This window comes from Mirounga angustirostris, unplaced genomic scaffold (genome assembly GCF_029215605.1).
Source record: "Mirounga angustirostris isolate CCGP_5_RB_7025 unplaced genomic scaffold, mMirAng1.0.hap1 SCAF_13, whole genome shotgun sequence".
Classification (NCBI taxonomy): domain Eukaryota; kingdom Metazoa; phylum Chordata; class Mammalia; order Carnivora; family Phocidae; genus Mirounga; species Mirounga angustirostris.
In genome coordinates, this window is record NW_026991721.1 from 8,724,659 (window position 1) to 8,790,437 (window position 65,779).

The 65,779-nt window shown below is 39.9% G+C and overlaps 1 protein-coding gene across 1 annotated transcript; it reads right to left on the reverse strand.

Annotated features, from left to right (window-relative positions):
- Nucleotides 1–13,617: 13,617 nt before the first annotated feature.
- On the reverse strand, nt 13,618–40,514 carry LOC123856352 (organic anion transporter 7-like). Its single transcript, XM_045892554.2, has 10 exons — nt 39,787–40,514; nt 39,032–39,135; nt 33,677–33,831; nt 33,410–33,578; nt 32,541–32,664; nt 19,638–19,753; nt 18,238–18,452; nt 16,800–16,908; nt 16,134–16,337; nt 13,618–13,964 (listed from the first exon to the last, which is right to left on the reverse strand). Exons 1-10 carry the CDS (start codon nt 40,186–40,188, stop codon nt 13,904–13,906), a joined length of 1,659 nt encoding a protein of 552 aa, XP_045748510.1. The 5' UTR covers nt 40,189–40,514; the 3' UTR covers nt 13,618–13,903.
- Nucleotides 40,515–65,779: the final 25,265 nt, after the last annotated feature.

Consider the following 65,779-nt stretch of genomic DNA (forward strand, 5'->3'; position numbering starts at 1 on the left):
TCTGGAACAGGAAAATAATGTCCCCCCACATGCTAGAGGTGGAGAGTCAGGCTGTAAGCGAGTATGAGAGTTGTGAGTCTGTGGTGAACAAAAGAGGAAAGACAGATGTCATAAGGTTTAGATTCTCTGTCCTAAAAATGATTATTTGAGCTAGGAAGCCAGGGTTGGTGTTAAAATACAAAGGCATGGTCTGATTTGTAGAATATTCGTGTTGACTATATCTTATTTTCTGTATTTTGGAAACTCTGGCATTTTGGGCCTTGATCCTGGAGAGACTGCCTCCCCCAGGGGTAGCTAATTCATAGAGAGAGCAAATGACTCCCCTGTAAGTCCACCTTTGATACACAAACCACCAACCCAGAGCCCATGCTCCAACCATCTCCTTTATCAAGCTCACACATCATGCCAATATTCCCTCTCCCCTAAACCATCCCAGGGCCAGGTTCTGGACAACTAGGGGCCACTGTTATGGCCCAGAGCCCACCAGAATTATTCAAACCATCCAATCCTAACCTTACTTGGGGACCTACCCTCTCCTGTTCCCACCAAAACTGCAATAAAGGTGCTAGGCCATGCTTTCTCCTCTCTGCCTCCTGAATGACCCTGGTGCTCTCCACATGGCCCTGTCTGGCATGTCATGCCTTCTTTTTCTAGGGACCTGTGAGCATAAGCTTCCTTCATGATAATCATTTCCAAGTGTGTATGTCTTGCCATACCTGATTAAAACATAATCTCTGGGTACATTTTAAACACAGTTTCTTCACAAAGTAATGATTTAAAAGTTATCATAAAATAACGGTATGATCATGGAGGCTATAATTGTTAAGTTTATTGGGGGGGTGGGGAGTTTTGTTGTGGAGGATACATAGTGGGACCTTCTAGAGTTTTAGAGTTTTTTCCTAAACTTTATCTGGGTAATGGTTATATATTCACATATGGAAATATTAATTGAGCCGCACTTTACTGTTTATAATTTTACCTCAGTTGAAATGAAAACAAATAAGTAAAGGAACTTAAAGCAAGTTCTGTCCATGATTGAAGATCTCAGTATCATCTCCAGTGATGAGCCTCGTAGGGCCATATGATAAAACTCCTCACTGTACAATTGATTTTGTGTTGGTCTTTTCATAACCTGTTTGCTACTTCCCAACAACAATTATCTTTGTGGCTTCCTCAGATTTTATTTCAAATCTGTCTCTAGAGCATGTTGTATCCTCTGAAATAAGAAACAGAAAAATATCTCCAATATTTTAACATTCCCCATGTACTGTGCGAAGCCTACCTCACAAAGGACAGGGCACAGATCCCTTTAGGCAGGTTGGGTATGTGGACCGAGTCACACACAGAAGGTTTTATCTGTCTTGCCTCCAGCTCCTCTTGCATCTCACAACCTTCAACAACAACAGCAAGAAATCGCTCAGTTTTCACAAAATGTAGGCATCATGAGGTCCATAATGGAGGACAAGATAGATGGCTTATTTTTCTGTATACTGGAAAATACAGCCATTAAAGATGCCTTGATAATGTAAAAGTGCTATGAAAGGTGAATTGGAGGGTTAGAGGGGACTGAGGGAAATTATGTAGTGACAATGACATTTTATGCGAGACTCGGTTGGGCTGCAGGGCCTCAGAAGGGGTGTGTTGGCTAGAGATTTAGATTAGGATGGGGACTAAATGAAGAGTAACTAAGATTATAGTCCAATGCTTCATTATATCAGATGGGCATGACAGTTCTGGCAACCGAGCTTGGTCCTCAGTCGGCTGCTCTTAGTTAAAAAAAATAAATAAATAGTTTATTTCAGGAAGGAGGATAATTTTCTGAGAGTCCATATTTTGGTTCTTGGGTTTACCTCTTTCAGAGAAACCTTGGCATGCTGTGCTCCACAAATGAGATGGCTAGAATTAAATCTGAGAATGAGATCAGGGGAGAGCTTGGTGTAGTATGATTTACACCCAGATTTTATAACCTGACCTTATACGACGGCTCTGCAACATGCTAGGTATATATCTTGAGGAAAGTAACAGGACATCTCTAAGCCTCAACTTCCTCATCACTAAAAATATGAATAAGAAGGGATGCAAGAATGGTTTCATATTCCCAAATCAATCAGCATGATACATCACTTTAACAAAGTGAAGGATAAAAACCATATGATCATCTCAGTAGATGCAGAAAAAGCATTTGACAAAATTTAACATTCATTCATGATAAAAACTCTCAGCAAACAAATCCACAGCTAACATCTGTTGCATTTCTGTATACTAATAATGAAGTAGCAGAAAGAGATATTTAAAAAACAATCCATTTACAATTGCACAAAAAGAATAAAATACCTTGGAACAAATTTTTTTTAAAGATTTATTTATTTATTTATTTGAGAGAGAGAGAATGAGAGAGAGCACATGAGAGGGGGGAGGGTCAGAGGGAGAAGCAGACTCCCTGCTGAGCAGGGAGCCCGATGCGGGACTCGATCCAGGGACTCCAGGATCATGACCTGAGCTGAAGGCAGTCGCTCAACCAACTGAGCCACCCAGGCGCCCTACCTTGGAACAAATTTAACAAAGGAAGTGAAAAACCTATACTCTGAAGTCTATAGGACACTGATGAAAGAAATTGAGGAAGACACAAATGGAAAGCTGTATCATGCTCATGGATTGGAAGAATTAATATTGTTAAAATGTCCATACTACCCAAAGCAATTAACAGATTCAATACAATCCCTGTAAAAATACCATTTTTCACAGAACTAGAACAAATAATCCTAAAATCTGTATGGAACCACAAAAGGCCTCGAATAGCCAAAGCAATCTTGAGAAAGAAGAACAAAACTGGAGGTAACACAATCTCAGATTTTAAGATATATTACAAAGATGTAATAATCAAAACAGTATAGCACAAAAATAGACACATAGATCAAAAGAACAGAATAGAGAGCTAGAAATAAACCCATGCTTGTCTGGTGAATTAATCTATGACAGATGAAGCAAGAATATACAGTGGGGAAAAGACAGTCTTTTCAATAAATGGTGTTGGGAAAATATATAAAGAACTCATACAACTTAACAAAAAAGCCCCCAAATAATCCAATTAAAAACGGACAGAAGACATGAACAGACATTTCTCCAAAGAAGACATCCAGATGGCCAACAGACACATGACAAGATGCTCAACACCACTCATCACCAGGGAAATGCAAATCAAAATCACAGTGAGATATCAGCTCATACCATTCAGAATGGCTAGTACCAAAAAGATAAGAAATAACAAGTGTTGGTGAGGCTGTAGAGAAAACAGAACCCCATGCAATCTCGGTGGGAATGTAAACTGGTGTCACCACTGTGGGGGACTGTGTGTAGTTTCCTCAAAAAACTAAAAATAGAAATACTATATGATTCAGTAATTCCACTACTGGGTATTTATCCAAAGAAAGCAAAAACACTAATTTGAAAAAATATATGCACTCCTATGCTCATTGAAGCATTATTTACAACAGGCAAGATATGGAAGCAGCCCAAGTGTCCACTGATACATGAATGGATAAAGAAGATGTGGTATATATGAATATTGGAATATTACATATTTCCAGAGATAGAACAAAACCTGCCACAGGTAGACACTCACTACATATACCATAAATGAAAGTGTGTGGATGAATGAACAAATAGGAAACCTCCTTATGCTCTCTTCTACGTGGTCACTAATTCTTCCTTCTACTGGCTTTACTGTTCTGAAAAATGGCCGCCATAACATTAGTTGGAAAGGCATGGATTAGTTTTTATTACTTTTCCTTACACAGAGTGAGACCAATATATACTCTTTTTTTTTTTAAGATTTTATTTATTTATTTGACAGAGAGAGAGCACAAGTAGGCAGAGTGGCAGGCAGAGGGAGAGGGAGAAGCAGGCTTTCTGCTGAGCAGGGAGTCCGACGTGGGGCCGATCCCAGGACCCCAGGATCACGACCTGAGCCAAAAGCAGCCACCCAGGCGCCCAACCAATATATACTCTTTAGAATTGTTAATACTCAGTGCTTCCTGCCTCCATTGAGCAAAATATGTGTTCAATACTTTTAGCAACAGCATATTCCCTTCTAATGTTAACCCAAACAATGTTGATACCCTTTGAGAACCAGGAAAGTGAGCTCGGAAGACCTGTGATCTTACCTTCCATTCCCCTTATGGATACTAACTAATATAGATGTCAGGTTATGTCTTCCCCATATCCCTATCCAGCTCCCTTCCTCCTCACGCCATGGCATTCTTTCTTCCATTCCTGTGTGCAGCTTTCCTAAGTTTCTTTAAGGCCCCTCAGGTTGGTTGGTGATAATCAGCCACTGAACAGACTCTGTCACCCACCTGATCAAAGAAGACAGCGGTGCAGCCAATTCTCACGTGCCCATTTTTCACGTATTCTTTGTCTTGAGATGTGGAGGTGCTCAGAACATACCACTCCAAATATACTGCTCTGGCCTACTGATTATTTTGAGCTGAAGGCACGTGAGAAACAGCAGATGCAGGAAGAGCTCCAACCTCTGTCTTTCTACCTGAAAGTAGGTCATGAAATTTCCCATGACAAAGATGTCCTTTCTGTGCCAGGAAGAGAAGAGATTCTTATCGTAGAAACTGGGAGTTGATGCCAAAAAGGACCTGTACAAACTTACTGAAATAACTCGTAATAAAATAACTTTTCCCCTTAGTTTTCCCATATATTTTCTACTCACTGTCTCACAAATTACTGCCCCCAGGTCCAGCCCCTTTGGGTTTTTTTTGTTTTTTTTTTTACTTTTTAAAAAAGATTTTATTTATTTGAGAGAGAGAGCGCCCGTATGCGTGTGTAGGAGGTAGTGGTGGGAGGGCCAAGGAGGAGAATGTCAAGAGTCAATGTCAAGAGAGTGTTCGCTGAGCACAGAGCTTGACACAGGGCTCGATCCCACGACCCCACGATCATAACCTGAGCTGAAATCGAGTCGGATGCTCAACCAACTGAGCCACCCAGGCACCCCACAAACTTACCATTTTGCATATGCACTTCTGGGGTGAATAGAAGAGTATGTGGCAGGTCAACAGTATTGCTAAAAACAACAAGACAAGTTAGGAAAAATACAAAAGGCAAGAGAACGATGGAAGCAACCAGAAACAGGGAGGCTGGGACTCTGGAGGGTAGAGATGGCAGGTAAGCTAAGATTTGCCCCTGTGGGCATTTGCCGATTCTTGGGTTTGTGCAAGAAGTTGCTAAATCCAGGCTTCGCAACCAGGCGCCGAGAAACCAAGAGCCTGACCACCTCTGTGCGCGAAGCTCACTTCCTCTCAAGTCGAAGGGGAAAAGAGTGAGCCTAGGATTTTGCCCAGTGACCAGCACACAGTGGGTCTTCAACTAGAGTTTGAATCCATGCCTCCCGGACCTGTTTGCAAAAGAGAGCCCCCCTCCCTACCCCCCATTTCTTTTAGTTCCTCTCGGTTCCAAACTTTGTAGCTTTTTCTGGAACAAATACGCATAATTTGGTTTTCTTCTCCCTCCCTCATTTTCTTCCTTCCTTCCTTCCTTCCTTCCTTCCTTCCTTCCTTTTTTTTTTCTTTTTTGGTTAAGTTAAAATGAATTAAAGATTCATGTTGTATAGAGGAGTATTTTGAGAATTTCACAATATCCCCAGGAGATAATTGGTGTCTCCCCAGGGAATCACCAGGCGCAGGCTGGGAATGATGGTGTAAATCACTTGAGTGCCAACAGCAGCTTTAATTAAGTTTTTCCAGAATCAGATCCTTATTTCACTGAAAAGTGCTGGGCTTTGTTGACAAGTGACACATAACATTTCATTCTCCAGGGATTTTTTTTTAACTTTTTTATTTTTTATTTTATTTTTTTAAATTTTATTATGTTATGTTAGTCACCATGCAATACATCACTGGTTTTTGATGTGGTGATCCATGATCCATTGTTTTCGTATAACACCAGTGCTCCATGCATTATGTGCCCTCCTTAATACCCATCACCTGGCTAACCAATCCCCCCTCCCCGCTCCCCTCTAAAACCCTGTTTGTTTCTCAGAGTCCATAGTCTTTCATGCTTCATCTCTCCCTCCAATCCCCCCCATTTTTCCCTTCCTTCTCCTAATGTCCTCCATGCTATTCCTTATGTTCCACAAATAAGTGAAACCATATGATAATTGACTTTCTCTGCTTGACTTATTTCACTTAGCATAATCTCCTCCAGTCCCATCCATGTTGATGTAAAAGTTGGGTATTCATCTTTTCTGATGGCTGAGTAATATTCCATTGTATATATGGACCACATCTTCTTTATCCATTTATCTGTTGAAGGTCATCTCGGCTCTTTCCACAGTTTGGCTATTGCAGACATTGATGCTATGAACATTAGGGTGCATTAGGCCCTTCTTTTCACTACATCTGTGTCTTTGGGGTAAATACCCAGGAGTGTAATTGCTGGGTCATAGGGTAGCTCTATTTTTAACTTTTTGAGGAACCTCCACACTGTTTTCCAAAGTGGCTGTACCAACTTGCATTCCCACCAACAGTGTAGGAGGGCTCCCCTTTCTCCACAACCTCTCCAACATTTGTTGCTTCTTTCCCTGTCCATTTTTGCCATTCTAACTGGTGTAAGGTGGTATCTCAGTGTGGTTTTGATTTAGATTTCCCTGATGGCTAATGATGATGAATATTTTTTCATATGTCTGTTAGCCATTTGTATGTCTTCTTCAGAGAAGTGTCTTTTCATCTCTTCTGCCCACTTTTTGACTTGATTATTTGTTTTTTGGGTGTTGAGTTTGAGAAGTTCTTTATAGATCTTGGATACCAGCCCTTTATCTATAGTGTCATTTGCAAATATCTTCTCCCATTCTGTGGGTTGCCTCTTTGTTTTGTTGACTGTTTCCTTTGCTGTGCAGAAGCTTTTTATCTTGATCAAGTCCCAAAAGTTCATTTTTGCTTTTGTTTCACTAGCTTTTGGAGATGTATCTTGAAAGAAGTTGCTGTGGCGGATGTCAAAGAGGTTACTGCCTATGTTCTCCTCTAGGATTTTGATGGATTCCTGTCTCACATTGAGGTCTTTCATCCACTTTGAGTTTATCTTTGTAAATGGTGTTAGAGAATGGTCGAGTTTCATTCTTCTGCATGTGGCTGTCCAATTTTCCCAGCACCATTTATTGAAGAGACTGTCTTTTTTCCATTGCATGTTTTTTCCTGCTTTGTCAAAGATTATTTGACCATCGAGTTGAGGGTCCATATCTGGGTTCTCTATTCTGTTCCATTGGTCTATATGTCTGTTTTTGTGCCAGTACCGTGCTGTCGTGGTGATCACTGATTTGTAATATAGCTTGAAATCGGGCAACGTGATGCCCCCAGCTTTGTTTTTCTTTTTCAACATCTCCTTGGCGATTCGGGGTCTTTTCTGATTCCATACAAATTTTAGGATTGTTTGTTCCAGCACTTTGAAAAATGTCATTGGAATTTTGATCGGGATCAGCCCCTTTGTTTTGTCTCATCGCCACAATTTACTGTGTGTTTGTATGTGTGAGTGTGTAGTCAAAAGGTATATAAGCCTTTAGAGCTATTGGCTTTTTTGAATCTTCATTTTCCTTTGTTTTTTCTTTCCTTTTTTCCTTTCCTCTTCTTCCTTTTTTCTTTCTTGTTTTTCCCATTTTCCTTCTGAAGACTCCCGTGTACCTGTAAAAATATTACATAAATTTGTATGTATTTCTCCTGCTAATCTCTCTTATGTCAGTTTAATTCTCAAGCCATCCACGGAACCAAAGTGTAGAAGGAAGTTTTCTTCCCCAGCAGATAGATGCCTTTCCTCTCCCATCTAATAACCACCACTCTTCAGTTATACTGGAAAATATTTAATCTACTTCTTGTACCATAAGTAGGAAATTATGAGGATGATCCCTCTGTGCAGTGCATCTTGGAATACAGACTTGGAGTTATATTGGCTCCCCTTTTCTTCAGGGGAGGTGCCAATTTTAGCAAAAATAAGTACAGTGTGCCTAGTTAAATTGTATTCAAATGAACAGTGAATAATTTTAGTTAAGCTATGTTCTATGCAATACTTTGGGCATACTTATACTAAAATATTATTTGTTATATATCAGAAATTTGAATTTTTAATGGGACATCTTGTATTTTATCCAGGTAGCACATAAAAATACAGAACCTCAAATAAGTAGAAATGTCACACAAGCAAAGAAATTTTTTCAGAGTAACTATGTGCCATGAAACATTTGAGATATAATTATTATTAAAAAATTCATTGTCTGAAATTCAAATTTAATTTAGTGTCCAAAGATACTACCTGGCAACTCTGTCTGTTCAGCTTTTCAAATCACACAGATTAGTAAAGCACATGCTCAAAGGTTGACCAAAAACCAAAAAGAATCCACATACCCTGATCCCATGCACTTTTCATTCCAAAATCCTCTAAGACTAAGAGAGAGCTTATTCCTTAAAGACAGAAAGATGACAGATAATGACACAGAAACAACCAGCTGGAAAGTACACCAGCCTCGAATGACAAAAGCCAGACCTCGTAAGATTAAATGTCTGAAAATACTGATACAGATTACCAGAGTCACTCCCAGGGCTTGGAATCGGGGCACTGTCCATTCTACAACTGAAATAAAACACAAACAGGATTTGAAGTTCAAACAAAGGCGGGATGTCAAAGTCAGAGTCAAGGCTTGGAAAGTGTACAAGGCCAAAAGTGTTGACTTACTGAGCATAACACTGTTTGCAAAGACAGTCATGAGAGAAAGTCTAGCCAAGAACTGCAGTGAGCAGGAAATGAGGAAGGCGAGCTGGTGGAAACACTTGTTTTGTGTCTTAACATGTGATCTATACTGGAGAGCATTCCATCTGTGCTTGAGAAGAATGTGTTTTCTGCTGCTGTTGTTGGGATGTTCTCCATATGTCTATAGAACACTTAGGTCCATTTAGTATAAAGTATACTCTAAGTTTATTATTTCCTTATTCATTTTCTATCTGGATGATCAATCCATTGTTGAAAATGGGGTATATAAGGGGTGCCTGGGTGGCTCAGTCATTAAGCATCTGCCTTCGGCTCAGGTCATGATCCCAGGGTCCTGGGATCGATCCTCACATCGGGCTCCCTGCTCAGCGGGAAACTTGCTTCTCCCTCTCCCACTCCCCCTGCTTGTGTTCCCTCTCTCACTGTGTCTCTCTCTGTCAAACAAATAAATAAAATCTTAAAAAAAAGAAAATGAGTGTATTTAAATCCCCTACTATTATTATATTGTTGTCTACTTCTCCCTTTATATCTGTTAGTATTTGCTTAAGATATTTAGGTACTATGATGATTGGTGCATATTTTTTTCCTAGTTTTATTGAGATATAATTGACATACAGCACTGTATAAGTTTAAGGTATATAGCTAAAGATTTGAATTACAAATATTGTGAAATGATTACCACAAAAATTTATTTAACAGCAATCATTACATACAGATACAAAAAGAAAAAAAATTTTTTCTTGTGATGAGAACTTTTAGGATCTATTTTCTTAGCAACTTTCAAATATATCATATAGCAATGTTAACCATAGTCATCCTGTTGTACGTATTTATTCCTCAGTACTTATTTATCCTATAACTGGAAATTGTTTCGTTTGACCACCTCCATCCAATCCCTCTCACTGCTCCTCATCTGGTAACCACAAATTTGATTTCTTTTTCTATGGGTGTCTTTTTTTGTTTTGTTTTGTTTTGTTTTGTTTAGCACCCACATTATGTGATATCATACAGTATTTGTCTTTCCCTGTCTGACTTATTTCACTCAACATAATGCTCTCAACGTCCATTTATGTTGTTACAAATGGCAGGGTTTCCTTCTTTTTTCTGGCTGAATGGTATTCCATTCAACTTGTTTAACCGTTCATCCATCAATAGACACTTAGGTTGTTCCCATGTTTTGACTATTATAAATAATGCTTCAATAAACATGGGGGTACAGATACCTCTTCAACATAGTGGTTTTGTTTCCTTCAGATATATACCCAGAAGTAGAATTTTTGGATCATGTGGTAGTTTTATTTTTAATTTTTTGAGGACTCTCTTTTGCCTCTCCATATAAACTTTAGAATTATTTGATATTTACAAAATAATTTGGATAGATTTTGATTTTGATGCATTGGATCTATAGATCGAGTTGGGAAGACTGACATCTTGAGAGTCCTTTTAAAATTGTGTAGGAATAGGGAAGGGCTTTTGTTACAGATATTATGCAGTCTCCAGTAAACAGTTTTTAGTCTGTGACAGTGAGCATGGCTCATTATTTCCTTCTCTTTACCCAATTATTTATTGTTTCTATGATCCTAAAGGAGGTTTGGCAGATAATAATCTGGATGAAATTGTTTATGACTCAAGGTCAGTGTCTCAGATTAGGGTTCATAATAAAATTTTTAATCATCATCAAAAGGCTTGAATGCATTGCTAATGATTTCTTTTTCCAAACTCTGATACGTAGCCTCTTTCTAGTCAAGAATATATAGAGTGACCATAAAGTTTTCATCCTCAGTGGGATACTTTTGACATCAAAAGAGGGTGTTATTAATTATTAGGCAAATAATTAGGCAAATACGATTACTGGTCTCTCGGGGAATAAAGGAATTTGGACTATTGCACTAGCTATGCAGAGAAAGGATTCAAGGAACCGATGCTGCGTAGGTTTGTCTAGGCTCAGACTAGTGTTTAATTGGCACAAAACTGTGATCACTAAGGTAATTGTCTGAGTCCCAGAAGCCCATGTCCATTCCCTGAGTCACCCTCACCAGTGTGTTTTAAAACTTGTTTCTACAAGGGCACCAGCATGGGTCTTGTCCCAGCAATGGAGTGAAGGTGGGGTCTGGCTTGTTTGAGAGATTTAAACCATGAAATTTTTAATTGCTTTGTTTATATCTAAACATTTAGATATTCAATAATTTAAAGAAATGAGAAAAGTATGAGACTGCACATCTTTGAATGTTGGGTGAAAGGGATGTATTCTGCTGCTGTTGAGTGGCATGTTCTAGTCTACCAAGTCCATTTGTTGTAGAGTGTGGTTCAATTCCAATATTTTCTTGTTGATTTTCTGTCTGGCTGATCTATCTATTGCTGATAGTGGGTTATTGAAATCTTCTGTAGTTACTGTATTGTTGTCTGTTTCTCCCTTAAGATCTGTTATTAATTGCTTAATATATTTCAATGCTTAGGTGTTGGAGCATATATATTTATGATTATTATATCTTCTTGATGTATTGATCCCTTTGATATCATATAATAATGTTTTTTTAGTCTTTTTTTACCTTTTTGGCTTGAAGTCTATTTTGTCTGATGTAAGTGTGGCTATACCTGTCTTCTCATTTCCACTTGCTCGGAATATCATCTTCCACACTTTCATTCTCCTGCAGGCAGTATATATTAGGGTATTATTTTTTTTAATCCATTCAGCCACTCTGTGCCTTTTGATTTGTGAGTTCAATCCATTTCATCTAGGGTAATTATCAATAGTTAAGAATTTACTATTGCCATTTCATCTTTTCCTTTCTGGTTATTTTGTTTCTCCCTTGTTTCTTTTTCTTGTTTTTGTCTATTTTAGTAAGTTGGTGGTTTTCCATGGTGATTTGCTCCGTCTCCCCTTCTATTTATGTTTTGTGTCTCTGCTCTAGATTTTTGCTTTGTGGTTACCACGAGGTCTACATAAAACATCTCATAAAATAATCCTTTTTCTGCTGATAGCAATTTATCTTCATTCACTTATCAAGTTTCCTTCCTTTTTTATATTTTTGATATCATGATCATGTCTTTTTTGTTTGAGGGGGTGAGGGGCAGAGGGAGAAAGGGAATCTTAAGCAGGTTCCATGCCCATCACGGAGCCCAACGCTGGGTTCAGTCTCATGACCCTAAGATCACCAACAGAGCCAAAACCAAGAGTCTGATGCTTAACCAACTGAGCAATCCAGGTGCCCCTCTTTTCCTCTTTGTATCCAAGGTTCCCAGCATACTGCTTGGTAACTGTTATATACTGAATAAATGATTGCTGAATTAATTAAAGATTTTTAGCGCTCTTTATAATGACACCATCCAGTGTTTTAAGCAGTTCTATAGCATGTGTTATTTTATAATCCTGCCATCAATTAACAAATTTCTATTTACAGATCTTTGGTCTTTTGGAAATAAAAGTTGGTATTTTATTTTAGTTTGAATGTCTTTAAATTCCAGTGGTTTTGTACAGTTTTGCATTATTATAAGACTTTTTTCTTTTGAAAATTATATGTTCCTGCCTTTTGACTATTTAATATTGAATTATATATTCTTTTCATGAGTATTTATTAGATACACATATTAATATAGAGCCATTTTGAAAATTTTTAATTTGTCTTTTGCAATTTTTTTAGGGGAGGCAAAAGGAGAGGGAGAATCTTAAGTAGGCTCCACACCTAACTCGGAGCCCAATGCAGGGCTCTATCTCACGACCCTGAGATCATGACCTGAGCTGAAATCAAGAGTCAGACACTTAACCGACTGAGTCACCCAGGTGCCCCTGCGATTTATTTTTGACGAATCCTTATAATATTTTAAAATGTTGCATTATCCTTTTTAAACTTAGAACACGAGACTTATAAAAAAAGAAAATAAAAATCTCATAAAGGTACACTACTAAAGGTTAACAGCTTTTATCATTTTTATGAATATTATTCTAGATTTCTCCTATTTCTCCTCTCTCTAGAGCTGGTCCAAGAGAGGTTTTAAATAAGTAGTCCAATCTACCTCTACTTACATAACTGGCATTTGCTTTACTATGCGGAACACTTTTGTAATCCCAAGATTTTGTAGCCAGGTTTTGAATTGAATAACATGGTTTAATTGTTCTATACATCTTTTTAATCACATGGAGTTTTTTTTTGGTTTAGAGAATTAAGTTAAATTATTAGGCATTTATTTATAAAGTCAGTTAATGGTACTTATTATGTAATCATTTATTTCAACCAGTGATTTATGATGCCCTAATTATTAAACTTTAAGTGTCAAACATGCTACCATATCATTCTGGACTTCTTTGGATTTGTAAATGCATCTGCTATTCATGTTTTAAACCTATTGCCTCTCATTCCAGCATATGCTGCCCCAAAAACCTGCCCCACCCTCCCTCCATGAGCCTCATTTTTTTGAATAATTTTGTCTATCACTAATTTGTAGATACATTTGGAACTCTTTTTTGAGTTGTCCCAAAAGAATGGAGTTTTCCATTGTAATTACTCCATCAATTACTCTGCCAATTAATTGGGGCAGAATCAAAGTTTTTAAATACTATTCTACCTTTCTATCCAGAAACATGCTAGAGATCTACAATTTTACAAATATTTTACTATGATTCCTTTTAAAATGTTATGACTTTTAATGTATAGAATTGTCAAATCACTATGTGGTGTAACTGAAACTAATATAACATTGTATATCAATGAGACTTCAGGAATAAAAAAATATTTTTTTCATTTATTTATTTAATTGACAGAGAGAGAGACACAGTGAGAGAGGGAACACAAGCAGGGGGAGTGGGAGAGGGAGAAGCAGGCTCCCCGCCGAGCAGGGAGCCCGATGTAGAGCTCAATTCCAGGACCCTGGGATCATGACCTGAGCTGAAGGCAGTCGCTTAACCGACTGAGCCACCCAGGTGCCCCAATAAAAAAATATTTTTAAGTATTACGACTTTTCTCAAACTTCTCATTATGATTAATTGTAGATATTTCATAGTCACTTAGTACTGCAATTGTAAATAGGATCCATGATTCCATTATATCTTTATTTTATTTATTTTACAGATCTTTCCAATATCTGGGGATGATCCTGATTTTCCTTCCTCTATCTTGCTCTTTGATTAGCAGTTCGTTCTTGGAACTCCTTAAAACTGTGTCACTTTCATGAAGGTATCTTCCTTCTTTGCTTTTCTTGGGGCTTCTCTCCTGGTAAAAATACAATGAGACCAAAAAACAAGCACAAAAATGAGAGACGTCAAATCAACATGTATGTCCTGCATTCTTTAGAGCAAATGGATTCTTGACCCCTGCCCCAAGAATCTGAGTAAATTCTGGGAAGGCAGCTTCCATAGTTTCAACTCCCACTCTCACCTTTGGAGGCCAAGGGATCTGGATGCCCAAGGGATTTGGAAGAGGCAAAGGCAGTATACAAAAGTTTAAAAATCCTTTCCAATTCTTGATCATTTAAAAATGCCTTTTTTTTTTTTCTTTTTGAGTAGACTCCATGCTCAGCATGGAGCCCAATGCGGGGCTTAAACTCATGACCCTGAGATCAAGACCTGAGCTGAGATGGAGAGTCGGATATTTAACTGACTAAACCACCCAGGCAGCCCCCCTTTTTCTTTCTTTTCTTCTTTCCTTCCTTCCTTCCTTTTTTTTTTTTTTTTGGTAGGCTCCATGCCCAAAAAATACCTGTATTTTAAATTGGGTATTCTTCAGTATACCAAAAGGATAAGCAAACCCAAAAAGAAATAGGTATCACATGTGCTATATCTCAAAATATGTTTTCGAGAGCATCTGAAATTTTGTTTGTACATGTGTCTTGGTCATTTATGAAGCTACTATGATCTATAAATCAAGAAAATTCATGGTCTTACCATTTTTAAAAACTCAAAAATTAAGACATCTGTAAGAAAATTTCAAAGTTAGACATTACCACGTATATGAAAGAACAAAGAAAACAAACTCTTTCTAACACTCTTAATATACTAGAGAAATTGTTTTACTCAACTCTGTTTTCCATTTAACCTTAAAGGTGAAAGACTTTGGTTCAACTTCATAACATAACAACTGTTAAAGTGAAAATGTCAAGTAAAAGAGAAGCCTTCCATCTGAAAAAAGCCTGAACAATTATGCCTTCAACTTTTGAAGGTTTTAAACCTGCCCAGAAATCCACCTCCGTATGTGAAGTTTCCCTCTGCCTCCTCTTCTGATTAAGCTTGTTATTTGTTTGAATGCACCAGCATTCAAGATAATAAAATTTCTTGTTCTGTGTAAAACAAACAAACAAACCTATATTTACTCCTCCTTTCCCTCTTTTCTCAACAGTTGCATTCCCAGCGGAAACCAGCCAGTCTGGATCTCACGGGCAGCCCAATGGGACTCTTCCCCTGAGATGCATGGTCATCTGTGGGAGGGGCTCCTGTTCTCTCCCTGATCCCGTTCAGATTCTTCAGTGACCAGGGCAGTCCTCAGACACTCTGGGGAGCTACTCCCCAGGTGAGGGCTGCCAGGGTCTGAGGGATGAGAGTCTGGTGTCTGGATCTGTGTGTGTCTGTGAAATACCTTCAGGGTGTGTTTGTCACCCTTAGGCACCTAATTTTGGTCCCTGCACCACTAACTTACTAATGCAGGCAGGGCAGAGCCAGTCTGTGTGACCTGGGGAGCCGCGGGGGAGTCGGAGGTCAGTGTGAGGAGAGTTGAGGCTGTAGCTAAACCAAAGGCACTGACCACATGGCATGTGTCTAAGTCTAAATCTTTCTCTGGGAGGGGCAGTTGGCTGGCTCGGTTGGTAGGGCAGGTGACTTGGTCTTGGGGTCATGAGTTCAAGCCGCACATTGGGCATATAACTCACTTAAAAAAAATTCATAGAGGTGCCTGGGTGGCTCAGTCATTAAGCGTCTGCCTTCAGCTCAGGTCATGATCTTGGAGTCCTGGGATCGAGCCCCACGTCGGGCTCCTGGCTCGGCAGGGTGTCTGCTTCTCTCTCTCCCTCTGCCTCTCTTCCTGCTTGTGCTCTCTCTCTCTCTCTCAAATGAATAAATAAAACATTTTTTAAAAATTCATAAATCTTGGGCGCCTGGGTGGCTCAGTTGTTAAGCGTCTGCCTTCGGCTCAGGTCATGATCCCAGGGTCCTGGGATCGAGTCCCACATCGGGCTCCCTGCTCGGCGGGAAGCTTGCTTCTCCCTCTCCCACTCCCCCTGCTTGTGTTCCTGCTCTCGCTGTCTCTCTCTGTCAAATAAATAAATAAAATCTTAAAAAAAAAATTCATAAATCTTTCCCAGGGGACAGTGATCCCGAATGGTGTCTTGCCTTCTCATCACAGATCTAGAGCACACAGCTCCCTTAAGGAGCAGCCAGAGGGTTTACTCACTCTTTTTCCACATCCTGGATGGAGTCAGGCAGAGGCTGATTCCTAGTTTCAGGAAGGAGGAGAACAACAAGACCAGAGAGGATGGGGAAGACTCCATACATGATCCAGGGCAGGTGGGGAGAATACACGGTTAGGATCATCAAGAGGGGAGCCAGGGCCGCTCCAATATTACCAGCAATTCCCAGGATTCCTGTGGCTGTTGCCCTTGGGGTACAAACAGTACAAAAATAATTTGGTATAAATCCACGCAGGTAATTTGTGATTTATTATTTTGCTTTGATTATAGAAGATATCACAACAGTGTTTAGTTAGATACATGAAGGTTGACAATATACTCTTACATTTCAAATATGCTCTTTTATTTGCTGGCAATTTTTTTCAAGTGTGCAAGTGCACTAAGACATACTTTCATTATTTAAAAAATACTCTTATCCATAGCATCTACCATTGAGTGGTTCTATAGATTATGTGAGGTGATATGTTAAAAAAAGAACACAGTGCTTTGCCAAAGTCAGATTTTAACAAATTTTGGCTGTAATTTTTGTTACTATTAATACTATTATAATTGATGCTTTTGATAACTCATCAGTGTTCTTCCCACTATGAATGTTAATTAGCTGGGAAAGGCCTATTTTGACCCTGCTAGAGCTCCCATGTGATTTGTACCTGATTATGGTGGGGATTAGTTCATTTCCATGGGCAGAAGAACACATGATTGCAGCAGAAGAAGCTCCTACTCCCAAAGTTGACAAAGTAACACGCAGGGTCTGCATTTCTGGAGAGGAAGACAGTGAGATTCACCATCCACCAAATTACAAGTGAAGAAGACACAGTTGGAGATGTTTGCATGTGTTAAATACATTGTAGAGAAAGTGCGGAGAGGCAGAGAATGTATAGTGACTAGTGGCTGAGCTTACTGTTACAGCTTAAACAGAATAAAAAACCCGAGTCATTTTATTACCTCTCCCTTACACATCAGAAATTTGCCAAAGACTGAGAGGGGAATGTGAGTTTGCTTTCATTTATTTTGTCCAGTGTCTCCTCTGCCTTTCATGTATAAAGTAAGACTCCATATGAACAATTACCAAGGGATGTAAAACTCATCGATGTCCTTGAGAAGTTTAAAACCTGGATGCATACATGAAATTGACTTGGGGCTAGTACTGTGGCAGAGAGTAATAAAACCATTGTCTATGGATAAGTAGCTTGATCTACAGTAATATTTGAAGATTGAAGAATAAAGACCTGTATTACAGGAACAATTGTTGGACTTTGGAAACCTCTGAAAGGAAATCTGAGTCCGTTTTCTACTCAATAAAAAAAAAAAAAAAATCTCACGAGAGCGTTACAACATTGGAATACGCTCCGCGGTAAAGAAGCAAACATCATTGCTGACATCCAAGATGAGGGCAGAGCTACCAATCTGGGATCCTGTAAGATACACAGCTATGCTGGGAGTTAGGCGAAGCCCAGGACCACCTCAGTTCTCCTATCCATTACATAGGATCATTTAATTTAGTAAAACTGATTCTAAGAGAGGCTTTAACTGCTCACTCCTTGTTCCAATTGCATACTTCTTTGCTTGAAGACAAGATATTTTTATTTTCTTGAAATCAAAAAGTCTTCCCTAAACCACAATTGCAATTATGGTGACCTAATACAAGACACACAAGTGGATATATGTAGACATCAGGCAGTAAATTGTCACTGAAGCTGTAGTAATAAGAAAGAAACCAGAGAGAGGAAATGAGGGTATTGTGTTCTCATATGAGATACAATTAATATATATTGGACAAAATACTGTCATTTACAGTTACAAGTGTGATTGGTCAAAGCCAAAAGGGCAAGTGATCAATTGCTCTCCTAGAGAAACTTTTAGAAAGATATGACACCAGATACTTCTCAGATGTGATGAGGATAGCCATGTCTGAACCAAATTTTACTGGGCTTTGACTCTTTCCCAGCTGCTTAATCGTAGAATCTGTCCTAAATCTTCAGATCAGTTTTGGGGGATCATTAGAACCATACTCTCCCTTCCCGTGTGTGAGCCCAGTCCCCAAGTCCCTGATACATTTCCTTTCTTCAACCTGTGCTCTTTTCTCACCTTCAGGCAGAAATGTGGTGATCAGAATGGAGACTCCAAGTACAGACATGAAAATCATCTGGCTTACTCGACGGCCCATATGATTCAGTGCCAAAAGTGCAACGTAATTGGCGAGGAGGTTGACCATGCTAAAGAGAACCTGGGACAGGAAAACATTGTTCCCGATATGCTGGAGGTGGAGAATCAGGCCAAAAAAGGGCATGTAGGTTGCAAATCTGTGGTGAACAAAAGAAGAAAGAAAGATGTCATTACGTTTAGACCCTAGGTTCTACAAACAACAATCATAAATATTATCAGACAGGCAGCCAGTGGTTGGTGTTCCAGTACAAAAAGCATGGTCTGTTTTGTAGAATGTTCTACATGGTGATGATTTAAAAACTGTCATAAAATATTGCATAATAATGGAGGTCATAATGGTTACTTTTTTGGTGGGTGGGGTTATTGTTCTTAAGAATACATAATGAGGGGGGTGCCTGGATGGCTCATTCAGTTAAGCATCTGCCTTCGGCTCAGGTCATGATCCTGGAGTCCCAGGATCGAGCCCAGCATCAGGCTCCATACTCAGCGGGGAGTCTGCTTCTCCTTCTGCTCCTCACCCTGTTTGTGCTCTCTCTCTCTCAAATAAATAAATAAAATATTTTTTTAAAAAAGAATACATAATGAGGTCCTCTAGGGTTTTAGAATTTTTTCTATATCCAGATTTGGGTGACGGTTGCATATTTACATATGCAAATATTCATTTAGCTGTATACATTGGTACACTTAAAATTTTTTTTTAAATTTATTTAAGTGATCTCTACACCCAAGGTGGGGCTCAAACTCACAACCCTAAGATCGAGAGTCACATGCTCTTCTGACTGAGCCAGCCAGGCACCCCAAATGTTTGTAATTTTATCTCAATCGAAGTGGAAACAAATAAGTGAAGAAACTTAAAGCTAAAATCTCTACTGTGATTGAAGTTCACAGCCTCCATTTCCAGATGCTGAGCCTGGTAAGGTGACATAATAAACAAAACTCATTGCACAATTAGTTCTGGGTCAGTCTTTCTGTAACTAAAAAAAGCAATTATCTTTCTGTCTTCCTTATGTTTTATCTCCAAATCTGTCCCTACAACATGTTGTATCCTTTGATAGGATTAGATTCATGCCTCCACTACTTTAATATTCTTTTTTTTTAAAGATTTTATTTATTTATTTGAGAGAGAGAATGAGAGAGAGAGCATGAGAGGGGGGAGGGTCAGAGGGAGAAGCAGACTCCCTGCTGAGCAGGGAGCCCGATGCGGGACTCAATCCAGGGACTCCAGGATCGTGACCTGAGCCGAAGGCAGTCGCTTAACCAACTGAGCCACCCAGGCGCCCAGCCACTACTTTAATATTCTTTATGCATAGTGTGAAGCCTACCTCACAAAGGACAATAAACAGATCCTTCTGCGCAGGGTGGGTGTGTGGAACAAGTCAGTTATGGAAGGTTTTTTCTGTGCTATCTCCAGCTCCTCCTGCATGGTGGATCTCAAAACCTTCAAAAACAACCGCAACAAGAAACTGTTCAGTTGTCACACAATGTGAGCATTGGGAGGTCCCCCACAGGGGACAAGCTGGACCACTTGTTGTTATATTTAGTAGGAAATTGAGACAGCAAAAATGCACTGACATGTGAAAGGTGAATTAGGGAGTTAAAGGAGCCTTAGGAAAATTATGTAGCAACAAAGACTTTTTAAACACAAGATCTGAGTGGGCTGCAGGGCATCCAAAAGGGTGTACATGTTAGATATTCAGATCAGGAAGAAAATCAAATGTGAATTACTTGGATTAAGGTCCAAAGCTCCATTTATGCTAGATGGACATGAAAGACCTAGAAGTTAAGCTTGGTTCCCAGCCAGCCATCCTTTGCAAAGAAACTGTTTATCTCAGGAAAAATGACATTTCCTGAGAGCCTTTATTTTGGTTCTTCATTCAGTCTCTTTGAGGGGAATCCTGGCATATTGTGCCTCCATGAAGGAGGTGCCTAGAATTAAATCTGAGGATGAAACCAGGGCAGGAACTTGATGTAGAATAATTTATACCCAAATTGGTTATAATCTGGGGTTACTTGATGGTCCTGCAACATGCTAGGTGTATACCTTGCAGAAGGTGATTAAGTATTTCTAAACCCCAATTTCCCTGTCGAAGAAGAAGAAGAAGAAGAAGAAGAAGGAGAAGGAGAAGGAGAAGGAGAAGGAGAAGGAGGAGAAGGAGAAGGAGAAGGAAGAGGAGGAGGGGGAGATGGAGAGGGAGAAGAGATAGGTAGCGAAAAATAATAGCACCTTTTTCATAAAGACTTTCTAGCCATACATGAGGTTGCAAATACATAGATGGAATTATATCCAGCACACCTTGGATACTTACTTATTAATTATTCCAATAATATTGACTTAATTCTCATCCCCCCTCTACAAGTGAAACAATATCATGAAGTCCATTGGAAAAACTCCATGAGGAAGGGACTTTAGAGAAATGTAAGGTCACCTAAGTGAGGACCTACCAGATCAAGAATATCCTTTGCAGTTGCAGAGCTAGCTCAAGCAGCAAAATCCTGGACTTAAGCTTTTGGAAGAGAAAAGTCAAGATAGCATCTCCTTCCTGCAACTAACACCAGAAACCCATGACCACAGGCCATTGTCATAGGCAGTATTCTAAGAATGGGCTCCAAGAATACCTTAAACTTGGACCAGATGAGGGCTGCCATGCCTGTGAGACTGGCCTCAAATCACATCCAATATCAGAGTAAAAGTTTGGGAGATGATGAGGTTATTTCACACTGGCCATTCATTTTTGGTGAGCAGAGATGTGAGTTGCATTTCCAGAAGAATTTAGGGAGGTGATGCCAGGTCATTTATGGGAACTCAAGGAGCTCCTCCTACCTGGTAAAATTCTTATTCACGGAAGAGGAGACCTATATTCAAATGGGAGCCTGCTGGGTCTTTGTTTTTTAAAATGCATCTTTTCCTCTGATTGTTCTTTGCTAATAGAAAAACAAAACAAAACAAAAACTATTTGTGCCAATCATAACACCATGTTGGGGTGAAAAACATGGAACAGCTGGTTGGTGTCCTGGAATTAGCATGTACAAATTCACAACAGCCCTTTGTTAAATTTTTAGGTAGTTTGTAAAGCAGCTGCCATGATGTTGGTGGCTTTTATTGACAACGGTGGTGGTATTCATACTACAAAAATTGATAATCACTACAAATTTGAGATCTATGGCTTTTTTCACTTCTTGTAATGTTAGGTATTAAACATTTACCAGCACACCACTGGCATGGCCCCTCTGCCATCATTTGGACTGCTCTCAATTGCAAATTTAATCATATCCCTGCTTGATTTAAACATGGCTAGTTCTACCTTAACCTGTAAGGCCTATTTCAAATGTAACTACATTCAAGTAGCATTCAGTTCCTGCACATCTGCAATCCAGGCTATGTCTTCCTCTTGCCATTCACATTCTACCCTTGCTTTACTTCAAAGAGGCTTTATCAAGCCCACAACCTGGCCCGTCTGTTCATGAACCTGGAAGTGGACCCACCTGCAGACCCTGGCAAATGGTCCACACATCCATGGACCCAGACAGCAAGTCCACTGATGAACCCTGCTAAATGGCCTACCCAGAATCTCCAGCCATGGTGACTGGTGAAGGGCATTTCCTGCCAAAAGCAGACTGTAAAGACTGGAAGAGGCGACTGCTTCTTCAAATGCACAAACACCCTGGGTGATGGGTATTAAGGAGGGCATGTGTTGTGAGGAGCACTGGGTGTTATATGCAACTGATGAATCATTGAACACTACATCAAAAACTAATGTTGGCTAATTGAAAAAAAATGTATAAACACCATACAAGGCTCTAAGGAATTGTGGCGGGGGCGGGGGGGGGGGGGAGGGAGAAAAAAACTGATAGAAGAGTTAGGTTTTTTTTAAAGGATGAACAAAATTGACAAAGTTTTAGCTAGACTGGCCATGAAAAAAAGAGAAAGACTCAAATAAATAAAATCGGATATGAAAGAAAAGACATTACAACTGATGCCACAGAAATAAAAAAAGATCACAAAGGACTATAACAAACAATTATATGCCACCAAAGCGGACAACCTAGAAGAAATAGATAAATTCCTAGAAACATACACACTACCAAAACTGAATCAAGAAGAAATAGAAAACCTGAAGAAACCAATTACAAATGAGGAGATTGAAACAGTAATCAAAAGTATCCCAGAGGAGATATTTGCAAGAGACATATCTGATAAAGTGTTGGTATCCAATCTATAAAGAACTTATTAAACTCAACACCCAAAAAACAAATAATCCAGTTAAGAAATGGGCAGAAGATATGAATAGACATTTTCCAAAGATGACATCCATATGGCTAACAGACACATGAAAAGGTAAATTATTGAACACTACATCAGAAACTAATAATGTACTATATGTTGGCTAATTGAATTTAAATTAAAAAACATTACAGGCAGCTCCTCCCCCCAAAAAAGGAAAGGTGTTCAACATCACTCATCATCAAGGAAATACAAATCAAAACCACAATGAGATATCACCTCATACCTGTCAGAATGGCTAAAATTAATAACACAGAAAACAACAGGTGTTGGTGAGGATGTGGAGAAAGAGGAACTCTCTTACACTGTTGGTGGGAATGTAAACTGTTGCAGCCACTCTGGAGAACAGTATGGTTGTTCCTCAAAAATCTAAAAATAGAACTACCCTATGATCCAGCAATTGCACTACTAGGTATTTACCCAAAGGATACAAAAATACACATTCAAAGGAGTACATGCAGCCTGATGTTTATAGCAGCATTACCAAAAATAGCCAAACTATGGAAAGAGCCCAAATGCTCATCAACTGATGAATGGATAAAGATGTGGTATATATATACAATTAACTACTCAGCCATCAAAAAGAATGAATTCTTGCCATTTGCAATGACGTGGATGGAGCTAGAGTGTATTATGTTAAGGAAAATAAGTCAGTCAAAGAAAGACAAATCCTATATGATTTCACTCATATGTGGAATTTAAGAAACAAAATGGATGGACATTTGGGAGGAGGAAAAGAGAGAGAGAGGGAAACAAATCATGAGAGACTTTTTTTTAATTTTTAATTTTTTAAAGATTTTATTTATTTATTTGACAGAGAGAGACATAGCGAGAGAGGGAACACAAGCGGGGGGAGTGGGAGAGGAAGCGGGCTTCCCCCCAAGCAGGGAGCCTGATGTGGGGCTTGATCCCAGGACTCTGGGGCCATGACCTGAGCTGAAGGCAGACACTTAATGACTGAGCCACCCAGGCGCCCCAATCATGAGAGACTCTTAACTATAGAGAACAAACAGGGTTGATGGAGGGAAGTGGGTGGGAGATGGGATAGGTGGGCAATAGGTATTAAGGAGAGCACGTGTTATGATGAGCACTGGGTGTTTTATGTAAATGGGGAACCACTGAACTCTTCTCCTGAAACCAATATTGAACTGTATATCAACTAACTAGAATTTTTTTAAAAAAGTAGCCCAGAAATAAAAGCCTAACACCAGATGGCTTCACAGGTGAATTCTACCAAACATTTAAATTATGAACACTGATCCTTTCACTTTTCCAAAAAAATAAATAGGAAATACTAACAAATTTGTTTTATGAGTGCAGTATGACTCTGATACCAAAGTCAGACAAAGACACCATAAGAAAAGAAAACTATAGGCCAATATCCCCGATGAACAAAGGTGAAAAAACCATCAACAACATATTAGTAAACCAACTTCAAGAGCACACTGCACACCATGACTCAGTGGGATTTATTCCTGGGATGAAAGGATAATTCAACACAAGTAAATTTTTAAAAACGTGATACACCACATTAACAGAATGAAGGTTAGAAACCATATGATCATCTCAATAGATGTAAAAAAGAATCTGACACAATTCAACACACATCCATGATTCAAAAAACTCTCAAGAAATAAGGTATTGAAGGAACTTACCTTAAAGGTCATATATGAAAAGCCCACCACTAACATTATACTCAATGATGGAAAACTGAAAGCCTTTCCTCTAAGATCTGGAACTAGACAAGAATGCCACTTTAATTCAACAGAGGATTCAGAAGTCCTAGCCAGAGCAATTAGATAAGAAAAAGAAGGTATCCAAATCAGAAAGGAAGAAGTAAAATTATCTCTGTTGGCAGATGACATGATCTTTCATGTAAAAAACCCTAAAGACACCTCCAAAATTTTGTTAGAAACAATAAATGAATTCAGTAAAGTTTCAGGATATCAGATCAAAATATAAAAATCAGTTGCATTTCTATATACCAGCAACAGACTATCTGAAAATGAAATTAAGAAAACAATCTTGTTCAGGGCACCTGGGTGGCTCAGTCAGTTAAGCATCCAACTCTTAATCTCAGCTTAGGTCTTGATCTCAGGGTCGTGAGTTCAGGCCCCACATTGGGCTCCACCCTGGGTGTGGTACTTTAAAAAAATCCTGTTTGCCCAACAGACACGTGAAAAAGTGCTCAACATCGCTTGGCATCAGGGAAATCCAAATCAAAACCTCAATGAGATACCACCTCACACCAGTCAGAATGGCTAAAATTAACAAATCAGGAAATGACAGATGTTGGTGGGGATGAGGAGAAAGGGGAACCTTCCTACACTGTTGGTGGGAATGCAAGCTGGTGCTGCCACTCTGGAAAACAGTATGGAGGTTCCTCAAAAAGTTGAAGATAGAGCTACCGTATGACCCAGCAATTGTACTACTGGGTATTTACCTCAAAGATATAAATGTAGGGATCCAAAGGGGTATGTGCACCCCGATGTTTATAGCAACAATGTCCACAATAGCCAAACTATGGAAAGAGCCAAGATGTCCAGTGACAGATGAATGGATAAAGAAGATGTGGTATATATATACAATGGAATATTATGCAGCCATCAAAAGGAATGAAATCTTGCCATTTACAACGACATGGCTGGAACTAGAGGGTGTTATGCTGAGCGAAATAAGTCAATCAGAGAAAGACATGTATCATATGACCTCACTGATACGAGGAATTCTTAATCTCAGGAAACAAACTGAGGATTGCTGGAGTGGTGGGGAGTGGGAGGGATGGGGTGGCTGGGTGATGGATATTGGGGAGGGTATGTGCTATGGTGAGTGCTGTGAATTGTGTAAGACTGATGAATCACAGACCTGTACCTCTGAAACAAATAATACATTATATGTTAAAAAGAAGAAGAAGAAGAAGGTAGCAGGAAGGGAAAAATGAAGGGGGGGAATCAGAGGGGGAGACAAACCATGAGAGACTATGGACTTTAAGAAACAAATTGAGGGTTTTAGAGGGGATAGGAGTGGGGGAATGGGTTAGCCCAGTGATAGGTATTAAGGAAGGCACATATTGCATGGAGAACTGGGTGTTATATGCAAATAATGAATCATGGAACACTACATCAAAACTAATGATGTAATGTATAGTGACTAACATAACATAATAAAATAAAATTAATTTAAAAAACATAAAAAAGAGCATGTGAAATATAAAGGGTTAAGCCCTACAACTCTGCCAAATGGCAGGGGAGCTATTGGAACTCTCACCAGGTCAGAGGAGTTGGAAAGCAGCAGGGTTTACATTTCCTTACCACCTTGATAGTGCAGATGGGAGCAGGGTCCAAGCACCATAGCCAGTCGATTGCCTCAGTGAGCCCACACTAGCCCCAGTTATCCCACCAAGGTGGCCCAATGTGGTGCACACCGTGACATCCCTGGCCAATGCTCACTATAGCTCCAGCTCTCTCGCCTATATGACACAGGTGCAAAGCACCTTGGAACACTTCAGGCCAGCACCACTTTGTTTCCAGATGACTTGCCAGGGAATCCCTAGTGTAAAGCACCACAGGACCTCCCAACCTGAACCCACCTTTGTCCCAGATGACTTGCCAGGGCATCTCCTGTGTGGAGTGCCCTGGGATGCCTCCTCACCTGGACTGCACCCACCTCAGCTCCAACCACCCTGCCATAGTGTCCCCTGCACAGAGTGCCCTGGGACGCCCTAGCTTGCACCCACTTCAGCTTCAGCTGTCCTGCCAAGGTCCTCTCTGTGCAGAGAGAACTGAGAACACTCCAGCTTGTGCCCACTTAAGACTCAGCTGTCCTACTAGGGTGCCTTCTGCACGGAGAGCCCCAGGAACCCTAGGTTTGCACTCACTTCAGCTTCAGCTGTCCTGCCAGGGAGCCCTCTGCATGGAGAGCCCTGGGACCACCCTGGCCCATGCCCACTTCAACTCTAGGCATCCCACCATGATAGCCCCAGCCCAGAGTGCCCTAGGACCCCTAGCCCACACCAGCCACAGGTCTAGCCAGCCAGCACAAGTCACCAGACACACACAGTCTACACAGGGGATAACCATACACAGGACGATTCCTTCAAGTTTAGGAGAAGTAGCTGTTCCACCTAGTTCATAAAAACAAACACAAAAAGCCAATAAAAATGAGAAGACAGAGGAACATGCTCCAAATGAAAGAACAAGACAAAAGCTCAGAAAAGGAGCTAAATGAAGTGGAAATAAGCAATCTACCTGGTAAGTTCAAAGTAATGGTCATAAAGATGCCCATGAGACTGGAGAGAAGAGTGGATGAACTCAGTGAGAACTTCGACAAAGAGATAGAAAATATAAAAAAATAACCAATCAGAGTTAAAGAATACAAGAACTGAAATTAAAAAGACACTAGAGGGAATAAACAATAGATTAGAGGATGCAGAAGAACATGTCAGCGATCTGGAAGACAGGGTAATGGAAAACACTCACGCTGAACAGCAAAAATAAAAAAGAATTTTTAAAAATGAGGATAGGTTATGGCTCTCTTGAATAACATCAAGCAAATGAACATTCACATTATAGGGACCCCAGAAGAAGAAGAAGAGAGAGGAAGGGGCAGAAAATGTATTTGAAGAAATAATAGCTGAGAAATTCCCTATCCTGGGGAAAGAAACACATATCCAAGTTTAGGAATCCAGAGAGCCCCAAATAAGATGAACCCAAGGAGTTCCACACCATGACACATAATAATTAAAATGCCAAAGATTAGAGATAAAGAGAGAATTTTAAAAGCAGCAAGAGGAGATTGTGCTAAGTGAAATAAGCAGAGAAAGTCAATTATTGTGGTTTTCACTTATTTGTGGAACGTAAGGAATAACATGGAGGACATTAAGAGAAGGAAGGGAAAAATGAAGGGGGGGAAATCGAAGGGGAAGACGAACCATGAGAGGCTATGGACTCCGAGAAATAAACTAAGGGTTTTAGAGGGGAGGGGGGTGAAGGGATGGGTTAGCCCAGTGATGGGTATTAAGGAGGGCACGTATTGCATGGAGCACTGGGTGTTATATGCCAACAATGAATCATGGAACACGACATCAAAAACTAATGATGTAATGTATGGTGACTAGCATAACTAATAAAAAAATAAAATAAAATAAATTAAAAATAAATAAATAAAAGCAGCAAGAGAGAAGCTACTAGTTACATACCAGGGAAACCCCATAAGACTAGAGCTGATTTTTCAGCAGAAACTTTGCAGGCCAGAGGGGAGGGACATGATAGAGTCAAAGTTTTGAAAGGAAAAACAACCCCTACAACCAAGAATACTCTACCCAGCAAGATTACCATTCAGAAGGGAAGAAAAGATAGTTTCCCAGACAAACAAAAGTTTTAAAAGTTCATCCGCACTAGGGGCACCTGGGTGGCACAGTCAGTTAAGAGTCTGACTCTTGGTTTCAGCTCAGGTCGTGATCTCAGGGTTGTAAGATTGAGCCCTGTGTGAAGCTCTGTGCTTAGCACAGAGTCTGCTTGAGATTCTCTCTCCCTCTCCTTCTGCCCCCTCCCCACACATGTGCATGCACTCTCTCTCTAAAATCTATCAATTAATCAATCAGTTTTTTTTTTTAAAGATTTTATTTATTTATTTGAGAGAGAGAATGAGAAAGAGAGAACACATGAGAGGGGATAGGGTCAGAGGACGAAGCAGACTCCCTGCCAAGCAGGGAGCCCGATGCGGGACTCGATCCAGGGACTCCAGGATCATGACCTGAGCCGAAGGCAGTTGCTTAACCAACTGAGCCACCCAGGCACCCTAATCAATCAGTCTTAAAAAAAAGTTCATCACCATTAAACCGGCCTTGTGAGAAATGTTAAAGGGACTTCTTTAAGTGGAAAAGAAAAGGCCATAATTAGAGATGAGAAAATTCTGGAAGGAAAAAATTTAATGAGTAAAAGCAAACATACAGTAAATGTAGTAGAGCAATCACTTACAAAGCTAGTATGAAGATTAAAAGATAAAAATAATAAAATCAGTTATATGTAAAGAATTAGTTATGGGGGCTCACACAGTAATTAGATGTAAAATAGGGCAATATATACATAAAATGTGGAGAGGGGAAATAAAAAGGAAGTTCTTTTAGAATGCATTCAAACTTAAGTGATCATCAACTTAATATAGACTACTATATATTTAGGATGCTATATATGAACCTCATATAAACCTGTAATGGATACACAAAAAATAAAGAGAAAGAAGGCACAACATTAAAGAAAGCCATCTATTACAAGGAAAGAGAACAAAAGAAGAAGAAAGGAACAGAGAAGGACTACAAAACAACCAGAAAACAATTAACAAAATGGTAATAAGTACATATATATCAATAATTACTTTAAATGTAAATGATCTAAATGCTCCGATCAAAAGACATAGGGTAACAGAATGATTAAAAATAACAAGACCCATCCATATGCTGCTTACAAGAGACTCACTTCAGACCTAAAGAAACATACAGACTGAAAGTGAAAGGATAGAAAAAGATATTCCATGCAAATGGAAGCAAAAAAAAAAAAAAAGTTGGAGTAGCAATACTTATATCAGACAAAACAGACTTTAAACTAAGACTGTAACAAGAGACAGAGAGGGCATTACCTAATGATAAAGGGAGAAGTTCAATAAGAGGATATAACACGGTTGGTGGGAATGTAAATTGGTGCAGAAAACACCATGGAGTTTCCTCACAAATTAAAAATAGAGGGGCACCTGGGTGGCTCAGTCACTTGAGCATCTGACTCTTGATTTCAGTTCAAGTCATGATTTCAGGATCCTGGGGTTAAACCCCACATTTGGCTCCATGTTCAGCAGGGAGTCTGCTTGAGGATTTCCCTCCCTCTGCCTCTGCTCCCACCCCCCACTTGTGCTCACACTCTCTCTCTAAAATAAATAAATAAAATCTTTAAAAAATTAAAAATAGAAATACCATATGATCCAGTAATTCCACTACTAGATATTTACCCAAAGAAAACAAAAACACTAATTCAAAAAGATGTATGCACCCCTATGTTTATTGTAGCATTATTTACAATAGCCATGATATGGAAGCAACATAATGTCCACTGATAGATGAATGGATAAAAGATGTGGTATGTGTATAATATATATGTATGTATATGATGTATATTTATAACGGAATGTTACTCAGCCATAAAAATAGAATGAGATTTTGCCATTTGTGACAATCTGGATGGACCTAGAGGATATTATGCTAAGTGAAATAAGTCAGACAAAGACAAATACCATACATTTTCACTTACATGTGGAATCTAAAAAGCAAAACAAAAAGGAGAAATAGATCCAATAAATACAGAAAATAAACTGACGGTTGTCAGAGGTATAGGCTTCCATTTATGGAATGAATAAGTCATGAATTAGAGAAGTACAGCATGAGGAATATAGTCAATGGTGGTGTACTAGCATTGTATGGGGACAGTAGCTACACTTGTGAGCACAGCATAACGTATAGAGCTGTTGATTCACTATGTTGTATACCTGAAACTAATGTAATATTGTGTGTCAACTATTTCTCAATGAAAGAAAGAAAAAGCAAGCACTGATAAATGATTGACTACTACATCTGAAATTAATGATGTACTACATATTGGCTAATTGAATTTAAAAAAAGAAAGAAAAGGCAATCCTAAAATTCATATGGAAACACAGAAGGCCCTTAACAATCAAAGAATTTTTGAACAGAAACAAAGCTGGAGGCGTCACATCTTTTGATGTCAGAATATATTACAAAGATACAGTATGGTACTAGTATAAAAACAGACATGCAGCCCAATGGAGCAGAATAACAATAAACTCAGCATACACAGTCACTTGATATTGGACAGTGGTGCCATGAATTCATATTAGTGGGGACAGGATAGTGTCTTCCATGAATGGTGTTGTGGAAAACTGGATATTGACATGTAAAAGAATGAAACTGGAAACACCTTACGATGTACACAAAAATCAACTCACAAAGTCTTAAAGACTAAGATATAAGATCTGAAACAAAGAAGCAGAGAACAGAATGGTATTCGCCAGATGCTGGGGTGTGTGGGAAATGGGGTCATATTTGTCAAAGAGTACGAAGTTTCACTTATGTGAGGTCAATCTGTTCTAGGGATCCACTGTATAGCATAGTGTCTATAGTTACAATATCGTACTATATATTGAAAATTTGCTATTAGTAGGTCTTCTATTGAGTGTTATCACAAAAATAATGAATAAAAAGGGCAGGAGAAAGTTTTAGGAGATGATGGATATGTTTATTGCATGGGTTGTGGTACTGATGTTTGGATGTGTACTTATCAGATTCGTCAACTTTTATATATTAAATATGTACAGCTCTTTGTTAATCATACCTCAATAAAGTTGGGGTTTTTTAGATTTTATTTAAATTCAAGTTAGTTAACATATATTGTATTATTAGTTTCAGGAGTAGAATTTTGTGATTCATCACTTGCATAAAGTTGTTTTAAGAAAAATCCTTCAGATGTGCCATTGAACATGTTTCCAGAGATGTTTTATTGCTTCTCTTTGACTGTCTAGACCCTAATCTTCTCCTTTTCCAATTAAACGGGAAAGATGATGTTTCCTTGTCTCTCTGAGAATCCTTTCCATCCCCCTTTCATTGCAAACAGAAAAGTTAAAGTTAAGCCCCAAAGAATTATAAACAGGATCTTGAGATATTTGCACACATATGTTCACTGCAGCACTATTCACAATAGCCAACCCACGGAAACAAACTAAATGTCCATCAGTGGATGAATGGGTAAAGAAAATGTGGCATATACATACACAGAATATGATTCATCCATAAACAGAGGAAATCCTGCTAGAGGCTACAACAGATGAATCTCAAGGACATTTTGTTAAATGAAATAAGGCAGTCACAGAAGGACAAATACCTCACAATTCCACTTATATGAAATATATAAAATATTGAAATAATAAAACAATAAATAGAATGGTGGTTACCAGGGACCAGGGAGAAGGAATATGGGAGATTGCTGTTCAATGGGTATCGAGTTTTAATCATGCAAGATGAAAAAGTTTTAGAATCATTGTACTTACAGTTAACAATACTGTATCATACAGTTAAAAATTTAAGAAGCTGGATTTCATAATATGTGTTAATTTTAAGATGTCTTGATTTTTCTCTTATTAATACTAAAGTTCCTTGAAACACAGAATTCTGACCCTTACTGCTATTCAGGATCAAGCATCATGACTAGCACATTATAATTTTTTGATAAATAATGTATATGTTCATGACATGATGAATGGTTTACTTAATGATCCACAGCAATATCTGCCTTCCAGACCCAGGGTGGGGGAAAAAAAAGACTTCTCTGAGGCATTTCCACTCAGCCATGCTCTTGGAACTTGTAATAAGTAGAATTTAAACTCCACAAAGCAGAGATTTGGACTATTGTGGCCAATGCCAAATCTCCTGGAGAGAGCAGAAGGGGCCCAGGGAAGCACGCAGTAAATACCGATAATGAAAGAGTGTATGACCAACTTAACATGCTCTAGTCTGCATGGTCACTAAGCCTCCCTTCTACTGGTCTTACTATCCTCAAAAAAGGCCGTCAGAATATGAATGTAAAGAAATGGCTTCATTTGGGTTACTTTCTCTAACAAATACACAATCTTTATGATTGTAAACACTAAGAGCTCTCTGCTCCTGTTGAGTAAAAATATCTGTGTTCAGTTCCCAGCAACAGGATATTCTCTCTTTATATTAACTCAGACAATATGGATGGCCGCTGAGACCAGGACAATGAGGTAAGAAGACCCGAAGCCAGACCCGTGTCCCCACCCTTTATTCACTTTATGGACACCAACCAGTGCCTAGGTCAGGTCACCGGTTCCCTACATCCCATAACCCACTCCCATTCCTGTTCACCTCTATGGTGAGGGCTTCTCCAGCATTCTTCCTTCCATTCCTATGTGCAGCTTTTCTCAGTGCCTTTAAGCCCTCCTCGAATTTGTTGGTGATAACCAGCCACCGAGCAGACTCTACCAGCCACCTGATCAAAGAAGACAGAGGTGCAGCCAAGTCTCTCATGTGTCCATACTCTTTGTCCTGAAATGCCTCTCCCTTCCCATCTAATACCTACCTCTTGTTCTGTTATACCAGAAAACACAAACTTACATTCTCTTGTACCGTGACTAAAAAACTGGGAGGATGGCCTCTCTGTGCAGTACATTTTCACCACTGGCAATATAGAGCGGGAGTCATATTGCCCCCTCACTCTTATTCTGGGGAATATTTTCAGGTTTGGCAAATAGAAATAGTGTCTAGTTAAATCTGAATTTAGATGAACAGTGAATATGAGTAATTGTTGAGTATAACCATCTCCCATGCGGTATTTTGGACCTACTTACACTGAGAAGTATTTGTTGTTTGTTTGAAATTTTACTTGAATGAGACACCCTGTATTCTATCAGGCTAGTAAGTAAAAATAGAGAACTCTCAGATAAATAGAAATTTCATATAAACTATGAAAAATTTTTAGTGTAGCTATGCTCCATGCAATATTTGGAATATTATACAAAAAAAAATTGTTTACCTGAAATTCAAACTGAACTGAGTGTCCTTGATATTATCTGGTAACCCCACCTGTTCAGCTTCGTGAAGCGTACAAAGGACACTTATTAGGAGAGCATGTGCTCAAGTTCTTAACTAAGAACCAAACAGAATTCTTAGGACCTGATTCCATGTATCTTGCATCCCAGGATCCTCTAAGACAAAGGAAAAAAGAAAGCTTTTACCTTGAGAAAAGAAAGGAGACAAATAACGGTACAGAAACCACCAGCTGCAGGGTGTGCCAGTCTGGAATGGCAAAAGCCAGTCCTCCCAGGATCATCTGTCCTACACAAGCAGTACAGACTGCCACTGTTATTCCCATGGCTTGGCATCGGGGCACTGTCCATTCTATGCCTGAAAGAAAACACGAACAGGATTTTGACTTCAGAGTAGGAATCTCAAAGTCAAAGTCAAGGCTTGGAAAATGTCAGAGATGCGAAGTGTTTACTTACACAGCATAATAGTATTTGTCATGATGTTCGTGGTAGAGCAGCCAGCCAGGAAACGTAGCACGCAGTAAATGACGAAGGTGGGAGCAAAGCCCACGCAGGTGTCAGCAACGGCCAGCTGCAGGAGGCACCACCTGAGAATTAACTTCCTCCCAAACCTGAGGAACGGGAACCGGTTAGATGGGGGAATAAGAACGACCGGATGGGAAAATTAACAAAAGAAGGTACGCTTCGAAATTTAGCATGGGTTTTAGTAAGTGAAACTTTGCCCTTGAAACTTTAAAGAATCAACAGCTAGTCAACAGGAGATCTTCCCAGAAGCAACCCACCTGTTTGTAAATAGAGACTGAGTATAACGAAACTTCTTCCCCAGTCTGTTACCAGATCTTTGAGACCAACTGAAGCCATATGAGACCAGTTGCAATACTGGAAATTTTAACACATCACACGTGTCCCTTGTACTAACACAAGCACTTAACACAGTGGAGTCTGTGCCGTGTCTAGAACACGAGGGAGCTGCTATGGACTGTGTCCCCTGCCTCCACCCCAATTCATATATTGAAGATCTAATACCCAGTGAAATGGTATTTGGAGATGGGCTTTGAGGGAGCTAATTAGGTTTCGATGAGGTCATGAGAATGGGGTCCTTATGATGGGGTTATGCCCTTATGAGAAGAGAGATTGCTCTCCTCTTCCTGCCATGTGAGGCTATATAGCAAGAAGGCAGCTGCCTTGAAGTCACGAAGACAGCTCTCACCAGGACCCAAATCTCTCTGCACCTAGATCTTGGACCTCCCAGCTTCCAGAACTTGAAAAAATAAATTTCTGTTGTTTAAGCCACCTGGTCTCTGGTGTTTCGTTGTGGTAGCCTGAGCTGACTAAGACAAGATCTAAATCTGTACTTGGTACTCTAGGACCACACAGGTCATGGATAAACTACATGAAAGGAATATCCAAGGAGCAATACAGCAAAGTTGCTGATGGGTTGCATTAGAGGCCCTCTTTGCTATGTCTGGCTTTATAGGCCTTGAACAACATGTTTCCCTAAAATAATAAGTGAACAACTCAGAGAACTTAGAATGAGTTCTCAGAGGAAAGGATTAGGTGAGATGAGCATAAAGAAACAGAGAAGGAGAAGGTATTTTAATTTTATTTTTTAAAAGATTTTATTTATTTATGGGGCACCTGGGTGGCTCAGTTGGTGAAGCATCTGCCTTCGGCTCAGGTCATGATCTCAGGGTCCTGGGACGGAGCCCCGCATTGGGCTCCCTGTTCAGCGGGAAGCCTGCTTCTCCCTCACCCACTCCCCCTGCTTGTGTTCCCTCTCTCACTGTCTCTCTCTGTGTCAAATAAATAAGTAAATAAATAAAATCTTTAAAAAAAATAAAAGATTGTATTTATTTGAGAGAGAGAGAGTGAGCACGAGAGAGAGAGAGAGTGGCAAGCAGAGGGGAAGGGAGAAGCAGACTCCCCACTGAGCAGGGAGCCTGACAAGGTATTTTTAAAAAGGAAGGAGAATTCTGTGTTTCACAGTTGTCTGGGAGAGAGGGCCTTTCTCTGGACAACGTGGATGATTCTGTGCTGATTCTGTATGACCAGCAGTGGACAAAACAGAGGGATTGGAAAAAAAAACCTGCAATCCTTGCTATGCTTGCAGAATATTTCCATTATAACGCAGTGTTAAGTCTTTTATATTCTGAGTATTTATATTACATACATTTGTATTTCCATTTAAAATGGAATAAAATCTATGTAAAGAAACGCTATGATTAATGAAATGATGTAATGACTATTATTGGAAAGTCTGGTCAGTCAAAATGAAAAGCAGCTGTATTAAAGATATATCAGGTAGTGATATCTAGTGGTGCCTGAGTGGCTCAGTCGGTTAAGTGTCTGCCTTTGGCTCAGGTCATGATCCCAGGGTCCTGGGATTGAGCCCCAAGTCGGGCTCCCCGCTCAGCAGGGAGTCTGCTTTTCCCTCTCCCCCTGCTCATGATATCTCTCAAATAAATAAACAAAATAGAAATCTTTAAAATGTAGTGATATTTAGAGCGGCAGGCATTTGGTAACAATCTGGTTGTCCATCACTGAAAAATGGATGAAGAGCATCGTCATGGATCTTCACTGAGGAGCACTATGCAGCAATTAGAAGAATGAACTAGAAGTACACGTAGGAATGTGTATAGACCTCAAAAAACATAGCATTGAGTGTACAAAAGAAAAAGAATGAGATAATAACACATTTACATACATATGTGAATTAAAATATATGTAAACCAAACAATGTCATTTATTTTGAAAAACATATGAATTTAAAGAAATATAGTTAATGCATTATAATGACCCCTATTGGGAAGAAGGAAATGGGATTGGGGCATAAGGAAAAAATGAAACATATACATAGATACATGAAAGGAATTCATGGCCAAACTAATGAGGACTCTGTCTCATGAAATGAGTATAACTCAACCATCTGTGGTTGATATCAAAGGAAAAGAAATTTGTGCTGGCAAAATATAAAAATTATTGTTTCATTAATTATTAATTGTGCACTTTGGCTGTATGTTCACCATTGCTTTTTTTTTTTCCAAATGCAGAGGAAGATGACTCTTCCCAGCCTTATATTTAAGTTAGAGTCACACGTCTGCATTCTGACCATGGGTTGCAGACAGAAGTGACCAAGGCCACTTCTAGCCCTGTCCATACAAGGTCCACTTGGGTCCTGCTCATTCTCTCTGACAACATGGCTGGAAACAAAAAACGTGCAGATGAAAAAGTCACACAATGGAAGATGCTCAGAGGATGGGGGCCATGTGACCCACACCACACTGTGAGGACAGTGAGAGTCATGATTTTATTAAAATCCCAATTTTGAATCTAGGGTTCTTACTGTAACTAGCTACCTTGGCTAACACAGTAATGTTTGAATGATTGTATTTGATGAAGATAACTAGAGAAGCTTTGTATGTTTTCTTTTTTGGTATAGGTTTCTCAAATTTATTTGAAAAAAATATTTGAGGGGCTTCTGGGTGGCTCAGTTGGTTAAGTGTCCCACTCTTGGTTTTGGCTCAGGTCATGATCTCAGAGTTGTGAGGCTGAGCCCCAAGTCAGGCTCTATGCTGGTGGTGGAGTCTGCTTAAGATTCTTTTTCTCCCTCTTCCTCTGCCCCTCCCCCCAAGACTGTCTAAAAAAAATTTTTTTTAATTGGAAAAGAAAACGTGATGTAGAACTGTAAACATATGCATAAAAAGAGGTTACAAAATTACATATACACTTTTACCAATTTTATTTAAAACATATATTTCTGATGTATGTGGCTCCCACTTCGGTGGACTTGTTCTTAGCGCTTTATTTTGAAAATTGTCAAACATGAAAGTTTAAATGAATACTGTAATGAACATTGCTATAAATCTCAAGTGGATTCACCACTAGATAGCATTTTGCTATATTTGCCTTATTTCTTTGCCTTGTGAACACACACGCACACACACCCCAAACACACCCCCCCACACACAAACTCCTTTCTATTGAACCATCTGAATGACAGTTACAGACGACATGACACATCACTCCTAATTTTTTTAGCATGCATGTATAAAAAATATAAGTAGTTTCTAGGGGTGCCTGGCTCACTCAGTTGGTTAAGTGTCTGACTCTTGATTTTGGCTCAGCTCATGATCTCAGGTTCTTGAGGTCAAGCCCCGTGGCAGTCTCCGTACTCAGCGGGGAATCTGCTTCAGATTCTCTCTTTCCCTCTCCCTCTGCTCTTTCCCCCCCTCTCAAATAAATAAATGAAACTTTAGGATCTCCTTGCTTGGCCATATATTCCCCTTTAATGGGAGGGTCATGGGAAGATGGCGGCTTGGGTATTTATTAGCTGAGTGTAATAATGTGCTTTTAGGTACAAAAGTTTTTAATTTTTGATGAAGACCAGTCTATCTATCAATTTTTTCATCACTCATGCTTCTGGTGACATATCAAAGAATTCATTGCCAAACCCGAAGTCATATAGATTCACCCCCCCATTTTATTTTAAGAGTTTTATGGTTTTAGGGGCACCTGGGTGGCTCAGTCGTTAAGTGTCTGCCTTAGGCTCAGGTCATGATCCCAGGGTCCTGGGATCGAGCCCCGCATCAGGCTCCCTGCTCAGTGGAGAGTCTGCTTCTCCCTCTCCCACTCCCCCTGCTTGTGTTCCCTCTCTCGCTGTGTCTCTCTCTGTCAAATAAATAAATAAAATCTTTTTTTAAAAAAAAGAGTTTTATGGTTTTAGCTCTTGTATTTAAATCATTAACCCATTTTTGTTAATATTTATTATGGCTTTAGGTAAGGATCCAACTTTATTATTTTGCATGTGGATATCCAGTTGTCATGGTGCCCGTTGTGGAAAGGGCTATATTTTACCAGCTGAATGATCTTGGCACTCTTTTCAAAAAATGAATCAGCCGCAGAGATATGGTTTTATTTTTATTTCTGTAAGTGGGTGGTTCTGTGTTATGGAACTGTTAGAAATGGACACTCTGACTGGAAACACTTTTATAAGCTACATTTATGCCGTCATCCCTTCAGAGTTCACAGTTTTGAGCTAACATAACAGATGACGTTGTGCTGGTAGGTGGTAAGGGGAACCTGAATTCTCCATATCCCTCAGAGGAGACATCCCTGGAGCTGGCAATTGGCTGTCTAATTCAGAAGTGATACTGTCAAGCACAGGATACTCCAATTTCTAAACACCACAAATGGTGACGGCAGTTGTCATTAGATTAATTACATGGTTTAAAACGTACCTTCAAAGCGCTGTTTTTGCAAAAAAAAAAAAAATCAAGGTCACTGGAAAAATGTTTTCTATACACCATCAAGACACATGGCTATGGACACAACAGGTGTAGTAGGGATGTTCACCCATCACACTTGGGAAACAGGGACATGGTGATCATGCTCTGGAAATCCATAAGCATTCAGTTCACAGCGTCCAGGAGGGACTGAACACGGCCCCCTGGCCAAAGTCTGCAACACTGTTTTACGTATTTGTGTCTTCAAATAGGCTGAATCTTATGTCATGAAACATCCTCTCTGTTCCCACAGGTAACTTTTCCCCATCTTCCTAAACCACGTGCTGTGTCACCTCCTCTCTAAACCCTGTTCTAAAATGTCCCCATGTCTGATGGAGATGCTGTTTCTATGCCCTTACATGGCACTCACAGCTGACAGAGCTTGCTATACTGACTGTGATCCCCCATGTGTTTCTAGATCCCTGGGGACCAAGGAAGCCCGGGACAGTGTAATTGACAATAGGTGTGTCTTACTGGAAGAATGATGTGTTGGTTCAACAAAATACCCCAGTGATCCAGAGACACTCACCTGTCTGATAAATGGCCAAATATTGTGCCTCCCACCAGCATTCCAGCCATGAATAAGAATTTGGCCATTGATTTCAGTGACTGAGATTCACATATCAGGTCCCACTGGAAGAGAAGGAAACCAACAAAGGAGCGCAGCATAGTGGCTTATAAGCCCTCAGTGGAAACCTGACTGAAACAGCTTGAATGACACCAGTTTCTTTATATCGGGCCCCCTTCTTCCTCTACAGCTTCCTTTTTTTTTTTTTTTTTTTTTTTTGCATTAGCTGACCTTTATCATTCAAGTATCAGGTTAAATACAACTTCCTCTAGGAAGACTCATCTAAACCTGTTGGCTATATTAATGCCTTGTTTTATTTCATATGAAGTGATTCTCAACCTTGGCTACAGAATGCAATCATCTGAAAAGCTTTAAACATTTACTGATGGCAGAGTTTCACCGCAGATCTCTTATGGCTGCTCAGGGGTACAATCTGTGCTTGGAGGTTTTGATCAATATCTCGATGTTTCTCATTCGCAAGCATAACATTTTCAACACATTACATAAAATACTTGCTTAGACTTTGGTCTTCCTAAGAATAAAAGCCATATAATTGCAAGGTCACATCTACTTTTTAGTTCTTAGACTCATTAAATATGTAGATTAGTGGCATTTAACACTTATACAGTGATTAAAGGCTTGAAGCATGTTCATTATTTGTGCTGCCTCTAAACCCCCAGAGTGTGTACTCACAAGAGGTAAATAGAGCCTCTTACCTTAGTCACGATGGTGGAAGGGAAGGAGCTTTGGTCGTACACCCAGCCGTCCACACAGGGCTCCACGTCTGACTCACTCGTGTTGGGGAAGGTCCCATTCAGGTGCAGGAGCTGCCACTGGGGATGGATGAAGCGACGACATTTCTCTGGCCTCATGTTTGAGTCCAGTGGGATGGAGATTCTCAGGAGGGCATCTTGGCTGAGGATCTCAGTGCCGTTACCAGAGACAGTGTCATTGTCGAGGATGTGGACCCAGCAGCGGTGACCAGGGACGGCTGCCGTGAAGTTCTCCAACAAAATATGAGGGTACACCATGAGGTTGGAGAGACAAAGGAAAACCATCTGAAGGATCTGGAATTTCCCCAGGCCTCCAACTTGATCCAGGAGGTCCTGAAAGGCCATCGATGCTGAAAAAGTGATTGCCAGTGGAAGGCAAAATGACTTTATTTAGAAAAATTCAAAGAGAAAAAGGTCTCCATTCACTAAGTCACACCAAGCGTGCATTGGTTCTGACTCCACTTTTTCCTCAGTGGGCCCCGCTTCACCTCCACCAGGGCCACAGAAGCTGATTCTCCAAATTGTTTGAGGATCAGGTGGGTAGCCGTTTTCTTTAAAGTCCCAGAGAAGTATTTTGCTGAGATGCTTCCAGCAGTTGACAACCAGCACTGTTTAAAGGTGTACTTTGTGAAAATTCTTTTCGTCAGCAATGCCCTGAAGTGGCACTGGACTTTCATCCCCACATCTGTAAATAACATAAAATAAACCTGCTACATGAATCCCAGTTCTCTGCAGAATGTATCACTTGTGAGACTCAAAAGGAAACCGTTTTTTTATTTTCCTGTGAAAAGTACTGAAAGTTTAGTGCTTGGCTTATGTAGTACTGAATTTTGATTAAAAGAGTTAATGAAAATAACTCTGAGTAAACGAAAGCAAGTGAAGTATGGTGCAATCCTTCCCTGTGGAAAGTGACACTCTGCTTCACTTCAAATCATTCCACGAATTCACACTAAAAATAAGTTAACTCCAAATGTGGGCAGAGTGGTAGTGACAGAGGGTAGAGGCTAAGCCAGTGGTAAGCTCCTAAAGAGGTTGACTTCCACAGGCTTACTGATTCCTTCAGATAACATTTGTGAGGACTGTTTCTGTGCTAGGAATACAGCAGTGGATAAGACAAGGTCAAAGGGTCTTATCCTGCAGTGGGTGACAGAGGAACAGAAATAATGACATTATAAAAACTACACATGGCTAACGCACAATGGGCTATGGAGGAATTGAGAAAATACGGGAACAGTCATGCTTCTTGGTATTTACCCAAATAAGATGGAAACTTATGTCCACTCAAAACCCTGCACATGGATGTGTGTAGCAGTTTTCTTCATTACTGCCAAAATCTGGACACAATCGAGGTGTCCTTCAGTGGGCGAAGGGATAAATAAACTGTGGTCCATCCAGACAAGGGGATATCACCCTAAAAAAGAAGAAAAGAAAAAAAACGATCTATCAGGAGAGGAAAAGACATGGATGAGCCATCAGTGTAAATTACTAAATCAAAGAAGCCAATCTGAAAAGGCTACATGCTGTTCCTCAAAGGCCGTTACACTGTCTTGGAGAATCCGCCAGTGTTTTCTTTCTGCTCTTCGTGTGGCATAACCCCTGTTGCCCCAGCTTCACGTTTGAGAATTCTGTTTTGCTGCCATTTCAAATCTACCATTGAGACATTTGGTGGGTTTAGCACTTCAGCAACTGTATGTCCCAAGTCACGAGTTCTCTCTATTGACATAACCTCATAGACAAGTCATTGTTCTCATGCCTGTCCTTCGTTCTCAAACATATTTTGTGAACATATTTAATAGTGGCTTTGGAGTATTTTTTCTGCTAAGTCTAATATGTGGGAAAACTTGGAAACCATAATGATTACTTCATTTTAGAACATTTTCATCACCTCCCGAAAGAAACAGTTCTATTGACTATTAACATGCAATCCTGATTACCTGCACCCAAACTCTGGCAACAATGATACAATTTCTGCCTGGATGCGTGTGTCTCTTTTTGAAAGAAATCAATCTCCTTAGGGCCTTTCCACTGATTTTGATGTGGTGTTTGTCCTTAATTTGGGAAGATGCTCAGCCACGGTTACTTTCAAGTTTCCACTGGTCCTTTCCCTCATTCTTCTCTCTTGACATTCCCATTACAAGAATATTATGCTGTTTGCTGGTGTCTCACAGTTACCTATTCTGTTACATTTTAAAATTCTCTTTTCACTTTGCATTTAAGTTTGGAAGGTTTCCACTAACCAGCCTTCAAGCTTATGGATTCCTTTTTTATTATTCAATTAATTAACTTATAGCGTATTATTACTTTCAGAGGTAGAGTTCAGTGATTCATCAGTTGCATATAACACCCAGTGCTCATTCCATCATGTGCCCTCCTTAATGCCCATCTTTTTGTGAGGATACAAATGGCATCTTTCTTACCCTTTATAAGTCAGAGCAGAAACCTGAAGTCTTTTTCTCTAATTTTGTTAGACTGAGTTCCAAAAGCATAGTAAAACAAAAGACAAAAACTAGCCTGTGTGAAATTCAGAGTTGACAACTATAATGTATTATGTTCAACAATACAAATAGCATATTTGGTAATTTTGCAATTTATTTAAAGTAAATGCAATTGTTTGTTCAGTGGCATTAAAATAAATCTGACCCGAATGGCCCTACTTAGACCAAATATTTCTACTAGCTTTTTAGAGATGATTAACATCAGTGCTGTATGTATTTGAAAAGTCAAGTAGTTTGTAAGTTTGTATTATTAGATGATTCATTATTACCTCTAAGAATACCTCCTGCAACATAAATTCCCAAATGCTTGTATTGGCATTCATAGTCTTCTATACAGAAACAATCCAGTTTCTCTACCATGTAAACATACAATTAAAGTCATCTTAATAGATAACTGAGAAAAATCATAGTGCACTAGAAACTGATATATAGCTTCAGTTTGTAAGATTTAAATGCTTGCTTTTAGAAAATTAGCCAGAATACATAACATTCTGTGCAAAGAAAACCAGAAAAATTCTGGATGGTCATAATAGATCACACCACATAACTTAGAATGAAATTGTGTTCTTTATTCAAAGTTACTTTCCACTTTTTTCGTTCCTTTGACAACATTAATTTGTGAAACAAAGATTAGATTCTGTTCAGCTGCCACCAGTTATATTTACAAAATGTTTATTTTGTAGCTGGAAGTTTATTTTATTTATTTATTACTTATTTATTTTATAGCTAGGAGTTTGCGCTTTTTAAGGCAAGCTTGACTCTTCACAAATGTCTGTAACTGAGGCACAGAATAAGCCATTGCAACCCCACATTGACAGATTATCGGATAGAGGCAGTGTCCCTGGGGTGTAACATTGAACAATATACCTTCCTTTGACCAAGGGCAATTCCAAGGGCTAAATCCTGCCATGAGCCACCATCTGTCAAAACTCCCAGCGGCTGGGGATATCTCAGTGGTGTAACATAACTACCCACACAGTCCATCTCATGTGCTGGGTGAAGCATATGATTTATGTAATAAATTCAATCACCACGAAGTAACTCCTTTCAGGGAAAACCTACAAATGCAGCTGATCTCAGGTCTGTGAGTGTTATTCATTCTCTCTCTCTCTCTCTGCTATAACATATTCTAGGTACCCCTTATAGTCCTGATCTATGAGTCATACCAGGAGCAGTGGCCTAATCTTTGAAAGGTCAGACTTTCTACACATCATGCTCTTTCAAGGGGCTGGCAAGTTCCCATGTCCCTTTACCATCAAAGTTGGACAGGGAGGTACCACGAGTTGCCCCCCAGTGGAACAACTCTGGAGGAAAAGAATATGTAGGCATACTAGAAAGATCAGCTGTACCTCCTGTTGATGTTGAAGGTTTATTAATCCAGTCCAGTTGGTGACTCCTTTCCTTGACTTCTAGCCTCTTAGCCTAGGAAACGGATGTGACTGTGGGGTAGGCATAATTTAATATATGATGCTCTTCCTGTGTTTCCTGGTGAAAATGTTCCCATTCTGGATACCAAGACTTCTATGCTCATATACATAGCCTGATTTGCAGGGACAAAGGGAACAAAATCCCCAAGTGGAGTACTAGGAGTTTGGTAAACAGGGTATTTCAACTTGTACCATTTTGCTCCCAGAACTATTTGTTCTATCTATGGGGAATGAAGGACCATAGAGTGGTCATTGATTTAGAGTATGTAATTCGATTTGGAAATAATTTCCAGGTTTTGCATACTATCATCTCCTAGCTGTCTCCTCAGTGCACTTTAAATTTAACAAAGCCATCCCATTGCTCTATGATCCTGGCAGTTTCCATGTGGTAGAGTGTGAATTTCAACCAGGGGATCAGAGATCTGGTGGTCATGAACCCACTGCCATGCCTTTTTTTCACACCACATGTCTTCTTTGGCTCGATGAAGTGAATGAATAAGTTTATGTTGGTGAATCAAGTGCTTCTCTGTGCCTTTGAACAGTTATTCTAGCTGAGTCGTAAAGGCAAGAAAGAGAAATACTTAGCCAGAGTCTGGGTTGATTCCAGTCAAGATGAATCACTGCTCTTTGGTCTTGAAAGAGATCTGATATGACCAGTTTGGCATCCCTGTTCTGGTTGGTCTCCTGGAGAAATGGCAACGTGCTGTTGATCTAGCATTGACATATTATTGACACAGCCTTTTGACACTCAGCAGTGGAAGTAGCTAATTCAGACTTAGTCAGTGGGCACCCATGTTGTTGGGTTTATGCATAGCTTCTATCCCTACTGTTCTTTGTCCTGGATATTGGTACAGATTTTGGTACTGTAATATGGAGTTCTACCTCTCAGTAACAAATACCTAAAAACATAGAAGTAGGTGGCCTTAAAACTTGGTAATGGGTAGAAGCTGGAAGGGTTTTGAAGTACATGCTAGAAAATGCCTAGATTGTCCTGAAGAGACTGTTGGCAGAAATATGTATGTTAAAGGCAATTCTTTTGAGAGATCAGGAAGAAAAAAAGAGAGTTTTAGAGAAAGTTTTTTTGATCTTAGAGAAGGCATACACCATCATGAATAGAGTATTGGTAGACACGTGACTGTTAAAGATGCTTCTGGTGAGGTTTCAGATGGACAGACCATGTTACCGGAAATTGGAGGAGAAAAAAACCTTGTTATAAAATAGTAATGAAGTTGGTTGCATTGTGTTCTAGTGTTTTGTGAAAAGTAGAACTAGTAAGTGATGAACTTGAATATTCAATGAGGAGGTTTCTAAGCAAAGCATTGAAGGTGCAACCTGGCTTCTCTTTGCTTCTTATAGTAAGATGGAAGAGGAGAGAGATACATAGAAGAAGTAGTAAGCAAATAGTAGCCAGAACTTGAATATTTGGAAAATTCTTAGCATAAACATATTGCAAAAAATGAGAAAGAATGTTCTGGAAAGAACATCAGGAGTGTGGCTGGGCCACCTCTTGCTAAAGTGATTTCAGGTGTGACCCATAAAATCAGTCCCCATCACTGCAGAAGTCAGGGGGGAGATGTGGTTAACAAGGAAAGATCTGGGTAGGACAGGTTGTCTAATGGCTCAGACTCCTGCGGATTGCTTGGGAGGCCAACACATTTTTAGAGAGTTTTATCCTAGCAGAAACACTGCAAGCCTGGACTGAAGATATGAGAAAGAGGGAGAAAAGAAGGAATGCTGTTAGACTCCTGGGATTCTACAGGACGGGTCAATAAAACTATCTGGCTGTGAACATGCATTATCCTTAAAGGAAAGAAAAGAATGCCCTGAACTCAGTTCAGAGTTTGGTAGTGGTTGTGGCTTCTGCTTGCTAATGCCCACAGAGGGTGAATTCCCCCAGCAGGGAATAGACTTTGAGTGTATTTCACAACTCTAAGCACAGCCTACTATTAGGTAAATTAACTATGATTTTTCTCAAGGTCCTGTTGCATGAGTTCACGGCTGGGACATGTGAGTAGCAACCGGCGTCCAAGTGTGGTCTGCTATATAAAGGTGCCAGGCAGTGCGCCTAGAAGGAGGAGGGGAAGACCCCTATTCCCTGGCTGCTGTGTGGGTGAGCTACACCAGGACTCCAAGCTCTGACCAGTACAGTAGGAACACCCCGGCTTTGGAAGGCATGGTTCCTCACAAAAGCAAGTGCAGACTGGGTCTGCAGACCATCTGTTGCTGTATACCCTGCTGCTGTCACACCTCAGTCCCCACCCCAGCCCTATGGGATATCAGGGATCCCACTTCCGGAGCATGGTGGCCCAAGATCTAATGGCCCGAGCTATGAATGGCTTGAATACCTGGTACTGGTATCTAAAACACCCAAGGAAGTTACCATGCTCCCCACTAAATGTAAATCACCCACCCCTTTGTCGTGGTTATCACTGCAAAGGCTCCAAACCAATGGAAGACACTAGATGAGGCCCAACTCCTTCTCCATAAGATTGGTATGGTCCAATGGGTTTCTCATTTTTTTGAACATAGCCACCCAGATGACCTGGATTTCATATCAAATTCTAAAAAGGCCCCCAATCAACCCTAAATCCAGAGAATTCTTCTTTCAGGGACCCCTCCCCCCCTTGCAATTACAAGTCTGGACTCCTTTATTTCATGGGGCCCTCTATACTATTCAGAAGTCCTGGAGGGAATATACATATGTGGTCTGCCATGAAGGAGACCCTCACACAGACTCCCAGAGTTAACAGTGCACACACAGGCAGCCCACAACCCCAGTGTCAGCCCTTGGGTTCCAGGCCTTGCAACGTTCCTTGTAGAATATCCTTCCCACTTCCTGGTCCCAGAGCCCCAAGCAATGCTTAAGATGATTCTAAACAGCAGAGTGCCTTACACTGGCAGTTCTGCCAACTGGTGTTTCTAATGACCTTATATCTGGATGGCCCTGGTGCAAACTCCTCTCCCTAAAACAAGCACTTACCTCACTACAGAGCCCAAAACTTCCCCCAGCTGTGACTTAGCAGTCTCCCAGAGCACTACCCCTAGGGACTCAGTGGCTCCCTGGAGATTGTCCCACCTCCTAGGAACAAACACCCATTTACGAGCCTATTAGACATAGGAGCTCAAGTCATGATAATTCCAAATAACCCTTCTCAATTCTCCAAGGAAACTTCCTACAGTCTACAAGGCATGGCAGGTAACACTGTAAAGGGGGTGAATATTAATCTAGACGTGTCTACTGGCACCATATTTCTAGAAGAGTTGCCAGTGGTGGTTCCCCCCAGCTCTCTTTCTTCCTATGAGAGGTACAAAGGCCCTCACTCAGTGACACATCTGGGAATAAACTCAAATTCCTGGCCTTTCTCTTGGAAGCTACCAAATGAGAACTTGCCCAGTTGTCAGGTCTAGTGAGAATGTTAAACCAAAATATTGGCTGAAGCAAAGTACAGAAGGCCTTTGGCCCTTCATTAGAGACATGCTCGACCCCAGAGTCATTAGGCCTACCATCTCACCATTTAAAAGCCCTGGACACTGTTAAAACCAGCCACCAATGAATAGAGACTAACGATTGACTATCCAAACTTAAACGCACAGGCTCCTGCCACTAAGACCCCATTCCCTGTATTGCAGAGTTAACAGATGGTATGCAAAGGCTCAGGGCCTCTCCCTGCTGTCCTAGCTGTCGTCGATGTGTTTTACTGGGTTCCGATTACCAAAGACTAACAGTCTCAATTTGCTTTCACTTCTGAGGCCACCCAGTATACCTTTCCTCAGCTGCCCACAGGGATCTGAACAGCTCCCCCGTCACACATAGCTTCTGCAGACAAGATCCAAATCCACTCAAACTAACCCATTGCCACCTTCAGCATCATATAGATGACATTCTGCCACGGAGGTGTTCTGAAAACGCCACGCAGGAAGACTTACATCTGGTGACACGACATTTATAGCAGAGAGGACGTGCCATTGTCCTGGGTATGATCCAAGGACTGGCCACTTCTACTGGGTTTCTGTGCAGAGTGTGGTCAGCTGAGGGCCACAGAGTCACTCTCCCTGGAGCACATCAACCCCGCACCATCAAGCCTCCTGCTTCGGCAGGCACAACACGTGTGAGGTGTGCCCTTTGGGGGGCAACACGTTCCACACATATCCATTCTACTTAGGCCCATTGACGCCGTTGCAAGCAAATCAGCCTCTTTCCATCGGGGAGGACCTTACAGCAGGCCCTGCCAACAGTCCGTCTGAGCTCAGACTTTTGAGTTGAGTTACTAGAGACACCTGATTATACCTGGTGGAGTCGCTGTCTAAACATGGCTCCATCTGATTGCCCATGAGTTCTGGACCAACTGTCTGCCCTAGACAGCAGCCTGGTATGCACCACGTGAGCACCAAATCTTGGCAGCCTACCGGGTCCTTTTAAAGAGGCATTAATGTGCTCACAGTTCGTACTGCTTCATGCACAAGGGCTATCCTGCTTTGGGTCAGAGAATCAACCCAGCAGAGCCTTGGCACGTCCCCCGAGGCCTCACTGGGCCCTTCAGGAAAGGGCTAAACCTCATGTTAAGGGCCTTTCCAAATTATAGGATGATGTGGCCTCCCCCATGCTGAGCGCCTTGCCCACTGGCACTGAGACACAGCTAGCACCCTCCCCACTGCCAGCTCCTCTAGCAGTCTGGGGAGCCCACTGGAGCCAACTATCTAAAGTGGAAAAGGAATTGGAGTTTTTCACTGAGAGCAGCAACCTCCTTGTATGCAAGGCAGCCCGCTGGGAGACTGTAACATCTCATCCTGCTAGTGGCCTATCTCTAGTTGGGAGGGCTCTCCTGGCTCGGTCCAACTAGCAGAATCAGTAGCGATGTGCCTGGCTCCACACAGCCCACAAAAATGAGACTCCCAAGGACACTCCTTTTTTCTGACTTCTGGGCGGTAGCCAATGGGCTCATCGTCTGGCCTAGACAATGGCAAAAGGGCAGTTTCATGATTCAGGGAAAGCCTATCTGGGGTGCCTCATTTGGAGACAAATAGCCAACTCACACATGCTGATTATGGTCATTCATATGTGCACATACACACACACTTACACACATGCACACACACACGCACACACATGCATATGCATGCCAACAGACGCGAGAAACATATTATGACTACATTGCAGATCCTTATCCAAAAGACATGCGTGTTTCAACACCCCACATGCACAACCTCCCAGACTACCAGACATTGCCCCAGACACGACTATTCCTTCTGAGATGGCATACCCACTAGTGGAGGGGACCCATATTACATCAGGCCACTGGGGAGTGACAGCCCTCACTGACTGGGTGTGCAGACACAGCCCATATGGAGCCTTCACCTGGGTTCTAGCCAAAGTTGTGGTAGATAATTGCCTCCTTTGTTCCCAAACAAAACCCTGAAATTCTCCAGGTGGAGCCTTGGGCCCCAGGGTGATAGACATTGCTAAGGATGAAAATGTGTTTCATTGGGCCACTGCTGCCTCCTGCTGGAGCTATTAGGTATGTACCCACCATCACTGATACCTTCCCTGGACTCCTGCAGGCAGCTCTCTCCAGCATGCTGCCTCCTATCAGGTGATTTCCTTCTTTTTTTTTTTTTTTAAGATTTTATTTATTTATTTGAGACAGAGAGAATGAGAGACAGAGAGCATGAGAGGGAGGAGGGTCAGAGAGAGAAGCAGACTCCCTGCCGAGCAGGGAGCCCGATGCGGGACTCGATCCCGGGACTCCAGGATCATGACCTGAGCCGAAGGCAGTCGCCCAACCAACTGAGCCACCCAGGCGCCCCCAGGTGATTTCCTTCTTAACCAGATATGTGATCATCCCCTTCGACCCACCAGACATTATAGATTCAGATCAAGGTGCCCATTTCACCTCCCAAGTGTTCGATCATGGGCTCTAGAACATGGGATCTCATGGAATTTCCACCTACTTTAAGGGCCCCCCATGGCCAGACATAGAGAGACACTACTCAGAGACATGCTCCTCAAGCTTTTATGTTTTTTACTTTTTTAAAGATTTTGTTTATTTATTTGAAAGAGAGAGCGTGTGAGCAGGGGGAGGGCAAAGGGCGAGGGAGAAGCAGACTCCCTGCTGAGCAGGGAGCCCAATGCGGGGCTCGATCCCAGGACCGTGGGATCATGACCTGAGCCGAAGGCAGATGCTTAATGACTGAGCCACCCAGGCATCTTGCCTTAGTTGTTATCTTAAAGTCTATTTTTGTGAAATTTGTACAGCCATACTAGCTGTCTTGTAGCTGTTGTTTGAATGGTATGTCTTTTTTGTATCCTGTTACTTCCTATTCATCTGTATCTTTGAATCAAAAGTATATTTTCTGAAGACAGCATGCTGCTGGGTATTGTTTTTATCCACTTGATTGCATTGTAAATGTTATCGATATGGTTGGAATCACATCAATTATTTTGCTTTTCTTTTTCTTTATGCCTCCTCACTATTTTGTTCCTCTGATCCTCTTTCAAAATCACCTTTTGTTTCAAGTGACTATTTCTAGGATATCATTAAATTCATGTAAGGATTTTTAACTATTGTTTTATCAGTGGTTGCTCAGAGGTCTCTCTAGAGCTTACAGTACATGTCATAACCTATCAGAAACAATTTTATGTTTCTACTCCCTGGATTCCATTATGATATAGAAACTTCACTCTGTTCAGCTCTATTTCTTCCCTTAACCATTTTTGTGCTATTATTATTAGGCACACTAATATTTTTTTTAAGATTTAATTAATTAATTATTTTTTTTGAGGGGGAAGAGGGAGAGAATCTCAAGCAGATTCCATGCCCAGTGCGAGCCCAAACAGGCTCAAGCTCACCACCCTGAGATCACGACCTGAGCCAGAATCAAGAGTTAGACACCTAACTGACTGAGCCACCCAGGCACCCCTAGGCATACTAATATGTTAATAGAATATATTTTTCAGAGTCTAAAACATTTACTCCATACCTCTGAATATATTCGAACATATTTTCATATTTATTGGTGTCTTGCATTTCTCTCAGTAATTGTTCAGTGATGTTCCTTGTGCACTTTCTTTAATTCAGTGTTTGTTATACTTGTTGCCTTGAAAGAGCTCATGATTTTGGAATATTAGTAATAGTTTCTTATAGATGTTACAAATAGCTTTCTCATTAATTGTTGGCTTTTAATTGTTGCACTATTTTATTTCACAAAGTGTGTGTGTTTTTAAAAGTCATACAATTAAGAGAAATTTTTCAAGCAATGTAAAAATTACCCAAATATCCATGACATATAAATAAAAACTGGTATTTTTTTATAGTTTTTAAAAAGTTTTTATTTAAATTCCAGTGAGTTAACATATAATGTAATATTAGTTTCAGGTGTGCAGTATAGTGATTCAACATTTCCATATATCACTAGGTGCTCATCACAACAAGCGTCCTTCTTATGCTCCATCCCCTGTTTCACCCAAACCCCCAGACTCCCTTCCTCTCTGATAACCATCACATTTTTCTCGGTAATCAAGAGTCTGGGGGTGCCTGGGTGGCTCCGTCGGTTAGGCGTCTGCCTTCAGCTCAAGTCATGATCCCAGTGTCCTGGGATCGAGCCTCGTGACAGGCTCTCTACTCAAAAGGAGACTGCTTCTCCCTCTCTCTCTGCTGCTCCCCACTGTTTGTGCTCTCTCTCTCTCAAATAAATAAATAAAATCTTTTTTTTAAAAAGAGTCTGTTTCTCAGTTTGCCTCTCTCTCCCCTTTTATGTCCCTTTGCTCATTTGTTTTATTTCTTAAATTCCACATATGAGTGAAATCATATGGTATTTGTCTTCCCGTTTATTCTTCCTAATTAATTTCTAATTAAATGTTTTCTCTTCAGAAATATTTAAATGTTAATGTGAGCAATTTATCTTTACATCTTTGATTACTTAAATTGCATTTATGGTATGAAAACCCTTCACCTTCTGAAGATCTGATGTTTGTATTTTCATATAGTATTTTTTATGACTTGTTCTTCTTTAAAATCTTAGCTCTTAAATTAATTAGAATTTATTCTGGTGTAATATAAAGCTATAATATTATTTCCTCAAAAGACTTCAAAATAATTTTTTCTAGAACTATACTTTCTTTCCTCACTCTTTCTAACTTCACCGATATCATATCATAAATTTTTCTGTATATGCCAGGGGGTCTTCCTGAACAAAATTGTTCTTTAGATTTGCTAGAAATTATTTTGATTCTGAGACTTACAGAGACTCCTCTTAGTATTCAGCAGAGGGCCCCTCACAAGTACTCAGTTAAGTATTTGTGCATGTGAGAAAAATATGTAAGGATGGAGAAAAATCTACCCTAGATGATTAGAGGTTATAGTCCCTGGATTTCATACCAACATGGGAATAATGCCTGCTCCTATCATCCAGAGTAAAAATACCTCATAATTCAAGTAGGGTTTTGGTAGCATTCTCAGAACGCTTTGATTCAGTAGAGGAAAAAATGAACCCTAAGCTAAATGCTCCTCTTGTGTCACCTAAAGACGTTTAAAAGCAAGACCCAACAAGATCAGTGTTTTCAAGTAATTTAAGTATCACCCATACAGCTCAATAATATTTTTAGGAATACAAAAATATCCAGCACCCAGAAAGATAAAGTTAGAGTGCTTGGCTTCCAATCAAAAATTACCAGGCAAACACAGAAATAAGAAAATAAGATCCATGGTAAGGAAAAAAATCACTCAAGAAGAAATAGATAAATTGAATAGTCCTATATCTAGTACATAAAATAAGTTTATAGTTTAACATCCTCCTACAAAGAAAACTACAGGTATTTTCACTGAAAACTTTTACCAAATATTTAAAGAAGATTAATTCCACTTGTACACAAACTCCTTCAGGAGTAGAAAAGAAAAGAATGTTCCCCAACATTCTGTGTAGCCAGCACTATTCTGGTATCCAAAGTAGATGAAGATAGAAGAGTAAAGTACAGACCAATAACTCTCATTAACATGGATGCAAAATTCTTACTAACATCTTAGCAAATCAAATAAAATAGTTTTATTTTAAAGTTTACTACATCCTAACCAAGTAGGTATATCTTAGTGGTTAGCTTAACATTTAAAAATATATAAATGTAATTCACCACTTAATGAAACTAAGCAAGAAAAACCATATGTTCATGTCATCAATTTTTTTATTTTTATTTTTTATTATTATGTTATGTTAATCACCATACATTACACCATTAGTTTTTGATGTAGTGTTCCATGATTCATTGTTTGCATTTAACACCCAGTGCTCCATGCAGAACATGCCCTCTTTAATACCCATCACCAGGCTAACCCATCCTTGCCCCCCCCCAGAACCCTCAGTTTGTTTTTCAGAGTCCATCATCTCTCATGGTTCATCTCCCCCTCCGATTTCCCCCCCTTCACTTTCCCCCTCCTGCTATTTTCTGCTGCTGCTGCTTCTTCTTCTTCTTTTTTAACATATAATGTATTAAATGTATTATTTGTTTCAGAGGTAAAGGTCTGTGATTCAAAAATCTCATCTCAAAATCTACTGGAAAATGTGAAGCTGGACAAAGGGTGCTTTTCTGGAGACCCAGGAATCTTTCTGAACAAAAACGTGAAAATCACTGGCACCCTCTCTTTGTTCTCCAGCCTATAATTTTGGAGTTGTATAGAGCTGCTAGAATCTTGATACCTCAGATGGAGAGGTTTTGAAGTATACGCCCACCAAATCACCCTGGAATCCTGCCAACTTAGAACTGAGCCTCCGAGTTAAAATCACACACACTTGTAGAACATCATCACAGTAACATGCCAACTGCATTTGTGGACTGCCTGATATTTCTGGTTTTATGCTTTTTGTCTCATCAAATCTCTGTATCCACAGGAATAAGCCAAGTCCTTTGTAAGTTGTACATGCTTAACAAGTGTTTGCCGGGCTAAAAATTGAATAACACTCTTAATATAATGCTGATTGTAATATAATGCATGCTTGATTTTTTTTATTATAGCATGCTTTCATCTTTATGAAACAACAAACAAACAAAAACAGACACATAGATCAATGGAATAGAATAGAGAACCCAGAAATGAACCCTCAACTCTATGGTCAACTAATCTTCAACAAAGTAGGAAAGAATAGCCAATGGAAAAAAGACAGTCTCTTCAACAAATGGTGTTGGGAAAATTGGACAGCCATATCAAAGAATGAAACCGGACCATTTCCTTACACCACACAGAAATATAGACTCAAAATGGATGAAAGACCTCTATGTGAGACAGGAATCTATCAAAATCCTAGAGGAGAACACAGGCAGCAACCTCTTTGACCTCAGCCGTAGCAATTTCTTGCTAGACACGTCTCCAGAGGCAAAGGGAAAAAAAGCAAAAATGAAATATTGGGACTTCATCAAGGATAAATATCTTCTGCACAGCAAACAGTCAACAAAACCAAAAGACAACTGACAGAATGGGTGAAGATATTTGCAAATGACACATCAGATAAAGGGCTAGTATCCAAAATCTATAAAGAATTTATGAAACTCAACACCCAAAGAACAAGTAATCCAATCAAGAAATGGGCAGAAGACATGAACAGACATTTCTGCAAAGAAGACATCCAAATGGGCAACAGACAGATGAAAAAGTGCTAAACAGCACTCAGCATCAGGAAAATACAAATCAAAACCACAATGAGATACCACCTCACACCAGTCAGAATGGCTAAAATTAACAAGTCAGGAAACGACACGTGGGTGAGGATGTGGAGAAAGGGGAACCCTCGTACACTGTTGGTGGGAATGCAAGCTGGTGCAGCCACTCTGGAAAATAGTACGGAGGTTCCTCAAAAAGTTGAAAATAGAGCTACCCTATGACTCAGCAATTGCACTACGGGGTATTAACCCCAAAGACACAGATGTAGTGAAAAGAAGGTTTACTAATATTTTGTTAAGAATTTTTGCATCTATGTTCATCAGGGATATTAGCTTATAATTCCCTCTCTCTCTCCTTCTCTGTTAATTGTTTTCTGGATGTTTTTGCAGTTTTTCTCTGTTCTCTTGCTCTCTTCCCTTGTGATTGATTACTTTCTTTCATGTTATGCTTGGATACCTTTCTCTTTATTTTTTGTGTACCTATTGTAGGTTTTGCTTTGTGGTTACCATGAATTTCATATATAACATCCTAAGTATAGCAGTCTATATTAAGTAGATGATCACTTAAGTTCAAACATATTTTTTTTAAAGATATTATTTATTTATTTGACAGAGAGAGACACAGGGAGAGAGGGAACACAAGCAGCTGGAATGGGAGAGGGAGAAGCAGGCCTCCCATTGAGCAAGAGCCCAATGCCAGGCTTGATCCCAGGACCCCGGGATCATGATCTGAGCCGAAGGCAGACGCCCAATGACTGAGCCACCCAGGCGCCCCAAGTTCAAACATATTCTTAAAGTATTACATTTTTACTCTTCTTCCCCACATTTTATGTATATGATGACATATTCTACATTTTTTTATATTGTGAATCCCTTAACTAATTTTTTAGATATAATTGATTTTACTACTTTTGTGTTTTAACCTTCATACTAGCTATATAAGTGATTAATCTACTACTTTACTGTTTGCTTTTACCTATGAAATTTTTTCCTTTTATAATTTTCTTCCTATTTATGGCCTTTTCTTTTCCACTTAAAGAAGTCCATTTAACATTTCTTTTAAGGCCAGTTTGATAGTGATGAACTCCTTTAACTTTTATTTGTTTGGTAAACTCTTTATCTCTCCTTCAATTCTGAATGATAACCTTGCCAGATAGAGTATTCTTGGTTGTAGGTTTTCTTTCAGTGCTTTGAGTGTATCATACCACTCCCTTCTGGCCTGCAGAATCAGCTGATAGCCTAGTGAGGTTTTCCTTGTACATAACAAAATGCTTTTCTCTTGTTGCTTTTAAGATCCTTTATGTTTAATTTTTGACACTTTAATTATTATGTATCTTGGTGTGGACCTCTTGAGGTCCTCTTGTTTGGGGCTCTCTGTGCCTCCTGCACCTGGATGTCTGTTTCCTTCCGTAGATTAGAGGAATCTTCAGCTATTATTTCCTCAAATCAGTTTTCTCACCCTTTCTTTCTCTTTTCTCCTTCTGAGATTCCCTATTATAATGCAAATGTTAGTACATTTGATGTTGTTCCAGAGGTTCCCTAACCTATCATCACTTTTTAAATTCATTTTTATTTTAGCTGTTCAGCTTGAGTGCTTTCCATTACCCTGTCTTCCAGATTGCGGATCCATTCTTCTGCATCCTCTAATCTGCTGTTGAATCTCCCTAGTGTCTTTTTCACTTCAATTATTGTATTCTTCAACTCTGGTTAGTTATTTTTTTGTATTTTCTATCTCTTTATTGAAGTTCTCACTAAGGGTATTCACTCTTCTCTTAAGTCTGGTGAGTATCTTTACCACCATGCCATGAATTCTTTTTTTTTTTTAATGTTATGTTAATCACCATACATTACATCATTAGTTTTTGATGTAGTGTTCCATGATTCATTGTTTGCATATAACACCCAGTGCTCCATGCAGAACGTGCCCTCTTTAATACCCATCACCAGGCTAACCCATCCCCCCACGCCCTCCCCTCTAGAACCCTCAGTTTGTTTCTCAGAGTCCATAGTCTCTCATGGTTCATCTCCCCCTCCGATTTCCCCCCCTACTGTCATGAATTCTTTATCAAGCAGATTGCTTATCTCCATTTCATTTAGTTATTTTTCTAAAGTTTTGTCTTGTTCTTTCCTTGCAGCATATTCCTCCGTCTCCTCATTTTGGTTGACTTTCTGTATTTGTTTCTATGAATTAGGCAAAACAGCTACTTCTATCAGTCTTGAAAGAATGTCTTTGTGTAGGAAAATCGCCTGTAGACTACATGAGACTGGTGGCTTTGGGTAGTTAACTTGAGCTGGAGCAGGTGTGGGCTAGGTTGACCCAGGGCACTCAGAACTGGGGCTACCCGGGCTACCCTGGCAAAATGGCTGGAGCTGAAGCAGAGGTGGGCCAGGGTGCTCTACACAGGGGACCAAGTACAGATCTCGTTATTGCACTTATCAGTGCTCTAAACACAACACACAAATCCACTCTCCTAAATGCATGTATTCTACAATAAACATTTGTGACAGCTTCCCATATTTCATCTTCTTTTTTTTAAGTTTTAATTTAAATTCCAGTTATCATATTAGTTTCAGGTATAGAATTTAGTGATTCATCACTTACATACAATACCTGGTGTTCATCAAAACAAGTGCCCTCCTTAATACCCATCACCCATCTAACCCACCCACCTGCTCACCTCCCCTCCAGTAATCATCAGTTTGTTCTCTATAATTAAGAGTCTGTTCCTTGGTTTGCCTCTCTTTTTTCTTCCCTCTATGTTCTTTGGTTCATCTTCTTTTATATGATTCACCAGCATTAAGAGGCCTTCTGGTGATTGATTGAGGAGAGACCTTTCACAACAGCCTTCTAGTGATTGATTGAGGAGAGACCTTTGACAACATATTGACAAATAGGGAGGGTTTCATCTGTGATTTCTGCTTTTGATGAATATAATTATTCTTCCAGGTCTCAAGTGCAATGTTTCACTTATTAAACATGTATTCTAAACTTCAAAATGTCAATTTTTTGTAGTTTTCCACTTTTTTTTTTTTTTTTTTTTTTTTTGGTTCCTAAATAATCTTACCTGGTTCAGTATTTCTTAGGTTCGGATGGAAGATGTTGTTCAAATGGTGTTTGCTTCAGCTGGCCATTGTTGACACCTGTGCAGACTTTGCTCCCACCTTGCTTGTTTACTGGGTACTACGCCTCTTGGCAGGGTTCTGTACTACGACTATTATTGCAAATGCATTAGCTCTCAGTCGGTCAATATTTTAAGACTTTTACTATCTCCAGGCATTTAACTGACCTTGAAATTGCCCTTTATCTGAAATTATTATCTATATTTTCTTCCAGTGTCAGAGTAGACAGTGCCCCAATTACAAGCTCTGGTAATTGTGATAATATTAAGTTCCTGCAGCATTGGACAGATACTTTTGGGAGAATTGGCTTTTGCCATTCGAGACTGGCATACATTGCAACTGACAATGTCTATACTCTTGTTTTTCTTCTTCTTGCTCTCCAGGTATGGGTAATCTCATTCATTGCCTATAAAGGATGCTATGGTGAGAATAGAGAGGAGAATATTGACATTTGGGATCTGTTTGGTCCCTGGCCTGGTCCTGAGCCATGGTCCTGATTAGTATCCACTGTGCCCCTTGAGGGGGAAAAGAGAGAGAATATAACAACACACCACCTAGGAGGCTGCCATTTTTCAATCATCGTTGTGGTGTAGTAGACAGAATTATCTTGAAATCACTTTTATTAATAGAAAATAACATACCCACTTATTTATGAAGCAAATATGCTACACTATTTCTTTAACTTTGGAAAGTATTGTGTCATGGAGATGATTTGAGGGCTTTTTGTCATTGTAAGTGAGTTTGGATAAATGTAGAAGACAACAAATTACTTTCCATAAATATTTAAATTAAAAGAGCATGTTTTCTGCTGCACTGAAAATTGGCATGGGGATGATTTCAGCAAAAATGACATAATAAGGACTTCCAAAAACTGGTTGCTTCATAAAAGAAAAAAAATGATGATAATTGTCAGAACAAACTTTTTTCAGAACCATGGAAATAAACTAAAGGCTTGCAACAATTCAGGAAATTTTTTTGCTCAAGAAAAATGGCTGAATCCCAATTAAGAATAGTGACTGTTGAGGTGTTTTAACATACCCTAGTCCCATTCCTACTCCCCAGCTAGTCTGTAGCCTTAAAAAATGATCACTTACAGTCTTAGTAATAGAGGGAGAAGAACAGAGTTTGAGTTATTCCAAAGCCTCACTGATAAAGAACTGTCATTATTTGCCCTACCTCGTGGTTTCCATAAGATCCCATTTGGAATCTCTGTCTATACTTGACCAACACAAAAAAACCTGTCCCCACGGGGCATTTGCTGAAAACATTTACTGGCAAGTGTTTTGAAGTCACAGGATGCCTGAGTTGGTAGAGAACAATTGGGGAAACAAAAGGCTAACAAAACAGCTTAAAATGAGAAGGTAAGGAACAAAATATCTATAATGACTTTGAAAAGTTCCAAAATATTTGCTGGAGTCCAGAAGGCCGTGTGCATGTGTGGAGCTGTGTACATCCTCATGAAAGTCTAGAAAACTTGCTAAACTCTCACCTCTGGATGATCTAGAGAGCTCTGTACAAGCAGCAAGTGAAGGCAAAGACAGAGATCAAACTGCCCTGGCTGAGTGCAAAAGCCATGCCCCAATACATACTAAGAGCCTCTCAGTTAAGTCTGAGAGATTTCTTGGTTGCGGGTCACTAATTCATTAGCTGAACACTAAGCTAACCAAGAACAGACATCAGTGGCCATACATGAAGAAGGATACAAAAAAGAAAGAAAGAAAGAAAAAATACTAAAGGTTTTTTTTTTTTTATAAAAAAGGATACAAATTTTACAGAATTAGTTCACAAAACTCACTAACCAAACAAACAACAGCCACTTCAACAAGCAGCAGCAACAACAAATACTTGAAAAGGGGGAAGAATCTGCTTTTCAGATTTGTCACCTTGTATTATTTAAAAGGTCTAGGGGCACCTGGGGGGCTCAGTCACTTAAGCATCTGACTCTTGATTTCAGCTCAGGTCCATGATCTCAGGGTCCTGGGATCGAGCCCTACTTCTGATTCCGTGCTCATTGGCAAGTCTGCTTGAGGGTTTCTCTCTCTCTCACTCTGTCCTTCCCCCTGCTCACGTGCACTCTATCTCTCCCTCTCTCTCTGAAATAAATAAATAAATCTTTAAAAAAAAAAAAAGATCCAGTTTTCATAGAGAACAAACTGATGGCTACCAGAGGGGAGGTGGGTGGGGGGATGGGCTAAATAGGTGATGGGGATTAAGGAGTGCACTTGTGATAAGCACTGGGTGTAATTTATTTTTTTTAAGATTTTATTTATTTGACAGAGAGACACAGCGAGAGAGGGAACACAAGCAGGGGGAGTGGGAGAGGGAGAAGCAGGCTTCCCGCGGAGCAGGGAGCCCAATGAGGGACTTGATCCCAGGACCCTGGGATCATGACCTGAGCCTAAGGCAGTCGCTTAACAACTGAGCCACCCAGGCGCCCCAGCACTGCGTGTGATTTAAATAAAAACTTTAAAATTTTTAAATTTAAAATTTTTAAAAAAATAAAAGATCTGGTTTTTAACAAAAGTTCTGAGCCATGCAAAGAAACAAGAAAGTATGACTCTTAACACAGGAAAAAAAAGAGCAACCAATATAAATTGTACCTGAAAAAAACCAAATGTCGGCTTATTAGACAAAGGCTTAAATCTACTACATCAAATATTCTTTTTTTTTTTTTTTTTTTTTAAGATTTTATTTATTTGACAGAGAGAGACAGCGAGAGAGGGAACACAAGTAGGGGGAGTGGGAGAGGGAGAAGCAGGCTCCCCGCTGAGCAGGGAGCCCGATGCGGGGCTCGATCCCAGGACCCTGGGATCATGACCTGAGCCGAAGGCAGCCGCTTAACCGACTGAGCCACCCAGGCGCCCCTACATCAAATATTCTTGAGATTTAAAACATCCCTCCAAATTAAAGGGCTAAAGGAAAAATGAGAAAGATGCCTCATCAAATACAGAATATGAGTAAAGACAAAAATTATTTTAAAAAGCAAAATAAAAATTTTGGAGTTGAAGTATATAACTGGAGTGAAAATTTCACTAGAGAGTTTCAAGAGCAGATCTGAGCAGGCAGAAAATAAGCAGTGAACTTAAAGAGAGGTCAACTGAGATTATCCAGTTCAAGGAACTTTAAAAAAACAATGAAGAGAAGTGAACAGAGGCTCAGATATTAGTGGGACCCCATTATATGTACCAATATATGCATAAGGGAAGTCCCAGAAGGAGAGCAGAGAAAAGGATAGAAACTATATTTGAAGAAATAATGGCTGAGTGATGTCAATAAGATGGCAGAAGAGAAAGCCCCAACCCTCAACACCTCGATAGACACAGGATAAGTAACTTGCTCATGCAGGAAGTTTCCAATATACATGGTAGAAACAGAAGTTCATAGTTTGTAGGGCAGAAACTTACCATAATTTGGAGGCCCTCCTTTAAGAAAGAAATGATACAAATTATGAATGCATTTCCTGTGACTCCTCTTATGTCCTTTAAAGGGACCTATAAAAATGAGAGAACTTCAAAATCCACCGTTATGTGCTTTTTGATAAATCTTATCTGGAGATAAGTGGTGGTGCTGACCTGACTGACTCCACAGCCTGCAATCTTAATCATGCTCCATATACTGCCCTGAGGATGTCTCCAATATTTTCCTGCTGTCGATTTGTTTTTCCTTTTTTTTTTTTTTTTTTTTAAGATTTTTATTTATTTATTCATGAGAGACAGAGAGAGAGAGAGGCAGAGGGAGAAGCAGGCTCCCAAGGAGCAGGGAGCCCGATGTGGGACTCGATCCCAGGACCCTGGGATCATGACCTGAGCCGAAGGCAGACGCTTAACCATCTGAGCCACCCAGGCGCCCTCGATTTGTTTTTCCTAATGAGAACATGACTTTCTATCCAAGAGTAAAGCCTGAGCATTGGTCTTTAGTAGATGGAAGGGGAAAGGAACCTAAGGTTAAAGGTTATGTGAAAGATAATCAATTGTTTACTGCCCTCGTGTCATCTTCTTTCATCAGGAGGCTGGTGGAATCTGCAAGGACTCAGCTAGATGAAAGCTTAAAGGAACTTAGAAGAGTTACACACATAAATGGTATTTTGATAGGGATTGCACTAAATCTATAGATTGTTTTAGGTAGTGTGGACCTTTTTTTAAGATTTTATTTATTTGAGGGAGAGAGAGAGCACGAGTGGGGTGAGGGGCAGAGGGAGAAGTAGGCTCCCCACTGAGCAGGGAGCCCGATGCAGGGCTCAAGCCCAGGACGCTGAGATCATGACCTGAGTGAAGGCAGACGCTTAACCGACTAAACCACCCACATGCCCTTTTTTTTTTTTTTAAGATTTTATAGTGTGGACTTTTTAACAATATTTGTTCTTCCAGTCCATGAGCATGGAATATCTTTCCATTTGTTTTTGTCGTCGTCAACTTCTTTCATCAATGTTTTATAATTTTCAGAGTACAGCTCTTTCACCTCCTTGGTTAGGTTTATTCTGAGGTATTTTATTGCCTTTGTTGTAACCATAAATGGGATTGTTTTCTTAATTTCTCTTTCTGCTTCCTCATTATTAGAGTATAGAAATGCAACAGATTCCTGTATATCAGTTTTGTATCCTGTGACCTTACTGAATGCATTTATCAGGTCTAGTGGTTTTTTCGTGGAGTCTTTAGGGTTTTCTCTATATATTATCATGCCATCTGCAAATAGTGAAAGTTTTACTTCTTCTTTACCAATCTGGATGCTTTTTATTCCTTTTCCTTGTCTAATTGCTATGGCTAGGACTTCCAGTACTATACTGAGTAAAAGTGGTGAGTAGACATCCTTGTCTTGTTCCTGACCTTAGGGAAAAAGCTCTCAGTTTTCACCATTGAGTACAATGTCAGCTGTGGGTTTCTTCTTATATGGCCTTTATTATGTTGAAGCATGTTCCCTCTAAAACTAGCATATCATTTTTTGCTTTTATCACTCCCAAACCTTCTATTATACCTTTCCTTTCTACATTGATATTTATGCATAAGTAATATGTAGTATTTTTTCATATTTATAAAAAATGTATATATGTATAAATTGTACCATAGTCTATGTATTTTTCTAAAACATTCTTTTTTACTTAAATTTTGTCTGTGACTATTATCACAATAATTCATATTAAATAATCAAAATACAGGTAGTCATATTTTTAAAAAAAGCATAATCCTCACCTCATACCTCCACACACTTCTTAAACTTGCTCTGTGTTTCTTTCCCTATCTTTGGATGAAACCTCTGACAAGCCACATACACTAATAAAAATCCCCCATCCTTTCACTCACAAGAATAGCCTCACTTTAATAACTAATATATTTCCACCAAGAACAAAAATTAAACCTGAGGGCTTCGTTCAGATTTATAGCTTCACTATCTTCCTAGTTTGGGCCTGCCTTGGGAGGTTTGGGGGTTGATAAGGCAATGGGGAAAAGATATGTTGAATATTTCTCCATTTAGTTGTGTTGTGCTTCCTCTCCACCCCTCTAACTTATGGGCCAGGATTCTGAATTTCACATACTCAGAAGCTGGACATGGTAGATGATCAAAGCAGACTCCTTTCCTTGGGGTACTTTCATGGAGGTTCTCTAGAGCTTTCCATTGGAACCATTTGGCATTTTACCCCATCTACTACCATATAAGAAATCCATTTTCCTCTGGCTCTTACATACATCTTCTCTCTAAGCCCTGCAAATTTGGCTATGTAGTGCCCGATTATTGGTCACTTTGCCCACTCCAACTCCCTTTCCCCTTCTGTCTTCCCACACAGGAATTAAAATGACTCCAGACTAGCTCTCCCTTCCAGAGCCTAAACTAATCTATTAGCAAATTCATGCATCTTTGTCTATGTTACTGGAAATATAGTTAGATGTCAGTTCAAGCTAATAGCCAATTGCTTCCAGCTCTTAGATTACTTAGAAATGTCATGCCACTGTAGTCTTAAATCCAGGGAACACATATCAAGCTCTGGGAGCTCAGGGAGCACTGGGTGTTCAACGCAAACAATGAATCATGGAACACTACATCAAAAACTAATGATGTAATGTATGGTGATTAACATAACATAATAAAATAAAATTTTTACAAAAATAATTCCTAATGCTGGTTTCTTTAATCCTGAATCCTTACTCTAGAGATTGTTTCTTGTCACACTATCCACTCCCCAAAAAAGTCCAGTCCTTTTATCACCATATGGTGCGATACCTGTCTCTAGTCAAAAATTGTTCCTACACACTTGATTCTAAACAGCTTAAGGCATAGGTCATAAACTCCTCACTTATCTCTATATAGTGTTATGTCCTACAGAAAGTGCACAGAAAATATTAGACAGAATACATAAATATTTCCTGATGCTCCCTACCCACTCCCTCACTGGCATTAGTCAAATGTGCCAAGAGAGTAATTTAGACCTTTTCACTCATTGCTGAAGCCTAAAGTTATTTCTACAGCATATTAACCATTCTATAATCTCTAGAATGTTGCAGTTTGTTTACTGTATGTTTCACCCTTGCAAGCCCTTCTGATAGGATCTTTCCACAATTATTTTTTGGTGGCCGGTTTCTTCGGCCAAAATGTTCTGGCTCTCACTGGTCTCCCTCTCTTCAGAAATGCAGACCCTGTGCAGCGATTTAGCAGTGTTGGGGATTAGTGCTATTTCTGCCGCTCTTGCCAATTCTTCCCTCCACCTGATGGAACTCATTCTCACCATGTTCAGGTACGTGAACTAATAGATAATCTGTCTGGTTTCAAAACAGGATTTCCTTTTTTTTTTTTTTTCCTCCTCATTTCAAGCTTTTATTTAAATTCTAGTTAGTTAACATATAGTGTAATATTGTTTTCAGGAGTAGAATTTACTGATTCATCACTTACATATAACACCCAGTGCTCATCACAAGTGCCTTCCTTAATACCCATCACCCATCCAGCCCGTCCCCCACCCACCTCCCCTCCAGCAACCCTCAGTTTGTTCTCTATTTTTAAGTGTCTCTTATGGTTTGTTTCCCTCTCTTTTTTTTTTTCTTTCCCCTATGTTCATCTGTTTTGTTTCTTAAATTCCACATATGAGTGAAATCATATGGTTTCGTCTTTCTCTGACTGACTTCTTTTGCTTAGCATAATACACTCTAGCTCCATCCTTGTCACTGCAAATGGCAAGATTTCATTCTTTCTGATGGCTGAGTAATATCCCATTATACCTATATATCTATATCTATATATACCACATCTTTACCCATTCATCAGCCGATAAATAGGATTTCCCAAACTAATTGGCAGTTATTGTGGGGATAAAACTGAGACTGCTTAGGTGTCAGAGGAATTAATTACAATAGAAATTAAGACAGCAACTGAGAGTCAACAATTATTAAAGCACTGTGCCATATCCTTTTTTTTTTTTTTTTAAGATTTTATTTATTTATTTGACAGAGAGAAACACAGTGAGAGCAGGAACACAAGCAGGGGGAGTAGGAGAGGGAGAAGCAGGCGTCCCGCTGAGCAGGGAGCCCGATGCAGGGCTCGATCCCAGGACCCTGGGACCATGACCTGAGCCGAAGGCAGACGCTTAATGACTGAGCCACCCAGGCGCCCTGTGCCATATCCTTTAATGCAACCATCTCATTTAACCTTAAAGACACACACACACACACACACACACTCTACAGTACTGGTGGGATGGGTATCCCTATTTTACTAACAATGAAACTGAGGTTTGGAACAGTTACCTCCATGATACTGTTAGTTTAGGAAACAATAGAGGTGAAACTTAGGGCTTGCTGTCGAAGCCTGTGTGTTTAAGAGCTCCGCTGTGTTGTCCCCCATAAGGAAGTGAAAATGGTAAATAAGAACTTACATGTACAGATTTTTACAATATTTTCTTTCTATTATTATCTGCACCCTAAGGCTAACAGCTTCGGGAATCAGTGTAATGTTCTAGGGGCTTGGGTCAATGCTGGCTCCCCTCTTGATGATCCTAACCGTCTATTCTCCCCACTTGCCCTGGATCATCTATGAAGTCTTCCCCATTCTCGCTGGTCTTGTCGTCCTCCTTCTTCCTGAAGCCTCTTCCTGACACCATCCAGGACGTAGAAAAAGGGTGAATAAACCCTCTAGCTTCCCCCAGAGAGGCTGTGTGCTCTATCCTTATGATAAGGAAGGCAAAAGACCATTTAGAGCTCTCTGTCCATGCAGGCTCAGACCCAGGCTATTTCCAATTGTGTTCGTGTCCTTTAGCTCAGCAGCAC

Excerpts from the sequence above, each read along its gene's own strand:
- LOC123856352 (XM_045892554.2), bottom strand. The coding sequence starts at position 40,188 with ATGGCCTTTCAGGACCTCCTGGATCAAGTTGGAGGCCTGGGGAAATTC. Across the intron at positions 18,453-19,637 it reads TGTTTATTGTCCTTTGTGAG|ATTTGCAACCTACATGCCCT; the intron begins GTAGGCTTCACA and ends TGTTCACCACAG. Across the intron at positions 16,909-18,237 it reads CACCACATTTCTGCCTGAAG|AAATGCAGACCCTGCGTGTT; the intron begins GTGAGAAAAGAG and ends CTTCCTCTCCAG.